This window comes from Bufo gargarizans, chromosome 2, assembly GCF_014858855.1.
Source record: "Bufo gargarizans isolate SCDJY-AF-19 chromosome 2, ASM1485885v1, whole genome shotgun sequence".
NCBI classification, from domain to species: Eukaryota; Metazoa; Chordata; class Amphibia; order Anura; family Bufonidae; genus Bufo; species Bufo gargarizans.
Genome location: NC_058081.1, coordinates 2,206,360 through 2,278,448, shown reverse-complemented (window position 1 = coordinate 2,278,448; position 72,089 = coordinate 2,206,360). Strand labels below are relative to the sequence as shown.

The 72,089-nt window shown below is 46.8% G+C and overlaps 2 protein-coding genes across 2 annotated transcripts; both read right to left on the bottom strand.

Moving 5' to 3' along the window:
• Positions 1–26,712: 26,712 nt before the first annotated feature.
• LOC122929174 (olfactory receptor 5B12-like) lies at positions 26,713–27,669 on the bottom strand. Its single transcript, XM_044282682.1, has one exon. It carries the CDS (start codon positions 27,667–27,669, stop codon positions 26,713–26,715), a length of 957 nt encoding a protein of 318 aa, XP_044138617.1.
• An 8,696-nt stretch (positions 27,670–36,365) lies between these two features.
• On the bottom strand, positions 36,366–37,325 carry LOC122929173 (olfactory receptor 1444-like). The gene has a single exon (XM_044282681.1). It carries the CDS (start codon positions 37,323–37,325, stop codon positions 36,366–36,368), a length of 960 nt encoding a protein of 319 aa, XP_044138616.1.
• Between the last annotated feature and the right edge of the window lie 34,764 nt (positions 37,326–72,089).

Below are 72,089 nucleotides of genomic sequence, written 5' to 3'. Positions count from 1 at the left end.
AATTGACTTGCAGGCTCTGCTGCGTCTGCCACCGGTTAGGTGTGTCTTCTATAGCGGCACAGTATGACTTGTAGGCTCTGCTGTGTACGCCAGCAGGCTAGGCCTGTCCCTCGGACAGGGACGGTGACTGTGGGCCTGGGGTATTACTTATACTGTTTGTACTTGTGTTAATACTGTTTCCAAAGTAAAGTTTATATTCTTGCATATAAAGCTGGTGTCAGTGTCGCTTTCCTTGTCTGTGACTTTGCTGTATCCTGGGGAGCCCACCCCAATACACGGCTTACGAAAGTGAAATACATGAAGTTTAAAGATGGTGGTAGCGGGGGGAAAAGACACATGGCAAGGATCAGCTACAGCAAAAGGCCTAAACAATAAACGCTGCGTCCGATCTCCAAACATGACGTCAGGTGCAGCCCGGGTAACTCTTACTTCAGCCGGTTTGCTGTAAAGAAACTTTTCATACGAGACGAACAAAGCAAAGTGAAACTTGTAAGATTTATAGGAACCAACTCTTCTTACCAACAAACAAAAATGAAAAGCAAATGGAAGTATTTAGGCCCAAACGAGCAACCTGAGGCAGCGGATTCTGAGGCGAAGCCTCCCGTTCGCTAGCAAAGTCGGATCCGACCGGCCTGGAGAGACGGCCCCGGCCCAACCTACTTACGTAGTATGGCGCGTGCATGCTATGGTAGCAGAGAGCAAAATAACAAGCTCCATGCTGCAAAGAAAGACTCCTACCACCAGAGAAGCTAGTCTGCTAATGACACCCAGCGGCAGCTGTGCACCTGAAAACACACACCTGTGAGTGAGGGTGTGGCTCGTATATGAAGAGCCTCCGCCCCTCCCACAAATGCAGGCTGACTAATCAGCCTTACCAACATATATATATTGCAGTTGCCTAACTGTGTGTGAGAGGCTGCAGGCCCACAGACTGTACTGTGTGCACACCACTCATATAGGGTGTCACAGTACCTTGCAGATAAAAAAAAAGTCAATTTATTTTGTCTCTGTGATATAATCGCAGTTGCAAGCCAGTGTGTGTCAGGCCCACACAGACTGTACTGTGACCACTGCCCACCACTTATATAGGGTGGTACAGTACCTTGCACGCATAGTACCACTTATCCCAAAAAAAAATGACAGGCAGAGGCAGGCCACCCCGCAGGGGCCGTCATGGTCGCGGTGCTGTGATTTCCACTGGCCCTAGAATAATGCCCAGTGTTCAGAGGCCACGTACCCTGAACCCGAAAAATTCTGAGAACATAGTTGACTGGCTTACACAGGACACCCAATCTTCAACAGCTTCCGCTAAGAACCTTGACGCACCATCCTCCAGCTCAGCTTTGGTCACCTGCTCTCAAGTTACCACTCTCCCGCCCGCCGCCACCACCACCACTACCACCACAGGCACCACAGCCACTTCACTTGATCCGTCAGAGGAGTTATTTACACATCAGTTGGATGAAATTAGTGATGCGCAACCATTATTGCCAGAGGATGTAGATAACAGGGATATGTCTCAGTCAGGCAGCATTACACACATGGACGTACAATGTGATGATGATGATGATGATGATGTTGTACCCGCTGCTGCTTTCTTTGCTGAGGATGCAAGTGAAGTGGTTGATGATGATGTGTCCGTGGATGCCACGTGGGTGTCTGCTCGAAGAGAGAAGAGGGGGAAAGTTCAGAAGGGGAGACAGAGAGAAGGAGGAGACGAGTTGGAAGCAGGGGGAGGTCGTCGCAAGGAGCTAGTGGCACAGTCAAACAGCATGTATCGGCACCCGGGGTCAGCCAGACAGCACGCCAATCAACGCATGCTGTTGCCACCAACAGAATGCCATCATTGCAAAGCTCAGCAGTGTGGCATTTTTTTGGTGTGTCTGCCTCTGATAACAGCGATACCATTTGCAACCTGTGCCAAAAGAAATGAATTCACAGTAGAAAATATTGATAGAATGTAGGAATATAAACTGCGTGTCACTGAATAATTATCCTACTTAAAACATAACTTTTAGTGATTATTATTTAAAAATAAGTCCCACAAGATACAATGTGTATATTTAGATAACTGCACAATGAAACAATATGGACTTAGGTAAGGTAAGACACAGAGGCAAAATACATAAATAGTCTCATGTGCTCAAAATTGGACCCACGGAGTCCCACTCACGGTTTGATGATATTTTCTTATATGGAAATGAGCCACGGCAGAGCAGGTGTAGTGGGATGGTCCACTGGCATCTTTGTTGAGAAAATTTAAAATAGAGCAGTACTTCTATTTGCAGGATGGAAAAAGGCAGAGGTGGGGAGAAGGATTCCCTATCAGACTATATACTTCTGCCTAAAAGCGGAGAAATCTCCCGCCTAAATGCGGGAGAATCACCTCCAGAGGAGGCGACCCCACTTATCGGTGGCTTTCCCTATTATCCTATCCCTGTAAAAAATTGCTCCCAGTGTCCATACAGCCAAAAATTGAAAAGATTTGAAATTCCCAACGCGTTTCCTCCAGTTCAGTTGTGACCGGATTCAGTCCTGGACTGCATCATCTAGTTGGATTTATCAATAGAAGAGCCATTGTTGCTGAGGGCTATTGTGCCACTGCTATATAATATACCTACATCTTCTCTTTTTCCCCTGATGAATCCGGTCACAACTGAACTGGAGGAAACGCGTTGGGAATTTCAAATCTTTTCAATTTTTGGCTGTATGGACACTGGGAGCAATTTTTTACAGGGATAGGATAATAGGGAAAGCCACCGATAAGTGGGGTCGCCTCCTCTGGAGGTGATTCTCCCGCATTTAGGCGGGAGATTTCTCCGCTTTTAGGCAGAAGTATATAGTCTGATAGGGAATCCTTCTCCCCACCTCTGCCTTTTTCCATCCTGCAAATAGAAGTACTGCTCTATTTTAAATTTTCTCAACAAAGATGCCAGTGGACCATCCCACTACACCTGCTCTGCCGTGGCTCATTTCCATATAAGAAAATATCATCAAACCGTGAGTGGGACTCCGTGGGTCCAATTTTGAGCACATGAGACTATTTATGTATTTTGCCTCTGTGTCTTACCTTACCTAAGTCCATTTTGTTTCATTGTGCAGTTATCTAAATATACACATTGTATCTTGTGGGACTTATTTTTAAATAATAATCACTAAAAGTTATGTTTTAAGTAGGATAATTATTCAGTGACACGCTGTGCCAAAAGAAACTGAGTCGTGGGAAGTCCAACACCCACCTCGGTACAACTGCTTTGCGAAGGCACATGATCTCACATCACAAACGCCTATGGGATCAACACATGATGACGAGTACAAGCAGCACACAAACTCAAAGCCACCATCCTCCTCCTGGTCCAGCATCTTCAGCCACGTCAAACACTGCTGTCCTCCTTGCCCCCTCTCAACCACCCGCCACTCCGCCTCTCACCTTGAGCAGTTCCATCTCATCTGCCCACAGTCAGGTGTCTGTCAAGGAAATGTTTGAGCGTAAGAAGCCAATGTCACAGAGTCACTCCCTTGCCCGGCGTCTGACAGCTGGCTTGACGGAACTCTTAGTGCGCCATCTTTTACCATACCAGCTGGTCGAGTCTAAGGCCTTTTAAAAAATGTGTCGCTATTGGGACACCACAGTGGAAGGTACCTGGACGATTTTTTTTTTTAAAGGCATTACCAAACCTCTACTCAGTTATTGAAAAGGAAGTCATGGCATCTCTGGCATACAGTGTTGGGGCAAGGGTCCATCTGACCACTGATACCTGGTCTGCAAAGCACGGTCAGGGCAGGTATATCAAGTAGACTGCGCATTGGGTCAACCTGCTGACAGCTGACAAGCATGGAATGCGTGGCTCTGCAGCGGAGTTGGTGACACTGCCACGACTTGCAGGCAGGCCTACTTCCACCTCCTCTACTCCTCCTACTCCATCCTCTTCCATAACCTCCTCGGCTGAGTCCTCTTCTGCTGCGGCGTCTGGCTGCACATCAACTGAATCCCCCCAGCTCCCCAGGGGCTATTCCACATCCCGGATACGACAGTGTCACGCTGTCTTGGGGTTGACTTGCCTGAAAGCAGAGAGCCACACCGGACCAGCACTCCTGGCCGCCCTGAACGTACAGGTGGATCAGTGGCTGACCCCGCACCAACTGGAGATCGGCAAAGTGGTGTGTGACAATGGAAGCAATTTGTTGGCGGCATTGAATTTGGGCAAGTTGTCACATGTGCTGTGCATGGCACATGTGTTGAATCTCATCGTACAACGCTTTGTGCATAAGTACCCAGGCTTACAGGACGTCCTCAAGCAGGCCAGGAAGGTGTGTGACCATTTCAAGCGTTCCTAGACGGCCATGGCGCACTTTTCAGACATTCAGCGCCGAAACAACATGCCAGTGAGGCGCTTGATTTGCGACAGCCCGACACGTTGGAATTCAACACTCCTAATGTTCGACCACCTGCTCCAACTAGAAAAAGCCGTCAACAAGTATTTGTATGACCGGCGTTCTAGGACAGCCTCTGCGGAGCTGGGAATTTTTTTGCCATGTTACTGGACGCTCATGCGCAATGCCTGTAGGCTCATGCGTCCTTTTGAGGAGGTGACAAACATAGTCAGTCGCACCGAAGGCGTGCCCTGCGAAGAGTGCTGGATCAGGCTGTAGATGAGCGTGAAGAGGAAGAGTTGTGGTCACCATCACCACCAGAAACAGCCTTGTCCAGATTACCACTCACACGACCCTTAGGATCCCCATGTGGTATTACCCCGGTTCTGACAACATTATTGGAACCGACGTAATGACACAAAATGGGTGGATCCTAGATCTGGCAAATAGTATTGTGTGGAAGGGTCCCAGACAATCCAAGGTGTTTGTCATCCAACGCCAGTTTCTGGGACCACCATTGCCAACAGTAGATGACTCTACTGAAGTACTTGAACACAAATGGCCTGAGATCTCGCATAATCCAGATCTTGAGCCTATTGTGTATGAGTACCCCGATCTGTGGGCCCAGGGAAAAAACGATTGTGGCAGACTGATTGGAGTTCAGGTGGACATACAAGGTCCCGACCCTCCACCTCAACGCCAATACCGCTTTCCGCCAGAAGCCACCCATTCAATTTTGGACACTGTCCAAGAATTGAAAACTAAGGGGGTGGTCATAGAGGGCAATTCTAAATGCAACAATGCCCTCTGGCCAGTAAAGAAAAAGGACACCAATGCATGGAGGCTCACCATAGATCTCCGGGTCCTCAACAAGTACACCCCAATGTCCGCTCCAGTGGTGGCACAGACTCCCGACATCATGGCCAGAATAAGCGGCAAAAGTCGCATATTCTCAACCATAGATGTTGCCAATGGGTTCTTCTCTATTGAACTCACTGAAAACTGTAGGTACAAATTTGCCTTTACAGTAGGGGACAAACAGTACATGTTTGGTGTACTCCCCCAGGGATTCCACAGTAGTCCCACGTATTTTCACCAGGCATTGGCGGCCGTTCTGAGCGTATTTTCACGGCCGGGATGCCTTCTGCAATACGTGGATGACCTGCTCTTACAAACAGAAACCATAGAAGAACACTTGGTTCTGTTAAAAGAGCTATTGGGACTCCTGGCCAAGTCAGGACTCAAGCTGAGTCCCCACAAGGCAAATTTGGCCAGAACGGAGGTGACTTTTCTTGGAGTCCAAATTTCTTTTGGAGCCAAAGGGATCATGGCAGCCAGAGTGGAAGCCATGGTAAAGTTACCTAGGCCGGGCACTCTACAGGATTTAAGAAAATTCCTGGGAGTTGCTAATTTCATGAGGGAGTTCATAGAGGATTTTGCTGCCAAAGCAAAACCCCTCTATGAACTCCTCAGAGGAGAAGACCCTTCAATCAAAGGTTGGTCTGATGCACAGGAAGAGGCCTTTTCTACTTTGAAAAGGGACCTCTCCTCTGCCCCTGTATTGGCTACCCCCCATCCTGAAGGGGAAATAGCCATACAGGCGCATGCAGGTACGGAGTCTATCTCAGCGGTCCTCCTACAGCAGATAGGGTATGACACTAGACCGCTGGGATACTTCTCCAGGTTACTTTCACCTGTTGAACGAGGGTTCGATGAGTGTGCCAAACAACTGGCAGCCATACACTATGCCGTCAAAACCACTGAGCATATTGTAGGCTTCAGGCCCCTCACTTTGCAGACTCCACACTCTCCATTGGCCCTCCTGCTCCGTGATACACTCCCTGGAGTCTCCCAACAGAGATTTGGGAGGTGGATTATGGATCTCAGTGGCCGGAGTCTACAGGTGAACCACAAAGCCAAGTATGTTCTGTCCCAGTTACTGAACCTAACTGGCACCGAACATGACTGTGGCCAACCAGCGCACATCAACGCGCCACAAATTTACAGGACCGATAAACATCCAGAAGACAGAGTCATCTTTGTTGATGGCTCTCGATTTTTCATGAATGGGACCTATGTCACAGGTTTTGCTGTGCTGGATGAGACCACAGGTACCCAGAATCTTGTCAAGTTACCAGGTCACGTGTCGGCACAGCGGGCGGAACTGGAGGCAGTCAAGAAAGCCTTACTTCTTCAACCCCCAGGGAAACGAACTATATATAGCGACAGTTCATATGTAGTTCGTTCTCTCACCCTGCACCTGGACACATGGAAAAGACGAGGATTTGTTGACAGCCAAAACAAACTTCTGGCTTATTTGTCGGTCCTGAACGAACTTTGGGAATGCGGCATGGCACACCCGGCGGAAGCAGCCATCATAAAAATCCCTGCGCATCAGAAAGGGGATGAGCCTTTGATGCTAGGTAACAACAAGGCGGATGAATTGGCCAAACTAGCGGCAGTATCTGGGATCCTTCAGGAACCAGACACTGAGCCGCTACCGGCCTACCACATTGCAGTTCGTACCAACCTGAGTAAAGGCCCGGTGTCATTTGAGGAGGAACAAGCAAAAGACCCTCTTCTAATGACACACCTCACATCTCCTCAGCATCCCTGGTCAAGACAGCAAGGGATCCTGTGTTATGATACCGGTACACAACAACTTCCTCTTCCCGTGGTTCCACAGCATCTGCAAGCAGAACTGACCAGATTGAACCACCAACTGTTTGAACACCTGGGCCGGGATAAACTCTTGTCTCTCCTGAGAGACAAATTATACTGGCCGGGAATGTCCAACACAGTAGAGGAAGTAACACAACAGTGCCTGGTATGTGCTCAGGTTAACCCAAGGGCGTCAGCCCTGAAGCCGGTGTTGCAGCGAGTCCCTCCTGCAGATGGTCCATGGTCCGCACTACAAATAGATTTTATAGGACCTTTACCAACAGGAAGTCGTAACTATCGTTACGCACTGGTGGTAGTGGATGTTTTCTCTAAATGGGTAGAAGCCATCCCCACGGTTAACGATTCGGCTACAACCACTGCCCGTGTTCTCTGGGAACAGGTTCTGTCACGATGGGGTATCCCCAGATTGATAGAGTCAGACAGAGGGACCCATTTCACGGGTAAGGTAATGAAAGCGCTTTGTGGTCTTTTAGACATAAAGCAAAGATTTCATGTGCCTTACCACCCTCAGTCAGCGGGCATCGTGGAGCGGACCATAAAAACACGACTTTCTAAAGCACTACTGGAGAAAGGTTCCTCATGGGTAACCTCTCTGCCAGCCGTGCTAATGGGAATCCGAGCTACCGAGGCTACCAGTACCGGTATCACCCCGTTCGAACTAATGACCGGACGCAAAATGCCCCTATGCCTGCCCAATGAACCCCTGGTGTCAGAACCGGTGAAGAACGCCATCGCCAGAGACCTATTTCTCCAACAGGTACAACTAAACCTGAAGGAGTTATTGCCTCATGCAGCAATACGGCTACACAGACCGTATCTACAGGGGGAAACACCAATGCCCTCTGTAGGAGAGCTGGTGATGGTGAAAATCTTCCGTCGGGCCGGCCCCTGGGATGCAAACTGGGAAGGACCCTATCAGGTCCTTGAAGTAATGGGTGACACCATGCTAAAGGTGCAAAGGCCGATGACGACCAAGAAAAAGTCACGTAGGCGGCAGGGAGTTTTATGGATCCATATCGACCAGGCCAAGGCCACCCGAGCCTCCCCAACTCAATAACAGGAACCCTCACAGAGTTGGGTGACCGGGGGGGGGGGAGGTGTATTGGTGGGTCGAGGGTGGATCCATGAAACTAATTACACACACATTGAATTAACAGATCACAGGAGGGAGACTCACCAAGGCTACGACTAGCCTGAAAAGATATAGAGATCCTCTGAACATGGCATATCCCCAACTTGTGGCACTGGTGGTAAGCATGATGATGGCGGGCTCAACCTCTTCGGGGGGAGGGCCTGGGAGTTAATAAACCCAGCCTTTTAATGGTGGAATGTTTGGAGGGCAAAATCTTGAAACCATACGAGAACTTTTCCTTTATACCAGGACAATGGTATCTGTATGGTTTCCAGAGGGAGAGTTTTGCCCAAGGTGTAATTCAACATTATACCCCTGTGGAGAATGTGTCTGCCATACAACATGATTTACATGCCCTCTGCCTCAAAGAATTCAGACATTTTCGGGACTCTGACCCTACTCCTATGAGATCCTTAAGATGGGTGTCTAGGGACCCTCACTTGCATCCTTACAAACAAGTGGAAGCCAACACTACCACAGTGTTGTGTACCAAGGAGGGGGTTCTGAGTCCCGAGGATGTCACGGGTGCAGAATATAGTGGCTGGTATATCCTTAAAGCTACCTTCAAAAGGAGGGATAGCCAAGATGGGCTGAGGGTAAGGACATATTTTGACAGACCCATTCCGGTAAAGGGCACCCTAAAAGCTTATTGTATGTTAAGAGATTCCCAGATGATTATCACTAGGGAATCCAGTTATGTTCAGGGACATGTGTCCACAGATTACATACGAACCAGTATAATGATGCTAAAGTTAAGCTGCAGTAACTCTGGCCAGGTCCTATGGAATGACCAGAGTGGTCCGGTAAAACTGGAAGGCTTTTACCGAGCCACCATTTTAAAAGTACGGACAGATGCCAAGGATCTCAGGTATGCTCAGTTAAAGGGATCTCCATCCATACGGTCTTTTATGATCACCATCATGAGAGACAATTGTGTTCAGGAGGTGACTGGATATTATTTCATCACCTATGCCCACTGGGAACAAGATACCCAGATGGTAACCTTGGACACTAATCCCTGGAGATGGGATTTGGTGTGCAATGGAGTGGATACCCCTACAGTGGAGGTATGGATGGACGGTACCCCTATGAATGAGGAATACCGGGGTAGGTATGTGTCTTCCGATTGGAAAGACCCCAGTAGCAGGGATATTAACTTTGACATCAATATAGATGGTTCGTTTAGATGGCCTTTTTGCGAGGCAGTAGATGAAGGGTGCTGGACCTTTACACAATGGGTCTATCTGTCTAAATCCAAACCCGTAGGAAAACTAGTGCTACAGGTTGGAGAAAGTGACCAATGGTATCCGCTCAAAGGTAGAGGGCAAGTTTGTGTAACCGTGGTGAGGATCCCCTATGAAGCAACAGGTCTCCAACCTGTAAAAATGCATTTAGACTCTTGCAACACCCCTATCCATCAATTGGCAGATCCTATAGCTCCTCAACTGTCATCCCCATGGAAGATCATCACGGAGACAAAATTCGTCCTATTTACTTGGAGAATTTCCGTAGATGACTTCCGAGTCGACCAATGGGATCACAGATGTGGGGAGTTTGTGAGGAACCAAATTGACATGATAAGAGGTTGGATAGAGGCGGGGCAAGAGGTAAGAAAGCATGATCTCATACACAGGAATCAAAGGGGAAGAAGAGATCTGATAGCCATGGGACTAGGCGGAGGTGCATTGGGAGTGGGCGCCCTGAACACTATGGACATGGAAGTCCTGAGAGGTAAACTTGGGGATGTTGCGCAACACGCCGGAGAAGGATTCGAGACCCAGCTTGATGTAAACCACGTCTTAGAGGGTTTGCAGCATTCGCACATAGATGCCACTACCTCTCTATCTTCTGCTTTATGAGAGAAGTTTAGAAGGTTAGTTGTGGGTCTCTTGGAAGAACAGGATAGAGCTCAGCTCGCTCTGGCGTGTACGCAAGTCCAGAGTGAACTCTCAGGCAACCTTAAACATATTGTATCATCGTTGTACGGCGGCCACTTTCCATTTAACCTCCGCCAACGTGTAAGTCCTCTTATATCTCCTTTTGCAGCCAATCACACCAACTGGTGGGTAGTACAGTGGCACGGCTGTAGGAATCTCACTTGCACTGCTTCGTCATTGGCTCCTGTATCTGGCCATCTTAGACAAGGTTACAGTGCAATTAACTTAGGGGTTGTCATAAATAACCAGACGGTGCTTCATCCACAGCCCCCCGCGGGCGTTCTAACCTATGAGAAAGGCCATCCTTATCTGTTAGACACAGAGGGATGTTGGAAGAAAGGGGATGCTATCCTCTGTCAAGGTAGTCAGGATCGGGTGTTAAGACACCAATGTTGGAGCACCAAGGGGTCCTGTGAGATGAAGGCCAGCCCAATACCCTCTTCCCTTAAATACTTGGGACAGGGGTATTGGTGCTGGTACCAAAGGCAAAACATTTCTTATACAATCTATGGAACTAACTGCACTGAGAGAGGAGTACTCCTCCCTGGAGCGTATTGCACCCTTAGCCCCGTCCTAGGTTTAGATGTCGCAGAGATACAAGGAAGAACACCAATCACCCCGGAGAAAAGACTCGACATCCGCCCCGACGTACCCGTGAGACTCCAGAAAATTCCTCTTGGCTTTGGGGTAGAACTCAAACATCTCCTGCTGGACTTCAGCCAAGAAGACAAAATACTTAAGAATCTTCGAGAAACAGAGAAACAGGCCACCATCCAACTGACGCACGACAAGAATAAAATTACGGCAATCACAACCGCGTTGGACAAAGACTCCAAGATCTCCTGGTGGGAAAGTCTGTTCGGCTACAGTCCAAAGGCAACATCCTTCTTCAACCTATTGATTCATCCGGTGATAGTTCTTCTGGTAATAGTCATGTACACGGGACTGTGTCTAATCTACAGGAGGGTCAAGAGACTTGCGGACCAGCTAAACCAGAACCAGACAGAACTTCACGAAGTTAATCGCAGGAGGCTCAGGACTTAGCTCCAACAAAGTCCTGAAGCCAGAGATCGCATGGACATACGGTTTCCTATGAAGGTCGGGATGAAAATCCAAAAGCCATCCTGTGACCTCATAACATTGTGTGTATGCATACACGTATTGTAGTAGATTTTCGTAGGAGGATTCGGGGTATAATCATAGACCACCCTGTGACCTCATATATTGTGTATAGATTTACATTGATTATTTGCATGTGAGTTCCTATGTACCCATGGACACTCTAGGTGCAAATGGGCGACAGCCATACTACAATATGGCTGGACGCACACGTGCATCCTATAGTCATTTCCCCAAGGACACAAGGGTCTGTTAACTACCAGTGTCTTGGGAGGTATAGAGAGTAAGGCCAGGTGGCATGAGTCTCTATGGGTACACACTGAATTGAATTGGACCGTATTGGGAGGGATATGACATGTTTGTGTGAGTGGGGTAGAGTAGATTCCCTAGGGTCAGGCCCCTCATCACTAAGGTATTTGCCGCTTCAATATCGACAATGGTGACTTTTTGTAAGGGTTGGACTGAATGATGGTAGTGCGGGGTTCCTTCCCGCAGGTAGAATTTAGGTACTATGACATCACCTCTCACCAGAAAATCTGACCTACCTTGTAAAAACCTATGTATCTGTCCCGAAGAGAACCTCTCCAACAACTGAGTCTTCAATTACAATGAAAGTCATTAAAAGGTCAGCCTACGGCCGTCCGTACCCCATAAGGAGGTGCTACATTAATTACCGGCACTAACATTGGGGGTAACGGACGCCAGAAGAACAAAACTGGCAAAGAGAGAGAATACGGTCGCTGAATGGAGTGATCTAAAGACTGCAAGGGTGAAGCCACTCCGGAGTCAGGAATAGACTACGTTGGGAGTGGCTGACACCTGAAGATCATAGGATACCAAGAAAGTTCTCCAAGGAGAAGAAGATGGGGTATTCGGGGGATGGAGACGTTTTAATGAGAGGCAGGATGGAGCACGATGGGTGATGTCCAGGTACCTAAGAGTCAGATTACTTTAGTCCTCCCGGAAATGTCACCAAGGGTAGATTGAAGAGGCAAATGCATGCCAACCCTTCCCCCAAAATGTTTATTGTCGTATTCCCGACAACAGGGGGATTGTTGAGGGAAGGATCATATTTATATATATATATATATGTATATATGCCGTGACATATATACATATATATATTAGCCCTTGTCAGAAATGTGCCCCCTTGTCAGAAATGTGCCCCCTTGTCAGAAATGTGCCCCTTTGATGTATGCATGCCCCTGAATCAACCCTATAATCCATATATGCTCATGGATGTGCCCCAAGCATCTATGAGCATATATGGCCTAGAATCCTACATGCTGGGGATGGGGAGTGGAGGAGACGAGGAGACCGACAGTTGGACAATTAGGTCCAGCGTCGGCCTCTACAAAGGACAGAGGATCAATAAGATCCTCTGCCCTTTGTCACCATCTCCGGCAGCGCCGGAGGTGGTACGCCTCACAGAGACATGGGAACAAAGAGTTCCCATGCCCCTGTGAGTGGCTGACCTCCGGCGCTGTAATTACAGCGCCGTAGGTAAGCGTCCGCTTCACAGGCGGGAGGATCAAAGGATCCCCCCCCTGGGAAGCGTGCTCCGAGATCCTCGGGCCGGCGCGGTGACGTCATATCACCGCGCCGGCCCACGTATTGAGGCCGGCGGTGCGCATGCGCATGGCGCCAATAGGGAGACTGCGAGCGGGTGCCGCCAAGTTTAAATAGACCGGCGGCGCCCCGCTCAGCAGTCAGGTAAGTGACCCGGACCACCACCCACCCACATACAGAGAGGATCATCCCTGGACGAAACGAGCCCCCCCTGGATAACGAGCATAAGTATCTCCCCCTATACCACCAATGCTATCTACCCCCTTCTATAACCCTCTATCTACCCCCTTCTATAACACTATCTACCCCCCTTATACCACCAACGATCTACCCCCTTCTATAAACCTATCTACCCCCCCTATACCACCAACGCTCTACCCCCTTCTATAACCCTATCGACCCCCCCTTATACCACCAACGATCCCTTCTATAACCCTATACACTATCTACCCCCCCTATACCACCAACGCACCCTTCTATACCCTATCTACCCCCCTATACACCCTCCTAACCTCTTGTCCCTTATTTTCCCCCATACCCTTACTATAATATACCCTCATCCCCTGTACCCCTGGTGACCCTCATCTTCCCCTGTCCCAGGTCCTGTTCCCTGGTGTCTTTACCCCCGCGGCTGTCCTGCTTACCCCAGCAGCACCGTTCATGAAATAACCCCTGATTTTACCCCGTAGGGATAGTATATAGAAAGGTTTGGGTGGGCGTCCGTTAAAGTGTATGAATTGTCGTTAATACTAGTTAGATCTTGGGGTGGATTTGGGACTGTGTTAGTGTAGTTAGTACCGTGTTAGTGTATTGTATTAGTGTGTGTATCTTTATCATAGTGTATTGTATTAGTGTGTGTATCTTTATCATAGTGTATTGTATTAGTGTGTGTATTTATATTGTAGTGCGGGGTTATAACGATATATATCTATCCCCTTGTTATAGATATATATAGTTATAAACCTAATACCTTTATGGTTGAAAAGTATCGCCGCAATAGAGTTAGTATATTGTTGGCATTGTATTACTAATGTATTATTAATAAATACTGTGTCAATTATACCTATTGTATAACGTGTGATTACTAGTGGTAGTCAGTAAGGCGCGTGCAGCTAGTTTAGTGATTAGTTTAGGGCAATTAGCAGTGATTTGTTATTCATTAAGGCTTAAATAGGCGGAGTAATCATAAGACGATTACGCCTATTTATGAATATTAATTATCGAGATTTGCATAAATATCAATAATTAATATCCCCTTTAACAAGGGGCATGGCGAGTTCCTAGAATTTTTTATTTTTTGTCACAAGTTAGCGGAAAATGATGATTTTTTATATATTTTTTTCCTTACAAAGTCTCATATTCCACTAACTTGTGACAAAAAATAAAAACTTCCATGAACTCACTATGCCCATCATGAAATACCTTGGGGTGTCTTCTTTCCAAAATGGGGTCACTTGTGGGGTAGTTATACTGCCCTGGCATTTTAGGAGCCCATATGCGTGAGAAGTAGTTTGCAATCAAAATGTGTAAAAAATGGCCTGTGAAATCTGAAAGGTGCTCTTTGGAATGTGTGCCCCTTTGCCCACCTAGGCTGCAAAAAAGTGTGACACATGTGGTATCGCCGTACTCAGGAGAAGTTGGGGAATGTGTTTTGGGGTGTCATTTTACATATACCCATGCTGGATGAGAGAAATATCTTGGTCAAATGCCAACTTTGTATAAAAAAATGGGAAATGTTGTCATTAAAACATGACAGGTGCTCAGAAAGTCAGAGCTGCTTCAAAAAGTGGAAATTCACATTTTTGTACCATAGTTTGTAAACGCTATAACTTTTACCCAAACCATTTTTTTTTGCCCAAACATTTTTTTTTATCAAAGACATGTAGAACAATAAATTTAGCGAAAAATTTATATATGGATGTCGTCTGTTTTTGCAAAATTTTACAACTGAAAGTGAAAAATGTCATTTTTTTGCAAAATTTTTTTAAATTTTGATTAATAACAAAAAAAGTTAAAATGTCAGCAGCAATGAAATACCACCAAATGAAAGCTCTATTAGTGAGAAGAAAAGGAGGTAAAAATGTGTACATGCCTAATTTTTCTGGCCTCTGGTGCTGCACTGTGGCTGCAAAAACAAAACAAAAAAAGGCACATACAAGTGTCAATTCCCCTTCGTGATCGTTACCTTGTTGTGGTGAAGGGGCTTGCGTATCACAATGAAGCGACCATCTCTATGAGTGTGTTGCCAATGTTGCCACACCCCAGATGATAAGGCCGTTGCTTCATTATGATCAGACCAAAAGCGATCGGCTGGATGTTTTTTCATGGAAAAAACCTACATTTTTTTATTTATTTTTTTTAAGTTGTATGGGTGGGTTTTTAATACATAAATTAAAAAAATCATAATAAAGTCTCTTAATAGTTTTTTCGAAATAATGCAGACAATTTAAAAAATCCCCATCAATTCCAATAGAAAGCAAGTACAGAGCTCAGAACAAAATTATTCCGGGATGTCGTAATGGTTCGTTAATTCGACAATGGTTAATCAATTCGACACACGTCCCCGGATAGGGGACGTAACAGGGATTAAACTGATAGGAATAGGACTAGTTAAGACACCACTCATATCGGGTGTCACAGCACATGGCTCCGTGCACGCGCAGTGCCCCAACCTAGGAGTAAGAGGAGCGACCAAGCTGCTTTTTCCATCTCCCGGTTCCTAAAATCAATTCAGTTTGGTGTATCAGAGTTTGGTCTGTCACTGTGAAGGCAGTCGAAGGTACTACAGAAAATACCACTCATATCGGGTGTGACAGTAAATTGCACGGCGCAGACGCAGTGACCGTGGATTAAAACAAAGGGGAGGGAGCCAGCGTTTTTTTAACCATCTCCCCGTTCGAAAAATCAATTCAATAAATGGACCCCAGATTGGGGACGTAACAGGGATTAAACTGATGAGAAAAGTACTACAGAAAATACCACTCATATCGGGTGTGACAGTAAATTGCACGGCGCAGACGCAGTGACCGTGGCGTGGATTCAAACAAAGGGGAGGGAGCCAGCAATTTTTTAACCATCTCTCCGTTCGAAAAATCAATTCAATTCACCTTTCCGGGACCCTTGGTGTTGTACGTGGCTGGGTGGAGGAAGAAACCTTCAATGACATCAACGGGACATGGCTAGCTTGGTATCCAACCTTGTGCAAATGGGAAGTTTGCAGTTGTTTGCGGTGCATTAAAAGGGGAGTTTGGTCTGACTGTGATTGTCTATTGTTGTGACTTAGATGAAGATCAGATCACATTTTATGACCAAATCCATATAATTCCAAAGGGTTCACATACTTTTTCCTGCAACTGTATATACACAGTATACTGCCCTCTGTAGTAAATATACAGTATACTGTCCTCTGTAGTACATATATATATATATATATATATATACATACACAGTATACTGTCCTCGGTAGTGTGTGTGTATATATATATATATATATATACAAAGGGAAAAATGGCGGCACTGGCTGCACTAGGAAAAACGGGTGCACGATCCTGGGGAATCGACCTCTCACCCCAACCAATATATCCAGAAAAAGGACGGCACTCCAGCAGAATGAAAGTGAAAAACTTATTTTAATCGACCATACGGTGCAACGTTTCGGCTCAACTGAGCCTTTCTCAAGCGTGAGAAAGGCTCAGTTGAGCCGAAACGTTGCACCGTATGGTCGATTAAAAGAAGTTTTTCACTTTCATTCTGCTGGAGTGCCGTCCTTTTTCTGGATATATATATATATATATATAGATGAAAAAATTGGACTGCACTCCAAGCGTGTCTTCGGGAAAATTCTGTTTTAATCACCCATAAATGGCAAAACGACGTTTCGGCTCCAACTGAGCCTTTCTCAAGCATTGGTGAACAGTGAATGGCAGGTATATAAAGGTGTATCCACACATACAATCAATACAATCACATAAATGATACTTTACAAATAATTTGTATATTGTATACAGGTATTATTTGTAAATTGTATTGTATACAGGTATTATTTGTAAAGTATCAATTATGTGATTGTATTGATTGTATGTGTGGATACACCTTTATATACCTGCCATTCACTGTTCACCAATGCTTGAGAAAGGCTCAGTTGGAGCCGAAACGTCGTTTTGCCATTTATGGGTGATTAAAACAGAATTTTCCCGAAGACACGCTTGGAGTGCAGTCCAATTTTTTCATCTCTATTAGTGGGTAAGCACCTGCTGCCGTACTTGCATTTTGCACCCATTTTTATCTTACCATTTCGAGGGTGGTGCCGCCGGTGGTTTTCTTTTGTATATATATATATATATATATATATAGTGACATAGCATTGGGTTTTGTTTAGGAAAGCAGGTATTTTCCTCCCAACATGGGCGGCTGGGCTGATTTCCAGCCAGGTGAGATCAAATACCGGACCGGAGTTTAAGTGCCGGTCCGGGTTTTGGCAGCACCTGACTCTCCTTTAAATAGGCAGCTGGGCTCAGAACCAAGGTCTCTGTTTTGGGATTTGAGGCATGGTGCTGTACTAGAGGGCTGAGAGCCGCATGCAGGGAAACAGGTCCTCTTAAGCCTGTTGTGGACGCTGAAAGAACCTTCTAACAACGTAACTGTTTTGTGCTTTGGACTTTCCTTTGGGTGAACAAACACTAAGACTGAAAAATGTTGATTTGTTTTTTCCTCCTGTGTGAATAAACACTGAAGTTTTGTTTTACAAACTGGTTCTTGCCTCTGTTCTGCGTCCGCTTACCCTGCCTACCAGAGTGAATCCTCATAATTGGTGGCTTGGAGCGGGCACACGCAGTGAGGATGGCGTAAACGCCGAAATATTTTTTCAGGTACGGCTGGATGTCCTGGATTAAACCAGCTAAATTTAAACCTGTGTCACGTGACAAAATGGAGGCTGTAATAAAAGCTCTGGTGGAGGAAACAAACCAGCTGCTGTTACAACACGTGATTGCTTTACAGACGGCAGAAGTGTCCCAGAGTGTCCATGATGTCCGGAAAGCGGTCCGTGCAGCGATCCCCAAGATGACACCATCAGATGACTTTAAAACTTATCTGGCGATGTATGAGAAGGTGGCCACAAGGGAGAATCTACCCCAAGATTAGTGGGCTGAGGTCGTCGCTCCGTTCCTGACATCCGATTCCCAGCGGGTGTATTTCGACTTGCTGGATGACCAAGCGGCCGACTACCAGAGAGTCAAGGGTAAGGGAAAGACTGAGGAGGAATGTGTTGGTCTGGGCCCAACGGGTGCATCAGTTGGGGTTTAAGCCTGTGAGACCTCAGTATTATAACTTCTCTTGCAAAAGTGGATACAGCCTGACGTGCTGAGCCCTACTGCTATGCTGGACCGTCTGGTGACTGATATGTTCTGGAGGGCTTTGCCACCCCCTCTCCAGCAATGGATCGGCCAGTAGTGATGTCCTGAATAGTTCGCCGGAGAATAGTTCCCGGCAAACATAGCTTGTTCGCGTTCACCGCTGCGGGCGAACATATGCGATGTTCGGTCCGCCCCCTATACATCATCATTGAGTAAACTTTGACCCTGTACCTCACAGTCAGCAGACACATTCCAGCCAATCAGCAGCAGACCCTCCCTCCCAGACCCTCCCACCTCCTGGACAGCATCCATTTTAGATTCATTCGGAAGCTGCATTCTCAGTGAGAGGAGGGACAGTGTAGCTGCTGCTGATTCACTAGGGAAAGCGTTAGCTGGGGCAGTGTTCTGTGTCCACGGACTCATCTGCGGTAAGGAAAGCGTCCAGACAGCACCCCAAAAAGCCCTTTTCAGGGCTGGTACATCAGTATATATATATATAAATTGCAGTTGCCTGGCTGCCCGTGTGTGAGAGGCTGCAGGCTCAGTCACAGACAGCCCTGTGTGCACCATTCATACAGGGGGTGACAGAAAATACCTCGCAGATAAAAAAAATTCTATTTTATATTTTTCTGTGATCTAATCACATTTGCAAGCCCGTGTGTGTCAGGCCCCCACACATACTGTATTGTGTCCACTGGCTAGTGGCTAGGCCTGCACTCATACCGTTACAGGGTGTCATTCGCCAAATACCTTTCAGAAAAAAAATATTACATTTAAAATTTAACTGTGATCGAATCACATTTGCAAGCCAGTGTGTGTCAGGCCCACACAGACTGTACTGTGCCCACTTCCCACCACTTATATAGGGTGAGACAGTACCTTGCACGCATAGTACCACTTATCTAAAAAAAAATGACAGGCAGAGGCAGGCCACGCCGCAGGGGCCGTCGTGTTCGTGGTGCTGTGATTTCCACTGGCCCTGGAAAAATGCCCAGTGTTCAGAGACCACATACCCTGAACCCAAAATATTCAGAGAAAATAGTTGACTGGCTTACACAGGACACCCAATCTTCAACAGCTTCCGCTCGGAACCTTGACGCACCATCCTCCTCCAGCTCAGCTTTGGTCACCTGCTCTCAAGTTACCACTCTCCCGCCTGCCACCACCACCACCACCACCACCACCACTACCACCACAGCCACCACAGCCGCTTCACTTGATCCCTCAGAGGAGTTATTTACACATCAGTTGGATGAAATTAGTGTTGCACAACCATTATTGCCAGGGGATGTAGATAACAGGGATATGTCTCAGTCAGGCAGCATTACACAGATGGACGTACAGTGTGATGATGATGATGATAATGATGATGTTGTACCCGCTGCTGCTTCCTTTGCTAAGGTGTCAGATACAAGTGAAGTGGTTGATGACGATGTGTCCGTGGATGCCACGTGGGTGCCTGCTCGAAGAGAAGAAGAAGAGGGGGAAAGTTTAGAAGGGGAGACAGAGAGAAGAAGGAGACGAGTTGGAAGCAGGGGGAGGTCGTCGCAAGGAGCTAGTGGCACAGTCAGACAGCATGTATCGGCACCCGGGGTCAGCCAGACAGCACGCCAATCAACGCATGCTGTTGCCACCACCAGAATGCCGTCATTGCAAAGCTCAGCAGTGTGGCATTTTTTTTGTGTGTCTGCCTCTGACAACAGCGATGCCATTTGCAACCTGTGCCAAAAGAAACTGAGTCGTGGGAAATCCAACACCCACCTAGGTACAACTACTTTGCGAAGGCACATGATCGCACATCACAAACGCCAATGGGATCAACACATGATGACGAGTATAAGCAGCACACAAGCTCAAAGCCACCATCCTCCTCCTGGTCCAGCATCTTCAGCCACGTCAACCACTGCTGTCCTCCTTGCCCCTCTCAATCCGCCTCTCACCTTCAGCAGTTCCATCTCATCTGCCCACAGTCAGGTGTCTGTCAAGGAAATGTTTGAGCGTAAGAAGCCAATGTCACAGAGTCTCACAGAGTCACCCCCTTGCCCAGCGTCTGACATTAGGCTTGACGGAACTCTTAGCCCGCCAGCTTTTACCATACCAGCTGGTGGAGTCTGAGGCCTTCAAAAAATTTGTCGCTATTGGGACACCACAGTGGAAGGTACCCGGACAATTTTTTTTTTCTAATAAGGCAATCCCAAACCTCTACTCATTGATTGAAAAGAAAGTCATGGCCTCTCTGGCATACAGTGTTGGGGCAAGGGTCCATCTGACCACTGATACCTGGTCTGCAAAGCACGGTCAGGGCAGGTATATCACCTACACTGCGCATTGGGTCAACCTGCTGACGGCTGCCAAGCATGGAATGCGTGGCTCTGCAGCGGAGTTGGTGACACCGCCACGACTTGCAGGCAGGCCTACTTCCACCTCCTCGACTCCTCCTACTCCATCCTCTTCCATAACCTCCTCGGCTGAGTCCTCTTCTGCTGCGGCGTCTAGCTGCACATCAACTGAATCCCCCCAGCTCCCCAGGGGCTATTCCACATCCCGGATACGACAGTGTCACGCTGTCTTGGGGTTGACTTGCCTGAAAAAGCACGGTCAGGGCAGGTATATCACCTACACTGCGCATTGGGTCAACCTGCTGACGGCTGCCAAGCATGAAATGCGTGGCTCTGCAGCGGAGTTGGTGACACCGCCACGACTTGCAGGCAGGCCTACTGCCACCTTCTCTACTCCATCCTCTTCCATAACCTCCTCGGCTGATCCTCCTCTGCTGCGGCGTCTGGCTGCACATCAACTGAATCCCCCCAGCTTCCCAGGGGATATTCCACATCCCGCTTTTTTTTATCTGTCACGCTGTCTTGGGGTTGACTTGCCTGAAAGCAGAGAGCCACACCGGACCAGCACTCCTGTCCGCCCTGAACGCACAGGTGGATCAGTGGCTGACCCCGCACCAACTGGAGATCGGCAAAGTGGTGTGTGACAATGGAAGCAATTTGTTGGCGGCATTGAATTTGGGCAAGTTGTCACATGTGCCGTGCATGGCACATGTGTTGAATCTCATCGTACAACGCCTTGTGCATAAGTTCCCAGGCTTACAGGACGTCCTCAAGCAGGCCAGGAAGGTGTGTGACCATTTCAGGCGTTCCTACACGGCCATAGCGCACTTTTCAGACATTCAGCGCCGAAACAACATGCCAGTGAGGTGCTTGATTTACGACAGCCCGACACGTTGGAATTCAACACTCCTAATGTTCGACCGTCTTCTCCAACAAGATAAAGCCGTCAACAAGCATTTGTATGACCGGGGTGCTAGGACAGCCTCTGCGGAGCTGAGAATTTTTTTGCCACGTTACTGGACGCTCATGCGCAATGCCTGTAGGCTCATGCGTCCTTTTGAGGAGGTGACAAACCTAGTCAGTCGCACCGAAGGCACCATCAGCGACCTCATCCCATTTGTTTTCTTCCTGGAGCGTGCCCTGCGAAGAGTGCTGGATCAGGCTGTAGATGAGCGTGAAGAGGAAGAGGAAGAGTTGTGGTCACCATCACCACCAGAAACAGCCTTGTCATCATTGCTTGCCGGACCTGCGGCAACACTGCAAGAGGAGTCTGAGGAAGAGTAGTCAGAGGAGGAATGTGGCTTTGAGGAAGACCAACCACAGCAGGCATCCCAGGGTGCTCGTTGTTGTCACCTATCTGGGACCCGTGGTCTTGTACGTGGCTGGGGGGAAGAACAGACCGTCAATGACATCAGTGAGGAGGAGAAACGGGAAATGAGTAGCTCGGCATCCAACCTTGTGCAAATGGGGTCTTTCATGCTGTCATGTCTGTTGAGGGACCCTCGTATAAAAAGGATGAAGGAGAACGACCTGTACTGGGTGGCCACGCTACTAGACCCCCGGTATAAGCAGAAAGTGGCGGAAATGTTACCAAATTACCGGAAGTCAGAAAGGATGCAGCAGTTCAAAACCAAACTAAAAAATATTCTTTACACAGCTTATAAGGGGGATGTCACAGCACAACGAGAATCCAACTGGGGAAGAGGTGAAAGTAATCCTCCTCCTACCACGACCACGGCGGCAAGGACAGGACGCTTTACAGATGTGTTGTTGATGGAGGACATGCAGAGCTTTTCCAGTCCTACACATCGCCACAGCCCTTCGTGGTCCACCCTCAGAGAATGACTCGACCGACAGGTGGCAGACTACCTCGCCTTAGATGCAGATATCGACACTCTGAGGAGCGATGAACCCCTTGACTACTGGGTGTGCAGGCTTGACCTGTGGCCTGAGCTATCCCAATTTGCGATAGAACTTCTGGCCTGCCCCGCTTCAAGTGTCCTGTCAGAAAGGACCTTCAGTGCAGCAGGAGGCATTGTCACTGACAAAAGAAGTCGCCTCGGTCAAAAAAGTGTTGATTACCTCACCTTCATTAAGATGAATGAGGCATGGATCCCAAAGGGACTGACAGTGGGGGATACGTTTAGCTAACAAAAGGCCTGATGACATGCCTTGGCCTCAAAACAGTGAATCCATCCCGGAGACGATGTGTCGTCAATTCTACATGGGCGGCAGCGCCGGTTCGCGCATGCGCCCTGATGTATTGTGTGCACAGTGGCCATCTTTGATATGGTCTTCAGGCTGCTCAGAACTAGTATGAATCTCGCGATAATAGATAGAGCGGCGCATGCGCCGTTGCTCTTTCCGGACGCCAGCAATCTCCACCATGCTTCTTCAACCAGCATTGATCCGTTCATATGTATTGATCTCATCTGTTCACTTTTCACACTGATTACTAATCATGTAAACTTAGATGATTTTTTTACACTGTGGATTTTTTATTATGGATTTTTATGATAGTATTTATAATATAGCAGATCTACAATCTGACCATAGATGAATTTTATCACCAAAGCGATTGTATTTTTATGTATTCTCATGTACTTGCACTTTATTGTATTATGAATTCAGTTATTACCCTGTTAATCACTGCCACTATTTATGTATGTGATCTTGCACATGTTTCTCAGCTAGACAAAGGCTCCATAGAGAGAGCTGAAATGTTGCTGCTGGTTGGGTGAATAAACCGTCCACTTTTTCACTACTTGTAGTGCTGCCTTCTTATTCGTTTATATATATATATATATATATATATATATATATATATATACAGTATACTGTCCTCTGTAGTATATTTACAGCATACTGCCCTCTGTAGTATATATATAGTATACTGCCCTCTGTAGTATATATATACAGTATACTGTCCTCTGTAGTATATTTACAGTATACTGCCCTCTGTAGTATATATATATATATATATATATACAGTATACTGTCCTCTGTAGTATATTTACAGTATACTGTCCTCTGTAGTATATTTACAGTATACTGCCCTCTGTAGTATATATATATAGTATACTGTCCTCTGTAGTATATATACAGTATACTGTCCTCTGTAGTATATATACAGTATACTGTCCTCTGTAGTATATATATAGTATACTGCCCTCTGTAGTATATATACAGTATACTGTCCTCTGTAGTATATATACAGTATACTGTCCTCTGTAGTATATATATAGTATACTGCCCTCTGTAGTATATATACAGTATACTGTCCTCTGTAGTATATTTACAGTATACTGCCCTCTGTAGTATATATATAGTATACTGCCCTCTGTAGTATATACATAGTATACTGCCCTCTTCCGTGTTAATTACTTTACACAGTTTAGTGTCATCTGCAAAAAATTTTTTTTACTATGCAAGCCTTCTTTACACTGTCTCCTGATGGCTCAAATCACCTTCATTAGATGTCTTCTGCCACCTCCAGACATCTTCCATCACCAATATTCCATTCAAAACAACGAGACTCACAACTAAGGTCATCAAAAAATGCCCAAATTTATTAAAGGTGCATAAAAACCCTTAAATTTACAAAAACAGAAAGGAGAGAACAAAAATATCTAGATGGAGAAAGTTGATACAGAAAAATTGCTGCGGTCTGTATAGGACAATAGTATGAAGTATTAGGATCAATACCTATTTCCTATCACATCACCAAACTAGATCATACCAGTTATAACAAATCTGGTGAGGCTAAGGCTAGTTTCACACTAGCAGCAGGGGACTCCGGCAGGCCGTTCCGGCGGGTTAACAGCCTGTCGGATCCGTCCTGCCGCTAGTTCACGTGTGCCCCCGGACTGCTGCTCAGTCCCCATTGACTATAATGGGGTCGGGGGAGGAGTTCCGGCGGCAGCACGGCAGCGCACGCCGATAGGCGGCCGGACTAAAAGTACTCCGTCCCCATTATAGTCAATGGGGACGGAGCGGCAGTCCGGGGGCACACGTGAACTAGCGGCAGGACCGATCCGACAGGCTGTTCCCGCACCGGAATGGCCTGCCGGAGTCCCCTGCTGCTAGTGTGAAAGTACCCTAACTAGAAGGTAACAAAACAATCCTTGAACATGTCACATGAGAACAATAACATAATTATGTGGAAAAGATGTCAAGATAAATAACCAAAACCTCAAATATACATATCTTGTGATTATTAAGAGTACAGCCCCAAGTGCGAGCAACTCAACGTGAGTTTCGCGTAAGCAGGCTTCGTCAGGGGGTTCCATCACTTCCAGACATGTCCGAACACCTCCATATGTCTCCTACAACCACTAAATGCCTCCTACCACTTTCAGATGCCTCCCACTGTCTCCATATGTCTTCCATTACTTCTATACACTCACCTAAAGAATTATTAGGAACACCTGTTCTATTTCTCATTAATGCGATTATCTAGTCAACCAATCACATGGCAGTTGCTTCAATGCATGTAGGGTTGTGGTCCTGGTCAAGACAATCTCCTGAACTCCAAACTGAATGTCAGAATGGGAAAGAAAGGTGGGCTACAACAGCAGAAGACCCCACCGGGTACCACTCATCTCCACTACAAATAGGAAAAAGAGGCTACAATTTGCACAAGCTCACCAAAATTGGACTGTTGAAGACTGGAAAAATGTTGCCTGGTCTGACGAGTCTCGATTTCTGTTGAGACATTCAAATGCTAGAGTCCGAATTTGGCGTAAACAGAATGAGAACATGTATCCATCATGCCTTGTTACCACTGTGCAGGCTGGTGGTGGTGGTGTAATGGTGTGGGGGATGTTTTCTGGGCACACTTTTGGCCCCTTAGTGGCCATCGTTTAAATGCCACAGGCTACCTGAGCATTGTTTCTGACCATGTCCATCCCTTCAGGACCACCATGTACCCATCCTCTGATGGCTACTTCCAGCAGGATAATGCACCATGTCACAAAGATCGAATCATTTCAAATTGGTTTATTGAACATGACAATGAGTTCACTGTACTAAAATGGCCCCACAGTCACCAGATCTCAACCCAATAGAGCATCTTTGGGATGTGGTGGAATGGGAGCTTCATGCCCTGGATGTGCATCCCTCAAATCTCCACCAACTGCAAGATGCTATCCTATCAATATGGGCCAACATTTCTAAAGAATGCTATCAGCACCTTGTTGAATCAATGCCACGTAGAATTAAGGCAGTTCTGAAGGCAAAAGGGGGTCCAACACCGTATTAGTATGGTGTTCCTAATAATTCTTTAGGTGAGTGTATGTGTCTCACCACCTCTAGATGTCTCCCATTACCTCCAGATGTCTTCTACTACTTCCAGATGTCTCCGACCACTTCCAAATGTCTTCCACCACCTCCATCTAAAAATATTTCCAGAATGCATCCTTTCAACAAACTTAAGGCTACCAAAGTTGTGATGCTTGGCATTATATTTTTCCTCTGTTAACTGGCCTGTAGCGTTCCTCACAATCAAATCTTGATTACATTGTCAGGGAAATACATCTACATTTACCATGTTGAAGAGATCAGTAGATCATTGTATGTAGGTTTTGTTTTCATTTTGATAGGGCATGAAATGGCTTGGGTATTGGTGAAGCGTTTAACACAACCAACTTTGTGAAGATAGACTCGCTGATGTTACAGACCTTGTAGTAATGGTCCAGTTTATTGTCTAAGACTATACTGATGGTCAGACTCTACAAGCTTTACAGTACAAAAAAAGAGATCAGCAAAGGTTTTTCTAGTGTCAGGTTGGATGTTTCTAAAGATTCTTTTACATGGGTGACAGAGCAGGAGATTAATGGGAAGTGTTCCTTCACGACAATCTGCTGCTCGCTGGTGGAGAAGACCACTGCATTTACATGCAGCGATCTCCTCCAGAGTATGCGGAGGAGCGATCACTAATGCCATTGCTCTTCCCCATACCGACTCGTTGTTTTCCAGCAGCAGATCCTGTTTACACAGCTCTATATGCTGCCTGCAAATGATGTCTTTTGTGTACACACAAACGATCGAACTACCCGATGAACGAGCATTTTGATTGTTCATCGGTTAATCGGCGGTACATTTATAATCGCTAACGAGTGTTCCTATGAGTGCTTCTTAGAGATTATATTTACAATTCTCGCCCCGTGTAAGGGCTCCTTAGTTCCTGTGGGTTAAACATGAATATCTTACATGTGATGATTCGAAAACCCTGTGTCTGTAGACTTAAAATTAACCACCAGTTGTGCAATTATCCTTTTTACCTCCTGGTTCCTCAGAGTGTAAGCAAGAGGATTGAGCATTGGTGTCACAGTTGAGTAGAAGATTGCAGCCACTTTGTCTTGGCCCGTAAAGACACTAGAAGGAGGACGTAAGTAGGTGAAGAAAACAGTCACGTAAAAGACAGAGGCGCACATGAAATGTGAGGAGCATGTGCTGAAGGCTTTCTTTCTGCTCTCAGTTGATTTCATTCTCAAAACTGATGCAAGTATGAATAGATATGAGAGCAGGATCGCCATCAGTGAGCTGATCGTACATAGGCTCACCATACAGATAGTCACAATGGTACAATGGAAAGTGTGGGAGCAGGACAGTTTGAGCACTGGTGGGATGTCACAGTAGAAGTGGTCGATGAGGTTTGAGCCACAGAACTTGAGACTGAATGCACAGCTAGTCTGTACTGCGGACTGGAAGAAGCCAGCGGAGAAGGAAAAAATTGCCATCCATAAACATTTCATCTTGGTCATTACAGACATATAGTGGAGCGGGTGACAGACAGCAATGTATCGGTCATAGGACATGGCAGAAAGAAGAAAAGTCTCAGTTCCTCCCAGGGCTGCATAGAAGAAGAATTGGAGAGCACAGCCATTAAAAGAGATGACCTTCCTGCCCAAGATCAAGTCAGAAAACATCTTAGGAGTGATAACAGATGAATAGAAGATGTCTACAAGAGAGAGGTAACTCAAGAAGTAGTACATGGGTGAGTGGAGTCTGGAGGTGTTACAGACCAGAGCTATGATGCCAATGTTACTCATGATCGTTAGGAGGTAAATGAATAAGAAGAAAATGAAGAGGAAAGGAAGGAGCTTCTCATTATCCGTCAGTCCAGAGAACACAAATGTGGTCACTTGTGTTGTGTTCTCCATTGGAATCTACAGAAAGGAAACAGTGTATAATGGAAAAACCTCAAGAACTCTACAGAACAAGCCATGACACATGCAATAATGCCGTGAAAAATCTGAGACAGGGAAAACATGGAATGTGGATAAGGAGGACTATGCAGTATGCAAACGGAAGATTATCAACAAACCCAAGTTGTCTTGGCGAACCATTTAATCTGAGTGGGAATGGTTTATAAGCTTATCAGCGTTTGCAACTGCTACTTGACATTGAGCACTGCCATATAGCTTTATGTGGATTAATGTACTGATATCCTCATTCGTGTTACATTTCACACGTCTTACTCCATGTCTTTTTTTTATAACCTTTATGTAATACTTTATGATTTCAGACCATCTGTCACTTATGTAGTCAGTTCACCATCGTGTGTATCTCAGAAGCATGGTTTTAACTACCAGGGTAGGAGGTATAGCATCTTTTATGGGGCCCAGAACATCAACTCATTCAGGGGAAGCTCATTTATTATAAATCTTGAAGGGTACTTACAGACTCCTAACAATGAATTTCCAAGCTTCAACACCCAAAACATGTTTGGCCCCATTTATAATGTATGAGTTCCTATCCTGGAAAAGAGAAGATTCCTCAGATGAGTATTTCATCAAAAGGAGAAATATGATGCAGCTGTCCATGGACCATTGAATGAAGCAGCTTGTTATGTAGACCAGGCATTGGTAAGTGTATCAAAGTGTCTACAAGATAAATGATGGACCTATTAAGTGCCATGCCGCCTTAAATTAACCGCATTATCCCTGAAGCATGATGAAGGGTAATAACCTAAAACATTGCAACTTGCAAGCGTTGTGCTGCCCGGTCGTGGTGTATGACAGATTTCATTCCGGGGAGAAGTCCTCTAGGACATTCAGGTTGATCACTTACCTGTCTGACACAGTATCTGCTTTATAGAATCAATACAATGATGTATGTTTGTAGTTTGAGCTCTTGCATTTATTTTAAACCCAATGACCCCTGGAGATCTTTATCTCCGGGCATAAAGCTTCAGCTAATTATTATAATTTTGAAAACAAAGCAATTAGTCAGTGATGTCCCCATGAAGCAGAGGACCAGCTCTGGGAATATCCAGCAGACACTTGGTCTCATGGAATACTGTGCTACACTGGTAATGTGTTCACTGCTGCAAATAGGAAAACAGTGCCGCCATATTGAATCATTGGGTGGACTCTTCAGACAGAGCCAGTCCTGTCCAGTACCGAGAGGAGAAGGAAGAAGAATATGTAGAAAGTTTTTTATTACAATCCTAGAAGGCTTCCTAGAGTTGGGGGATACAGTTGCCTCCTTTATATATATATTTTTTACATATATATATATAGTGCCACAAATTTTATTGAACCAATGGGAAAAATGGAAAAATTTACTTCATAGGGGCTTTCACTGTAGATGTGGTTGACCCTGGAAAAATTTGGTTGATTGCTGTGAATGGCACTTCACTTTGGCACGGCTTCTGTTTGGTGTCTTTACATCTTATAGTCCCCTTAATCTGCTCCAGTTACTAGAGAGCTGGAGCCCGCATTGTCTGCTGTGTTGCTGGTTGTCTCTTAGGTCTTTGTGAATCACATGTATCACATATAGCCTTCTAGGGTCTCCAGGACAACTTTGGCTATTTTTCAGAGGATTCTTGTAGAACTTAATGTCATCTTGGTAAATTACCCTAGTGCACTCAGTTGATGGTCTCTAGATGTCCCCAGTGTGCTATCAAGAAACTCTAAACGATTCCTATGGTGTGTTCTTCAGGATAATGCTACTTGGCTCTGTTATGTGACACTAGACAGTCCCAGTGATCTGTGTTATGTGCCACTAGACAGTCCCAGTGATCTGTTTTATGTGCCACTAGACACAGGGGCGTAACTACCATAGTGGCAGACCAAGCGACTGCTATGGGGCCCAGAGCAATCTACTCTTTTACTGCGGGTGGAAACTTGGCCAGAACTCCACCCTCTAAAGAAGCAACTTTTAGCAAACAAGGCAGTGGAAATAATGGCTCTGGTGACCTTGGTGGCTCTCTGACGGCTCTACACCATTGCAATCTCTTTATGCATCGGACATTGGGTGGTATATACATTTCTTCCCTGAAAGGGGCATCGTGCCCCTTTTAAAAGGTGTATTAGAAGGTGACTTTACAGGGGCCCTATTACATAAAAATTTTTTGGTGGCCCTCTTCATCACTCGTTTCCTAAACAAGGTCTCATAATAGCTAGATTTGGCATATGACGCAGTACATTTTTGCTTTTCGGCTGTATGTGTATATATAGGTATAATCCGTAGTTGAGTTGTTGGGCTCTATAAGAGGTGGACAGTAGCATCCCAGAGGCTTTGGCTTCACCTCTTTGAAACCATCTAAGAACCCTGGGCCACATAGTTTGTCCAATCTATAATAAAACTGCAGATGTTTTAGTAGTGGTTTCATTTCTTGTGTGAAGCAGGGGGCTCTTGTCCTGAGGCCCTTAAAGCTTCTATTCCAGTCATTCCCAAACTATTATTCCTCCTGTCAAAATGATCAGCCCAACTGGAAATTCTAGCAAATTATTCATAAAAAATAAACAAAAAAAGATTTTTGCTAGTCCTAGGAGGCTAGAGGGGATTAGATATCAACTTTCAGGGCAATTGGAGCAACTTCGGTTTGGCCTGAATTGATTCGGGTCCTAACCAAACTTTTTTAAACATTTGGCGAACCGGACCTGAAACGAATCTCGACTGGTTCGCTCATCTCTATTTGTGATCCCATTTTTATAGATCATGGAACAAGACAAGGTCATCCCCTTTCTTCTATCTGGTCCTCGGGCCACTTGATCTTGTTGAATGATGATATTAAGAAGGTTAATTTTGATTCATTTAATTAGATTTTTATTGGTCCTCCATTGACTTCCCTTCTGATTGAATATATTTTCTAGGATCTGAGACAAATTGGAAGTCCTCAGCATCGATATTCCATTGAAGTCAATGGACCTAAGGGGCAAGATCACACACAACTCGTACCTGGATAAAAGCAAACCACCTACATAATATGGTATCCGGTGACAACCTGGGTGGATTACTCCTGGAGAATATCATGGTTATCCCCTCCTTTTTTGTTGATATTTTTTCCCTCTTCCATTTCCCCTACTTTTTGTTTTAGTGCATGGAGATTTTATAGTTCTGTTTTGAATGTGTCATTCTGATGGGCTGTTTGGTGTTTGTTTTACAGGGTTCTTTGTATTTTCCTAAAAATGTCCTGAAAAAGGCAACAAAATTATTGTAAACCAGTTCTCCGAGCTTCTGTTCACAGAGGAGAATCTCAGATCCGGCAAGATGATGGCTCCAAGGATCATGCACAGAAAAAAATCGAATAAAATCAGAAAAAAAGCCAAATGTAGGCCTCCTATACAATCTATAGACTTTCTAGTTACTCTAGAGACATTGTTAATCTACACCTTGTTTTCCTACCACCCCCCGATGTCTCTCTTCACCATGAGATGATTCCCACCACCTTTAGATGTCTCCCACCAAATCTGCAGTCAGCTGAAGGAGAGGCACTGAGCAGAGAGGATGGGAGTGGTGGTCGTGGCCCTAGCGAGGGGTAGTAATACTCACAGTTCAGTCCTTCCTCTGGCGTTCCATTGGGCCATGCATTGGATGGAGGATGCGCCCTTTCTTCCCTCTGGGCACTCCCTGGAGTAAGAGCTCCTGCCTCATGGTAGATGATGTGCCCTTGATGGAGGACATTTGGATGGGTGCAAGGCAGGAATGTGGCATAGGGTGGAGTCAATAACCAGGCCGCAGCTTGCATTAATAACAGTCTCTTTACTCAGCTGATGGTAGGAGTAGTAGTACATATAGCAGCAAAAGCACATTTCCAAAGTACATCACAGTTCTATATTTTCTCGAGGCAGCAACAATGATAGTAGTTGTAGTACTCCCTGACTCTAAACACTTTGCCATCTTCCCAAGCTAATTACAGGCATGCTAAACTGTCTTAATTAACTCCACCTGCAGTTCACGGGCTGAAGGGTGCTGAGACTTTAGATATAGATGGCCACTCCATCTCAAAGTGTGGTTGGTGTCGGAGGCGATAATCCGTTCCACAGCAGCAAAGCCTTTCTGCTATAAATACTGCACCTTGCTGTCTGAATCTTGAGCAGCCTCGATTGGGTTTGGACCTTCTGAGATGACTGGACTTTTTCTCTCAGGGATCCTCTGGTAAGGTCTCATACACACGAGTGCGTGTCAATATTGCGGACTGCACATAACCTGCAGTTTGTGTGACTGGCCACTAGAGGCCCTCAGTCAGACAGAGTCCTTAGGACTAACGGATCGAGACGATGAATATTAACATAAAAAGAAACGTAATCTTATAACTGCACAGGATTTGCTTTCTTATCGAAATAGACTGTTATAAGTAGCTCCATGTTTATTTTGTGCACCAGGTTGAGGTTTGCTATGTCCTGAGGACACGTGACTTCCCGGGGAAAAGCTAGACGGGCTGGGGAGAGGAAGTAGCAGGAGGGCAGAAAGTCGGCAGTTAGAGAGCCAGGGATTCAGACGTGTCTGCTAATTGTTTACCTGAGGTGTCCTGTGATCGACAAGGCTTCATCCACAGTGAGCGAGGGAGGGCTGCTGAAGAGGATCTGTAGGCTTCGTTGATAACCGGGAGCTGAGGAGCAGTGATGGTCAGTTCGCAGTGTTCGCCAGCGAACACATGCGGGCTGCCATCTTTAGTAAGGTAGACTCACCCGTCCGGCAATGCACAGGTAAGCCCTTACTTGTGCCGGGAGCCGGTCTGCAATCAAATGCAGTCACCGGGAGCAGGCAGTTCCGAGAACAGCCACCGGGGGCCTTCATCTGGCTTTTCTTGGAACTGCCTGCTCCCAGTGACTGCATTTGTTTCAGACCGGCTCGCGGCGCAGGCACAGGTTACCTTACTAAAGATGGCAGCCCGCATGTGTTGGCTGGCGAACACTGCGAACTGACCTTCACTGCTGAAGAGACCAGAGGCCGGCCTGCCCTGAGGCCAATGTTGGATTGTCCATCAAGAAAACCAAGCTGCCATTCAGGCAGTGGCATAGCGATCAGGAAAGCAGGGGAAGCAGCTGCTTCGGGGCCCGAGCTCAGAAGGGGCCCGGGAGCAGTCACTGTACTTCGTCCCCCCGGGCCCCTGTCAGAGCAGCTGACTTCTCCTGCAGCGGGTCCAGAGTCCTGCACTTACACCTCTGTCTCTGACCTGACGTCAGTGTCATTGCTCCATCTCTCCCCCAACTCAGTTCTGATGATGGACAGTAACCAGCATCAGGACGGTCCGATGTGGGCGGAGCTAGCATAGCCCCGCCCCCTTTCCTACCCGCGATTCCTGCAGTCTGAACCTTCCCTGCCCAGCCTGCTGAACATCAGATGGATTGCCACAACTGCGCCAGTGATGTGAGTGGCAGCGGAACTGCGGGTATATTCAGCTTTCCCAGACTGTGCACATGTGACCTGCAGGACAGTAGGAAAGCTGGGTGACATTATATCATGAGATGTCATCCAGCTTCCCTGCTATCCTGCATGGCACATGCGCAGTCGCAGTGCAGAGGTCCTGAAAAAGAAGGGCCAACACTGCAAATACTGACTCTTTGCATAAATGTCATGTAATTCTCGATAAAAGCCTTTGAAACGTATGAAGTGCGTGTAATTATATTTCACTACATCACAGAAACAACGGAAACAAAGATCTAAAAGCAGTTTAGCAGCAAACTTTTTGAAAACTGATATTTGTGTCATTCTCAAAATTTTTGGCCACAACTGTACATGGTGAGCACATGTATGACTGCGTCCATGTATGTGGAGAGTGTTTGTGTAAGTGCTTCCATGTATGTGGAGAGTGCGCCCATGTCTGTGGAGAGTGCGTACATGTATGTGGAGAGTGCGTACATGTATGTGGAGAGTGCGTACATGTATGTGGAGAGTGTGTGTATTTGGAGAGTGCATCCATGTCTGTGGAGAGTGCGTGTATGTGGAGAGTGCGTCCATGTATGTGGAGAGTGTGTGTATTTGGAGAGTGCATCCATGTATGTGGAGAGTGCGTGTATGTGGAGAGTGCGTCCATGTATGTGGAGAGTGTGTGTATGACTGCATCCATGTCTGTGGAGAGTGCGTGTATTTGGAGAGTGCGTCCGTGTATGTGAAGAGTGTGTCCATGTATGTGAGTGTGTCCATGTATGTAAGCAGTGCGTCCATGTATGTGGTGAGTGTGTGTATGACTGCATCAATCTATGTGGAGAGTGCAGCCATGTATGTGGAGAGTGCGTGTATGTGGAGAGTGCGTCCATGTATGTGGAGAGTGCGTCCATGTATGTGGAGAGTGCGTCTATGTATGTGGAGAGTGCGTGCATGAGTGTGTCCATGTATGTGGAGAGTGCAGCCATGTATGTGGTGAGTGTGTGTATGACTGCATCCATGTATGTGGAGAGTGCAGCCATGTATGTGGAGAGTGCGTGTATGAGTGTGTCCATGTATGTGGAGAGTGCGTCCTTGTATGTGGAGAGTGCATGTATGAGTGTGTCCATGTATGTGGGGAATGTGTCCATGTATGTGGAGAGTGTGTCCATGTATGTAGGCAGTGCATCCATGTATGTGGAGAGTGTGTGTATGACTGCATTCATGTCTGTGGAGAGTGCAGCCATGTATGTGGAGAGTGCGTGTATGAGTGTGTCCATGTATGTGGAGAGTGCGTCCTTGTATGTGGAGAGTGCATGTATGAGTGTGTCCATGTATGTGGGGAATGTGTCCATATATGTGGAGAGTGCGTGTATGAGTGTGTCCATGTATGTGGAGAGTGCGTCCATGTATGTGAAGAGTGGGTGTATGACTGCGTCCATGTATGTGGAGAGTGTGTGTATGACTGCATCTATGTATATGGTGAGCACATGTATGAGTGTGTCCATTTATGTGGAGAGTGCGTCCATGTATGTGGTGAGAGTGTATATGAGTGCATCTATGTATGTGGAGAGTGCGTGTATGACTGTGTCCATTTATGTGGGGAGTGCGTGCATGACTGCGTCCATGTATGTGGAGAGTATGTGTGTGTGAGTGCATCCATATTAATGGAGAGTGCATCCATGTATGTGGTGAGTGTGTGTATGACTGCATCTATGTATATGGTGAGCACATGTATGAGTGTGTCCATGTATGTGGAGAGTGTGTGTATGACTGCGTCCATGTATGTGGGGAGTGCGTGTATGACTGCGTCCATGTATGTGGAGAGTGTGTGTATGACTGCGTCCATGTATGTGGGGAGTGCGTGTATGACTGCGTCCATGTATGTGGGGAGTGCGTGTATGACTGCGTCCATGTATGTGGGGAGTGCGTCCATGTATGTGGTGAGAGTGTATATGAGTGCATCTATGTATGTGGAGAGTGCGTGTATGATTGCATCCATCTATGTGGGGAGTGCGTGTATGACTGCGTCCATGTATGTGGGGAGTGCGTGTATGACTGCGTCCATGTATGTGGAGAGTGCGTGTATGACTGCGTCCATGTATGTGGAGAGTGTGTGAGTGCATCCATATTAATGGAGAGTGCGTCCATGTATGTGGTGAGTGTGTATATGAAAGCGTCTATGTATGTGGAGAGTGCGTGTATGATTGCATCCATCTATGTGGGGAGTGCGTGTATGACTGCGTCCATGTATGTGGGGAGTGCGTGTATGATTGCGTCCATGTATGTGGAGAGGGTGTGTGTGTGTGTGTGTGTGAGTGCATCCATATTAATGGAGAGTGCATCCATGTATGTGGTGAGTGTGTGTATGACTGCATCTATGTATATGGTGAGCACATGTATGAGTGTGTCCATGTATGTGGAGAGTGTGTGTACGTATGTGGATAGTGCGTTCATGTATGTGGTGAGTGTGTATATGAGTGCATCTATGTATGTGGAGAGTGCGTGTATAACTGCGTCCATCTAGTGTGCATGAGCCCTTATAGGGTTGCTTCTGAAGTCTCAAAGACAAAGGTTCTCTGAACTTGGGCTAAGCTCTCAGGAGCTTGCACATATCGGCCTCCTCCCTTGGTCTGCTAGACTCACACTCTCTACTAACTAGTCAGGAGGCAGACCAGGTCCATCACCCTGGTAACCTAAACAGTCTGCCAACTGGTTAACCATTTGGTAGCATTATACATTACTATTGAGTACATAAACATACATCACAACATTTAACATAATAACATTGCATTAATTTTGGTAATAATTAACCCTTTGCAGAAGTTCTACTAGGGGCACTGGACATCCAGACCCAGTAGAACATCCAAGTCCCACCACCTCTCCACATCTTCCATTACCTCAAAATGACTCCCACCGCTTCCAGACGTCACCCACCATGTGCACAATCTCCTACCACCTCTCCACATCGCCCACTATCTCTCTACTACTCTCTCTCAGTTCCTCAAGATGACTCCTACCACCTCAATACATCTTTCACCATTTTCAGATATGTCCTACTGCCTCCTAATGTCTCTAACCACCTCCAGATGTCTCACTCCACCTGAAGATGTATCATACGACATCCTGATGTCTTCCATCACCCCCAAATGTTGTTTACTGTCTTCAGATCTCCTCCCGCACCTCAAAATCTTTCTCACCACCTCCAGAAGTCTCCTGCAAACTCCAAATGTCTCTTACTGCCTTCAGATGTCTCCCACTACCTCCATATGTCTTCAACATTTTTCAGACCCTTTGTGTGAGAACTATGCACCATTTGTGCCATTATTTTTTTTACCTGCTGGTTCCTCAAAGTGTAGATCAGGGGATTGAGCATTGGTGTCACAGATGAGTAGAAGATTGAAGCCACCTTGTCTTGGCTCGTAAAAACACTAGAAGGTGCATGTAAGTAGGTGATGAAGATAGTCACAAAAAATATTGAGGCACACATGAGATGTGAGGAGCATGTGCTGAAGGCTTTCTTTCTGCTCTCAGTAGATTTCATTCTCAAAACTGATGCAAGTATGAATAGATATGACAGCAGGATTGTCATTAGTGAACTAATAGTAAGTATGCCTACGGTGTAGATTGTCACAATGGTGCAATAGAAAGTATCAGAGCAGGAAAGCTTCAGCAGTGGTGGGATGTCACAGTAGAAGTGATCGATGAGGTTTGAGCCACAGAACTTGAGACTGAATGCACAGCTAGTCTGTACTGCGGACTGGAAGAAGCCAGTGGAGAAGGAAAAAATGACCATCCATAAGCATTTCATCTTGGTCATTACAGACATATAATGGAGCGGATGACAGACAGCAATGTATCGGTCATAGGACATGGCAGAAAGAAGAAAGGTCTCAGTTCCTCCTAGAGCAGCATAGAAGAAGAATTGGAGAGCACATCCATTAAAAGAGATGACCTTCCTCACCGAGATCAGGTCAGAAAACATCTTAGGAGTGATAACAGATGAATAGAAGATGTCTACAAGAGAGAGGCAACTCAAGAAGTAGTACATGGGTGAGTGGAGTCTGGAGGTGTTACAGACCAGAGCTATAATGCCAATGTTACTCATGATCGTTAGGAGGTAAATGAATAAGAAGAAAATTAAGAGGAAAGGAAGGAGCTTCTCATTATCCGTCAGTCCAGAGAACACAAATGTGGTCACTTGTGTTATGTTCTCCATTGGTATCTACAGAAAAGAAACAGTGTATAATGGAAAAACCTGAAAAACACATGCAATAATGCCAAAACGTGTGAAAAGATAGATGTGGATAAAGAAGACTATGCAATTAGCAATACCCCAAGTTGTCTTGGTAGACTATTTAGTCTGTGTGGGAATGATTTTCAGCTTTTGCAGCTTTGAGGAAATGTACTGACATTGTTTTTCAAGTTACAGTTTCCAATTTTACTCCATATCCCTTTTTCCGCAGCCTGCATGCAATACTTTATCACTTCAGACACATCTGTCACTGGTGTAGTCGGTCCACCATGACGTGTTACTCTTCAATGTGATTTAAACCACCAAACTTTCTTATAATCAGGTGTTGCCGAAGACTCACCAAACCCTCAAGAGTTGACCTCCTTAAGTATGAATACTCTTCCACACACCAGCCCCAAATTCTAAAATTTCAGCCAAACCAAAACCCCACGTAAGTAAGATGAACCACTCCTTTTCCAATGTTTCCAATGTACAAGCCTCCCTTCTCCAATAAAATATGGTGGACAACCAAAGCCCCATTCAGCATGAAAAAAATTTCCACAGCCATTTTTATCTCCACTTGGGCTCTATTCAAGACAGACACAGAAACTGCTTTCCTCCACTTAAGGCATTGCATCATCTCAGACCAAAGGATCCCCAGACCCAGATGTAAGTCTCAAAAGCAGATAAGGTCCCTTTAAATGTTTTTGATAGGATTACACATAGGATAGCTACCCATGTCATTTCCCTCTGCATGTGTGACCAAAATATGTTGGCGTTCTCCATCTGTTAACACCAACCTGAAATTGAGGCCATATCTGATCCCAGGTCAAACCCCAAACACCCATCTAGTGCACCTCTACCATGTTCCTGTCTAAACCCAGATACCTGCCACCAAGTGGAACCTATGTTAAAAACTCTTGCACATTCACTGCGTAGCATCATTCCACAATATTACCCTTCCGTTGAGAGGGATGGACCATGCCTTGCTGTAAGAGTCCCCACTCCTACTACTAGTAAGCGATGTGTTTTTTCCGCTCAAGGCACCGCAAGGCGAGAAGTGAAAGTCAAAAGTTATGCGCAGTGTATAAGAAATGGGAATGAAGATGGACATTAGTCACCATGGAGATTGCCCCGATCTCCCTGGATTATCATCTTGTATCATGTATTTCGAACTAGCTTGGAGACACAGAGACCCCTTTGTTCTTCAGCAACAGAATACCACAACAGTACATGCGACTTTACTTTTAAAGTTCTACTGCACAGTTTTGAACACAGTGGACCCACTCGCCTAGCTAACCATTTTGACTTTGGGCTAAACCTAAGGGCATTGCCTTGGCAGTTCCCTGGTATTCACCCTTTAATCCCTCTACAGGCATGTGTACTTCACTGCAAGGAACCAACCAAGGCAGTTACCTTCTGGAGTAGTCCTGATGTAGATGGCAGCTGACCCACGGGCATGAGAGAGTGGTTTGAAACACCAAGGGACCCGGCAAAAAGGCCTAGTCTGAGTACAGTCCAAGATCAGGGAACGCATAGTAAGTGCATATTCCCGATAGCAATTCCAAGGCCATACCAGGATGAGTACGTGCTCAATCCAGATAGTGATTCCAATGTCTGGGCAGGTGGCAAGAAGCAGAATGGTAGTCAGGCAAGGTGTGATACACAGGTAGTTAGACAAGAGATCACACTTTTGCTGATTACTAGACACTAGAAAACCTCAAAGCTCAGGCCTGGAGATGGATTAGCAACCCAGCTAAATAGGAGGGCTTATCAGCAGCTGGACAGAGAGTAAGAAGCAAGGATTACCTCTAGCAGTACAGTAAGGAAGTTCACTAAGCACTAAACCCAATACACAAAGAATGGGGAGTCTGCAGATGAAGAGTAACAAGGGAACTGTCGCAAAGTAGGGTGAAGTCTCCTCCAAATTTCCACCATGTGCCCAGATCCCACCCTTTGCTTTGCTAGGAGTCAAATATGCACTGAAAATCTGCCCTGTAGGTGAATTTGAAGCAGACACACAACTAAAGTGGTCTATGGTGATCTTAATATTATACATCGGGCCTGAAAAGGAGAGTCTTTTCTGGAGAAACTTTAATGGTTTCATATCCAGATACAAGGAGTTCATTACAGAATGTATGGTTGACATTCATGGACACCTTTAGAATTGATGATCATTTGGCAATTGCTTTTTTGAACTCTTTTTTTTATTTTTTATGTGTATTTACTTCAGTATGATTCCAGCCTATCACTAGAGAGGAGGGAGGAGAACAATGTATTAAACTGTCATATCTATAATTTATTCATTTCATGTTTTATTTTTATGAATATTTATTTTACTTACATAGCTCTGCCGTTTGTATTTGAAAGGTTCTCAAGTTTAAAGACTGATAACCTATCCTCTGGAAGGGGGGTCCGACAACCGGGACTCCCGGTGATCCGTTGTTTGAGAAGGCATCGGGGCTCCTGTACCACAGCCTTCTCTCTGCTCCTCAAGAACAGCGCTGTACATAGTATAGTGGCCGTGCTTGGTATCACGCTTAGCCCCATCCTCTTCTATGGGGCTGCGTTGCTCCTAGGCACTTGATCAATGAACATGTTGTCACTTCGTCTAGGGAAAGCTGAGAGAAGGCCACTGCACTACTGCAAGCGCCGCTGCCTTCTGCAAGGGCCGCTGATTGAATGAGGCCCCAGGAGTCAGACTCCCACCAATCAGATACCGATAGCTTATCCAGAGGGACAGTTATATGATCATATATGAAGTGATTGGTACTATGAACAGGGGCCCAGCAATAACTGAACGGAGTTCCTTAAGAACTCTTGGTTGTAATCCATCTGGACCTGGAGATTACTTTATTTAGCTTACCTTGCACCAGATCTATATTTAACCAATCTACAGGAAAAAGACAACGAACAATAAACCTGAATACTGGCAGCAGTAAAAGGCAGAAGGACTACAGATCCCATACTATCCACACGTCACACAAATAGACTAGAACAGGATACTAGGAAAGCACGGATTCTGGATGCAGCTGGACTGAGCTCTCGCTATACTCTGCAACAAAAGAGCAGAAAACATGAACATTTAAAGGAAGGTTAACCAATAACAACTCAGGAAGGTTAACCAATAACAACTCCTCCCTAATTAACCAGGCTGAGCAAGCTGATGACATGACCAGAAATCATCTCAGGCAATGCTAGTAAACAGGTGCGAACATGAGGAAGAAGAGAAATCCTCACTGCTTGTCAGAGATGAAAAAACAACACATTTACAGACTCAAAGGCACAGGTCTACTTCTAGATCACCCTGAAACCAATGGATATTTTGGGTAACAGAAGACACATGTTCAGCTTCATAGGATCTGGTGTGGGATGAAGAGGCAACAGCTGCAACCCCGAGCTGGTACCTGAGGTGGCCAAAACACCTCTCCTCTACATCAGAAGATACCAGTAATATACATGGAAGGTGGGGGCCTGTTACACAATTTAGATTGGGACCCGTTACCTTTGTTCATAGAGTCAATGTACTGTATGGAAAGCATGTACTTTGTACATATCCATAAGGCCAGAGCGGTCACATATTCCTAGACACCGATGACATTGACCTCACCACGTGCACTCGAGGACCTGGGACACTTTAGAAGCTAAACACAAAATAGGTGACACCTGCTAGAATGTGAGAGTGCCCATGTAGTGGAGAGAGGAGTATATGAGCCGTATAATGTACACTGCCATGTCCTAGAAGAACAGTATAATACCGTACAGTACTACCACTGTTACAGCTCAGCCCTTTGATAGCTCAGCTGGTAGAGCGGAGAACTGGAACAGAAATATCACAGCTCAGAGCTCCCGATGTGTCAAAGCCCATGACGGGTCTCACCTGTCAGACACACAGCGGTGCGCTTGTGACCTGGGATCTGCAGAGATCTTTCAGCCTGTAAATCTGCAGATTTTTATAAGAGACATATTTACCCGGGAGGATAATTGTGGTCCCAGAGGACAGGTGGCGAGTGAGGGAGAAATCACAGGATCATTACCACTAATTATTACTGGCACATACTTTATCCTACACAGTTTATACTCCGTACATTATATCTGTTCTTTATTCCTCTTCATTGCTCTTATCTTCGTGTCCACAGAGGTGACAACCTTCAGCCAGCGAGGCCAGCGGGGGTGCAGCAATGGGAGCATCAGGGATCGGTCAACTAATATTCTCCCCCCTCCTAAAGCTCTGGGACGCAATGACAGCAATAGTAAATGATGTCTGAGTGACACTGACATACATAGCTGTGGGGAAACGCACATTTGACGGTGTTAGCAAATAGCGCGTTTAATATCACACCGCACCGGCAAAGCTTTTTTAGATCTAAAAGCTTGAAAATGTTTTCCGTTATTGGGGCAGATGATGTTTAAACACAGATAGGGTTATGGGATACGTTGTGGGACCAAGCGTCCACAAATTATGCCTTAGCAGTGTCAAAATGCCTGCCCAAATGACACTCATGTGCCAAGAGTCCCACCAGACCGCCCGGGCCGGAGCCCAGAAAAATAGAATTTAGGCAACGTAGCAGAAGTGTGCCACATTTGCAGACCGACCAGTTAAATGTTCCATATAGGAGTGGTACTCTTGACTGCATCGAAGGGGAAGGACATTTAATTGCGCCTCTGTCTTTAACTTACAGAAAACACACTTGTAATTTTGCTATAACCCTTCGATAATTTGTCTGGCTGTGTACCAAACCTGTGACTGTGAGGACTATGTCGACGATTGTGTGTTGAACAGAACCTGGGAGCTAGATCGGGGGCCAAAGAGGAGAAGGAGACATCTGAGGAGAAGGTGGTGGCCGCAGTGGCCTATGTATGCTTCTAGCTATGTGCGAGCAACTCCCATAAGGCATTTATTTTTACAAGGCTGGCTCACAAAACCACAGCCATGTGCAAGGTCTGCAGTATTAAGATAAGCCGTAGGCATTAAATCACAAACATTCAATAGATACCAGAGCTCTGTTGTAGTATATGAGACGTCAGCACCAGATCCTGTGGGAAATTGAACTGGCCAGCAGAACAAGTCTGTCCTCCTCCTGGTCTTTTTTTTTTTGTGGCAGCTAACCTGCATCCCTAAGCAACACAGTATCCTTGTGCAACGGACGCCTCACCCCAGGGGTTCTATATCGCGTCTCAGGTGTAGTATGAATGCAAAGCTATGTAGTGCAGCCTAATTGTCTCTTTATGTGTCACGGTGCTCCTACCTGGATACTGCTGGACCCCAGACTTTGGCTCTGAAGCAAATAATAGGGTGAATAATTGAGGGATTGGAAAGAATAACTTGAGTTCAGACCTTGAGATGAAGTTCAATGGCAGCTTTACTTTGAATAAACGTTTCTTCAAACTGTTTACAGGCTTTGTCTTGGTTCCAGCAGGCTTTAGCATTAAAAAGGCAGGCAAACTCAACTCTGCTATATCCTTCTCTCACTCTGCTGTACCGACAAGCTGACTGGATAACTTGGCTTCTTTTGTATGCTGTACTTCACTTTTTAGTCAGACTTATCTTCAGTAGAGATGTTCCGAACTATTTGCCGGCGAACAGTTCCCGGCGAACATAGCTTGTTCGCGTTCGCCGCGGCGGGCGAACATATGCGATGTTCGGTCCGCCCCCTATACATCATCATTGAATAAACTTTGACCCTGTACCTCACAGTCAGCAGACACATTCCAGCTAATCAGCAGCAGACCCTCCCTCCCAGACCCTCCCACCTCCTGGACAGCATCCATTTTAGATTCATTCGGAAGCTGCATTCTTAGTGAGAGGAGGGACAGTGCTGCTGCTGCTGCTGCTGATTTAATAGGGAAATTGTTAGCTAGGGCATTGTTCTGTGTCCACTGCAGTCCGGAAGGACTCATCTGATCTCTGCTGTAAGGACAGCGCCCCAAAAAGCCCTTTTTAGGGCTAGAACATCAGTCTGCTTTATTTTATTTTTTTCCTGTGTAATCAAATTGCAGTTGCCTGCCAGCGTGTGTGTCAGGCTCACAGCCCTGCCAGTGCATAGTGTCACCAGCGCCACTCATATCTGGTCTCACATTCGATTCCATTTAAAGAAAAAAAAACAATTTTGACTGAATAACTAGCAGTCAGTTACACAGTTGTCTGTGTGTTTAAGGCCCAGTGCAGTGCATAGTGTCACTTCAGCGCCACTCATATCTGGTGTCACAGTAGCTTGCACGCATAGTACAACTTAACTCATCTAAAATAAATGACAGGCAGAGGCAGGCCACCCCGCAGGGGCCTTCATGGTCGTGTTGCTGTGATTCCCTTTGGCCCTAGACTAATACCCAGTGTTCAGAGGCCACGTACCCTGAACTCGAAAAGTTCTGAGGGCATAGTTGACTGGCTTACACAGGACACCCAATCTTCTACAGCTTCCGCTCGGAACCTTGACGCTCCATCCTCCTCCAGCTCAGCTTTGGGCACCTCTCAAGTTACCACTCGCCCGCTGTCACGACCATGGTCATGGTCGTGACTCCTGTAACCGCATGCAGTTGCCTGCGGTCTTGGTTGTGTTGTCAATCACAGGTGAGGGCTGAAGTATGTTGCTGTCATGGTCTTACCTTCTCACTGTTCTCCTTCGTTTGACATGTGCTGGCGGCCATCTTGGTTTCTGGGTTTCTTGTAGCCTCCCACCCTGCGGCTCCTCCTTCCCACTGGGAGGAGCTGGATGCCTAGCTCATATATATAGAAGGTCTGTGGCTTCAGTTCCTTGCTTGGTCCTCCTGTGTGCACATGCTTCAAAGACTGCTGCTGCTTCTGGTTCCTGATCCTGGCCTCGTCTGACTACCCCGTTGGTTCCCGATCCTGGCCTCGTCTGACTACCCCGTTGGTTCCCGATCCTGGCTTCGTCTGACTACCCCGTTGGTTCCTGATCCTGGCTACGTCTGACTACCCTCCTGGTTCCTGACCTCCGTCTACGCAAGACCCTGCTTCGGTTTAGCCATCCGTTTGGACTTTAGCTACGGCTTGATTTTCAATAAAGCCTTCTTATTCCACCTATCTCTGTTGTACGTCTGGTTCATGGTTCCATGACATTAGGACCAAGCCATGAATTCTGACGGTACAGGGCCATCCTCGCTACCTACGCTGGTTGCCAGACTTGATCAGCAGGATCACCTGTTGGGTCGGTTCGCTGTGGCGTTACAAACCCTGCTTGAACGCACGGCTCATTTAGCTTCCGTTGCCGATGGGTCGGTTGTCGCTCCTGGGCCCGCTCCTACTGCCGCTCCGGTTGTTGCGCCAGAGTCTACCCCGACACCTGTTGCTGCACCTGCGGTGTTTCGGGGTATGACCGGTTCTGCCCCCCTTCCACAGCGCTTTGGGGGAGAGCCAACTCAGTGCCGAGGTTTCCTTAACCAGGTGGCCATTTATTTCGAGTTGCTGCCACATGCCTTTCCTACTGAGAGATCAAAGGTGGGCTTCTTGATCTCGCTGCTCTCGGACAAGGCCTTGGCCTGGGCCAGCCCTTTATGGGAGAACAACAATCCGGTGGTTGCCGAGTTTTCCGGTTTTGTTGCTTCTCTTCGGAAGGTATTCGATGTGCCGGCTCGTGCTGCCTCTGCTGCGAAGCTCCTTATGTCCATCAGACAGGGTTCACGATCCGTAGCTGAATACGCCATTGAGTTTCGTACCCTGGCAGCAGAGGTGGGCTGGAATAATGAGGCTCTGGTCGCTGCTTTCTCTCATGGTCTCTCGGAAGCCTTGAAGGATGAGATTGCAGCCAAGGACCTACCAGTGGAGCTCGAGTCCCTTATTTCTTTCCTGATTTTGATTGACACCAGACTCCGTGACCTGTTGCAGCAGTGTGTGGTGGTCTATTTGGATGACATCTTGGTATATTCTGCATCCATGGAGGCCCACATTCTGGATGTCAGACGAGTGTTGCAACGCTTACGAGAGAACAAGCTGTTCGGTAAGCTTGAGAAATGCGAATTTCACCGATCCCAGGTAACCTTCTTAGGTTACATCATTTCCGCTGAGGGGTTCTCCATGGATCCTGAGAAGGTTTCGGCTGTCTTACAGTGGCCCCAGCCCAGTGGGCTTCGTGCCCTGCAGCGCTTTTTGGGCTTCGCCAATTATTATCGGAAGTTCATCAGGGACTTTTCCATGCTAGCCAAGCCTCTCACGGATCTGACCAGGAAGGGCAGTAATCCTCAGGTCTGGCCGCTCGAGGCCATCCGAGCTTTTGAGGCTCTAAAGTCCGCCTTTGTGTCGGCTCCGATTCTGTCGCATCCCAACCCTGGGTTGCCTTTTGTCCTCGAGGTGGACGCGTCTGAGACGGGAGTAGGCGCCCTCCTGTCTCAGCGTAGAACACCAGAGGGTCCTCTGCTTCCTTGTGGGTTTTACTCCCGGAAACTGTCTTCCGCGGAGTGCAACTATCAGATTGGTGACAGGGAGTTATTGGCCATCGTGCAGGCCCTTAAAGAATGGAGGCACTTGCTCGAGGGCTCGGTGGTCCCGGTTCTCATCCTGACGGACCACAAGAATCTGACCTACCTCTCTGAGGCCAAGAGATTGACACCACGTCAGGCCAGATGGGCTCTGTTCTTGTCACGTTTTAATTACGTGGTCTCCTACCTACCCGGCTCCAAGAACATCAGAGCGGATGCCTTATCACGGCAGTACTCCGAGCTGTCCGGGGAGGAGTCGATTCCGACTACGGTCATACCCCCGAATCAGATCCTGGCTGCTATTCGCACCAGCCTGACCTCTCCTCTGGGTGAGCAGATTTTGGCGGCTCAATCTGGTGCTCCCTCTGGGAGACCCAACGGCAGATGTTTTGTGCCTGAGGAGTTGCGCACTCGGTTGTTGCGAACCTACCATAACTCCAAGGCCGCGGGGCACCCTGGAAAGAATCAGCTGTCCTGGGCGGTTTCACGTCTGTTCTGGTGGCCTTCTCTACGTTCCGACATCGCCGCATATGTAGCGGCATGCTCCGTTTGTGCCCAGAGTAAGTCCCCTCGGCACCTTCCGTTGGGCCTTTTGCAACCCATAGCCACCGGGGAGCGTCCATGGTCACACCTGGGGATGGATTTCATTGTGGACCTTCCTGCATCCCGAGGCCATACGGTCATTCTCATGATTGTGGATCGGTTTTCCAAAATGTGCCACTGTGTTCCTCTCAAGAAGTTACCCTCTGCACAAGAGTTGGCCTCGATTTTTGCCAGGGAGGTCTTCCGGTTGCACGGTTTGCCCAAGGAGATTGTGTCGGATCGGGGGAGTCAGTTTGTGTCCAGGTTCTGGCGCGCCTTTTGCTCCCAGTTGGGGATTCATCTCTCTTTCTCCTCGGCCTACCACCCTCAGTCCAATGGGGCCGCAGAACGATCCAATCAGGCCTTGGAGCAATTCCTTCGTTGCTATGTCTCCGATCACCAAGACAATTGGGTTGACCTCCTGCCTTGGGCTGAGTTTGCCAGGAACACGGCGGTGAACTCTTCCTCTGGGACGTCTCCCTTCATGGCCAATTATGGGTTCCAACCTGCCGTGTTACCGGAGGTATTCTCTCCCCAGGATACTCCGGCTGTGGAGGATCACCTTTCCGTCCTACGTACTTCTTGGGTACAGATCCAGAGGTCCCTTGAGGTCTCTGCGCAACGCCAGAGACTCCAGGCTAATCGCAGACGAGCGCCCGCTCCTTCCTACCAGGTCGGAGACCGTGTATGGTTGTCCACCCGCAACCTCAACCTTCGAGTGCCCACTCCCAAGCTGGCGCCTCGCTTTGTTGGTCCCTTCCGAGTGCTTCACAGGGTAAACCCGGTAGCCTATGCCCTTGCGCTTCCTCCTGGCATGCGGATCTCCAACGTGTTTCATGTCTCCCTGTTGAAGCCATTGGTGTGTAATCGTTTCACTTCCTCGGTTCCTCGGCCCCGTCCGGTCCAAGTGGGCAATCGTGAGGAATATGAGGTGAGCAATATCCTGGACTCACGCCTGGTCCGCGGTCGGTTGCAGTTTTTGGTCCATTGGCGTGGTTATGGTCAGAGGAGCGTTCCTGGGTTCCCTCCACAGATGTCCATGCTCCTGCGTTGCTCCGAGCCTTCCACGCACGCTTCCCTCTGAAACCGTTCCTTACTCCGCGGAGGAGGGGCCCTTGAGGGGGAGGTACTGTCATGGTCTTACCTTCTCACTGTTCTCCTTCGTTTGACATGTGCTGGCGGCCATCTTGGTTTCTGGGTTTCTTGTAGCCTCCCACCCTGCGGCTCCTCCTTCCCACTGGGAGGAGCTGGATGCCTAGCTCATATATATAGAAGGTCTGTGGCTTCAGTTCCTTGCTTGGTCCTCCTGTGTGCACATGCTTCAAAGACTGCTGCTGCTTCTGGTTCCTGATCCTGGCCTCGTCTGACTACCCCGTTGGTTCCCGATCCTGGCCTCGTCTGACTACCCCGTTGGTTCCCGATCCTGGCTTCGTCTGACTACCCCGTTGGTTCCTGATCCTGGCTACGTCTGACTACCCTCCTGGTTCCTGACCTCCGTCTACGCAAGACCCTGCTTCGGTTTAGCCATCCGTTTGGACTTTAGCTACGGCTTGATTTTCAATAAAGCCTTCTTATTCCACCTATCTCTGTTGTACGTCTGGTTCATGGTTCCATGACAGTTGCCTCACCTGTGGTTGCCGCTGGCAACATTTTTATGTGGCAGCTTGCTCTTTGTGTATGCGGTTGCACCTGGCTACCTGTCTTTGTAGGTGTGCCTTTTATGTGTTTGGTGTGCACGAGGTTTAGGTGTGTGCACTGTGACACTTCCCTTCACTGGTGTTCTATATTGTACATGTGGTGGCAGTGTCTTGGCCTTTTAGCTGACTCCCAGGACATGGTTGCCACGCATGTCGTTGCCGGCGGTAACAGCTCCAGTGTGTTTGTGTGTGTATTCCCCTTTAAGTGGTTTTACTTCCCTGGTTGGTGTTGGAAGGGTTAAATCCCTTTCCTGTGTGTGTCTGTGTGAGTGAGGCCACTTTGGGCTATAAAGCCTCTTTGGAGACCTGAAGCTGAGGGGTTCTTCAGCCATGCTTTGCTGGAGACATCCTCCTGGTAATTGACCATCTGCCAGTGGGGGCCACCCTTGTGGTCATAAGTTTATGTTATATGTGATGTTCAGTTGATGTTTGCCTTTTGTTATTTGGTGCAGCTATGGATCTGGATTCCTGTGTGTGGATGTGTGTTTGCTGTGTTCATTTAGTATTGTGTGGACATCAGCTTGTCAGCACAGAGATCCAGTCAGCAAGACTGTGGCAGGTAGGTGGAACTAGTGCAGTTCACCTGCCATATGCATAGGTCTTTTTGTGTTCCCCTTTTCTTGGCCAGTGAGACTCCTGTTCCTCCGTATCCAGAAGTAACAGGTCGTCTTACCCTACTCCTAGTTTAGGGCCACCCTGAGGGCTAGCAGGGACTTCAAGGTTCCAGTGTATGAGCCCTCCTACCATAAGGGTCGGCTCATACAGCTAGGAGTCAGGGTCAGATTAGGGATGTGATTAGGAGGTGACCTGCTCCATATTTCTGTGGTCCTGGCCAAGTAGCGACCCACCATCTTCTGGCATCGCACGGCTGAGGGTTTTCCCCATCCTAGGCCGTGACACCCGCCTGCCACCAGCACCAACACTAGGACCACAGCCGCTTCACTTGATCTGTCAGAGGAGTTATTTACGCATCAGTTGGAAGAAATTAGTGATGCGCAACCATTATTGCCAGAGGATGTAGATAACATGGACGTACGAAGTGATGATGATGATGATGTTGTACCCGCTGCTGCTTCCTTTGCTGAGTTGTCAGATACAAGTGAAGCGGTTGATTATGACGATGTGTCCGTGGGTGTCACGTGGGTGCCTGCTCGAAGAGAAGAAGAACAGGGGGAAAGTTCAGATGGGGAGACAGAAAGGAGGAGGAGACGAGTTGGAAGCAGGGGGAGGTTGTCTCAAGGAGCTAGTGGCACAGTCAGACAGCATGTATCGGCACCCAGGGTCAGCCAGACAGCACGCCAATCAACGCATGCTGTTGCCACCACCAGAATGCCATCAATGCAAAGCTCAGCAGTGTGGCATTTTTTTTGTGTGTCTGCCTCTGATAACAGTGATGCCATTTGCAACCTGTGCCAAAAGAAACTGAGTCGTGGGAAGTCCAACACCCACCTAGGTACAACTGCTTTGGGAAGGCACATGATCTCACATCACAAACGCCTATGGGATCAACACATGAGTAAAAGCAGCACACAAACTCAAAGCCACCATCCTCCTCCTGGTCCAGCATCTTCAGCCACGTCAACCACTGCTGTCCTCCTTGCCCCCTCTCAACCACCCGCCACTCCGCCTCTCGCCTTGAGCAGTTCCTGCTCATCTGCCCACAGTCAGGTGTCTGTCAAGGACATGTTTGAGCGTAAGAAGCCAATGTCACAAAGTCACCCCCGTGCCCGGCGTCTGACAGCTGGCTTGTCTGAATTCTTAGCCCGCAAGCTTTTACCATACAAGCTGGTGTAGTCTGAGGCCTTCAAAAAATTTGTAGTTATTGGGACACCGCAGTGGAAGGTACCCGGCTGAAATTTCTTGGCACAAAAGGCAATCCCCAACCTGTACTCTATTGTGCAAAAGGAAGTCATGGCATGTCTGGCATACAGTGTTGGGGCAAAGGTCCATCTGACCACTGATACCTGGTCTGCAAAGCACGGTCAGGGCAGGTATATCACCTACACTGCGCATTGGGTAAACCTGCTCACGGCTGCCAAGCATGGAATGCGTGGCTCTGCAGAGGAGTTGGTGACACCGCCATGACTTGCAGGCAGGCCTGCTGCCACCTCCTCTACTCCTCTTACTCCATCCTCTTCTATAACCTCCTCGGCTGAGTCCTCTTCTGCTGCTATGTCTTGTTCCACATCAACGGCACCCCCCCCCCCAGTTCCCCAGGGGCTATTCCACATCCTGGATACGACAGTGTCACGCCGTCTTGGGGTTGACTTGCCTGAAAGCAGAGAGTCACACGGGACCAGCACTCCTGTCCGCCCTGAACGCACAGGTGGATCAGTGGCTGACCCCGCACCAACTGGAGATCAGCAAAGTGGTGTGTGACAACGGAAGCAATTTGTTGGCGGCATTGAATTTGAGCAAGTTGACACATGTGCCGTGCATGGCACATGTGTGTAATCTGATCGTACAACGCTTTGTGCATAAGTACCCAGGCTTACAGGACGTCCTCAAGCAGGCCAGGAAGGTGTGTGGCCATTTCAGGCATTCCTACACGGCCATGGCGTACTTTTCAGACATTCAGCGCCGAAACAACATGCCAGTGAGGCGCTTGATTTGCGACAGCCCGACACGTTGGAATTCAACACTCCTAATGTTCGACTGCCTGCTCCAACAAGAAAAAGCCGTCAACGAGTATTTGTATGACCGGGGTGCTAGAACAGCCTCTGCGGAGCTGGGAATTTTTTTGCCACGTTACTGGACGCTCATGCGCAATGCCTGTAGGCTCATGCGTCCTTTTGAGGAGGTGACAAACCTAGTCAGGCACTATCAGCGACATTATCCCATTTGTTTTCTTCCTGGAATGTGCCCTTCGAAGAGTGCTGGATCAGGCCGTAGATGAGCGTGAAGAGGAAGAGGAAGAGTTGTGGTCACCATCACCACCAGAAACAGCCTTGTCATCATCACCACCAGAAACAGCCTTATCAGCATCACTTGCTGGACCTGCAGCAACACTGGAAGAGGAGTCTGAGGAAGAGGAGTCAGAGGAGGAATGTGGCTTTGAGAAGGAGGAAGACCAACCACAGCAGGCATCCCAGGGTGCTCATTGTCACCTATCTGGTACCCATGGTGTTGTACGTGGCTGGGGGGAAGAACAGACCTTCAGTGAGATCAGTGAGGACGAGGAATGGGACATGAGGAGCTCGGCATCCAACCTTGTGCAAATGGGGTCTTTCATGCTGTCGTGCCTGTTGAGGGACCCTCGTATAAAAAGGCTGAAGGAGAACGACCTGTACTGGGTGGCCACGCTACTAGACCCCCGGTATAAGCAGAAAGTGCCTGAAATGTTACCGAATTACCGGAAGTCGGAAAGGATGCAGCAGTTCCAAAATAAATTAAAAAGTATGCTTTACACAACGTATAAGGGTGATGTCACAGTACAACGGGAATCTAACAGGGGAAGAGGTGAAAGAAATCCTCCTCCTACCTTGACCACGCCGGCAAGGACAGGTAGCAGACTACCTTGCCTTAAGTGCAGACATCGACACTCTGAGGAGCGATAAACCCCTTGACTACTGGGTGTGCAGGCTTGACCTGTGGCCTGAGCTATCCCAATTTGCGATAGAACTTCTGGCCTGCCCCGCTTCAAGTGTCCTGTCAGAAAGGACCTTCAGAGAAGTCGCCTAGGTCAAAAAAGTCTAGATTACCTCACCTTTATTAAGATGAATGAGGGATGGATCACGAAGGGACTGACAGTGGGCGATACATTCGACTAAAAAAGGCCTGATGACTGAGCTGAGCTGCCTTGGGCTAAAAATGGTCCACACGCTGCTGTATTTTATCTCTGAATGCCGTATGACTTGCGTCCCAGGGGGCTTGTTGTCACCTTTCGGGGACCCTTGGTGTTGTACGTGGCTGGGTGGAGGAAGAGACCTTCAATGACATCAGTGAGGACAAGGAACGGGACATGGCTAGCTTGGTATCCAACCTTGTGCAAATGGACTGTTTGCGGTTGTTTGCGTTGCATTGAACAGGGAGTTTGGTCTGTCATGGATACTTTCCTCCTGTGACAGGGGCAGCTTCTGCCAAGTCCGAATCTTCTCCCTGATCTTATTAATCATAGGAATTATGTTTAGGGGATTATAGCTAGACAGATCCGCATTTATGCTGATACCCAAATATCGAATGGAGTCATTTGGTCAATTACATTTAATAAAACAGTGGCATAGAAATATTATCATTGCACCATATAATTCATAATTCATCTAAAAGTAATGTAAAAAAAAAGTATGTATTTATATAAATTTAAAATATAAAATAATGTAATGTGTGCTATTATTTAATCAGTAATTCACGTATTCCAATGATTCGTTCAATCCAAATGGTGTTAAAGTGTTTAGTTGAAATATCCAAAACATTTTCTTCCTACAAAGGGTCTGGTATGAGTTTGGGACCCATTCTAAGGGAGTTACTTTTAAAAGGGTGGCGTCACCTTCATGATAAGTGTCAAAATAACGGGATACACTATGTACCAATCTACCGTTTAATATTTGATCTATGTTCGTTCATGCGTTCACAAAGGGTTATGTTTACCAACATAATATAAATTGCAGGGACATTGAAGTAAATAGATGACATTGGTAGTGCCACAATTCATATCAGAACGTAGTAGGATGGCATTTTTAAAGGGAACCTGTCATCCCCTTTATGCTGCCCATACTAACTGCAGAATAAAGTAGAGACAGGTGAGTTGATTTCAACAGTCTGTCATTTATAAGTTAAAAGTAAGTGGTTGCCGAGAACCAACATCACAATCATTGCAGACTGGGCCTGGGAAAGAGTCCTGGTTATTCATGAATTCCTGCTCTCCTGCCCACCTGCTGATGACGGACAGGCTTCTACCTAGTTTTCTCCCTTTGTCATGCCCTGCTCTGACTATGTGCGGAGGTCAGCCAGATTAGCAGCACGTGTTTAGTTTTTTGTTTTGTTTTGGAGTCGTGCTAGATCCGCCTCCCTTCAGGTGCACTGGGTGGGGTCATTGGTTTAAATCACACTCTATCCCAGTGTTCCGTGTGGGTTATAGAAATCAGTCTGGCCTTGGAAGCAAGCAAGGAAGGAAGGATTGTCTGTTCCGGCTCAGATAAGATAAATTTGGTTTCTGTTTTTGTGGTTTGCTGTCTAAGCTGTTTGTGTTACGCCTGTCCCCTCCAGGTTCTGAGGGAGCAGGCTGCCCTATTCCCCTTTCACCATCTCAGGGATTCTAGGGAATTTGCAGCCTAGGCACGAGGACATATTATTCCCACCTTTAGGGTCTGAATGTGGGCTTAGCAGTATAGGGAGAGCTGTTAGGGATTTGCTAGGAGGTGACCTTACCCCAGCTTCTCGCCTAGAAACTTGTTGCTTGGTTTATCTGTGTTTCTGAGATCCTGTCCGCCGTGACACCCTTTCTCTCTAGGAGAGAACTGCCAATCATCAGCAGATTGGTGAGAGAGCAGGAGATTATGAATAACCATGACCCTTCTCAGGTTCTGCAATGATTATGATGCCTATTCTGAAATCAGATTGTTGTAATAGCGATGTATCCCTAGTGAGACCTCTATGCCTGGCCTGTAGAGACACATATAATCACTGCAGACAATCCTTATCAGATAGCTTGAACTCACCAACACCGTGTCACGGCCACGGTTATGGTCGTGACTCCTTGGGAGCCGCATACAGTTGCCCGCGGTTTGGGTAGTTGTTTCAACCGCAGCTTGAGGCTTGTTGTTGTTGGCCTCAGGTGTGGTTCCCTTGGAGTTGTGTGCGTGTGGATGCACGTTTGGTTTGTCTGTGTGCACTTTGTATAGTATGTGTGGTGTGCACTGACACCTTTCCTGCACTGTGGTTGCCCGTGGCAACGTTTGGTGATGTGTACATGTGGTGGCAGTGTCCCGGCCTTTTGGTTGACTCCCAGGACACGGTTGCCACCCATGTCGTTGCCAGCGGCAACAGCCACAGTGTGTTCTTGTGTTGGACACTTCCCCTTTAAGGTGTGTTTCCCCTTCCTGTGGTGTTGGAAGGGTTAACTCCCTTCCCAGTGTGTGTGTGTGAGTCACTGGGTGTGTCTGACTGGTGGGTGTGGTTACCTGGGCTATAAAGTCTCAGTCCAGTTCAGTTCTCTGGTGGGGTACTCCAGGCATTTTTTGTTTTATGTTTCTATGGACAGCGTTTCCTAAGCACGGGTTCCAGTCAGCAAGGCTGTGGCAGGTTAGTGAGGAACTGTTGGGTTCACCTGTCATGTCCATAGTCATGTTTATGTTCCCTTTCTTCATGCTGCTTGTCCAGTGAGACTCCTGCTCCTCCGTGTCTAGGAGGAGTGGGTTGTCTTACTCTGTCTCTAGTTCAGGGCCGACTTGAGGGCTTGTAGGGACTTTGAGGTTCCGGCGTATGAGCCCTCCTACCATCAAGGTCGGCTCATGCAGACAGGAGACAGGGTCAGCGTTAGGGATGCATTAGGAGGTGACCTGCTCCCTAATTCTGTGGTCCTGGCCTAGTAGCGACCGGACATCTTACATCACCGCACGGCTGAGGATTTCCCCCATCCTCAGCCGTGACAGTATGACCGGAATGGCTCCTTGCTTGGAGAACTCCCTCGAAAGAGGGTAAAGCATGCACCGCCGTCTGCGGATGGGGTGCATGCGCGCTCTTCGGAGGGAGAGCGTTCTGGGGGTTTCGCCTCTGACGGCGCGGTGAGTGGCGTCCACCGCCTTACCTTCACCGTTGCCTCGTTTGGCGTCCCCCTGATGATTTTATTGCACTTGTGGTGTTTATTTGGTGTGCGGTTTGCACACCTTCGGAAGAGGGTGCAGCATGCAGTGCCATCGCTTTGTGGCCTGCATGCGCGTTCTCCGGAGGGAGAACGTCCCGGGGGGATCACCGTTAACGGCACGGTTGGTGGCTTTTTCCCCGCCACCGTACCTTCTGTGTCCGTGTTGGTGGTCCCTCGTCCCTCTCCATGTTCCCATCTCTGGTCGTTTGCTGGCAGCACTCCGTAGGTGGTCCGGCTGCGTGCTGGTTAGGAGTGTCTGCTGGCAGCGACTGGAGTGGGGACGTGAGTGGAGAGTCCCCTCGTCCATCTCTCAGTGGTTCTTTCCCCTTTATCGCTGGTGCGGGCTGCAGTCCTCGTCGGACTGGCTAGTGTGGGCCGGGAGAGGATGCAGCTGACAGCGACTTTTTTTGGAACCGGCTCAGAGTGGACGTCCCCTTCTCCCATCCCCTTGTGTTGGAGTCCCTCACGTGTTTTTTTTTTGGTGGGGGGGCTTTGAGGGGTGGGAGTGTCACGGCCACGGTAATGGTCGTGACTCCTTGGGAGCCGCATACAGTTGCCCGCGGTTTGGGTAGTTGTTTCAACCGCAGCTTGAGGCTTGTTGTTGTTGGCCTCAGGTGCGGTTGCCGCGGACAACCGCCTTGTGTGCGGTTCCCTTGGAGTTGTGTGCGTGTGGATGCACGTTTGGTTTGTCTGTGTGCACTTTGTATAGTATGTGTGGTGTGCACTGACACCTTTCCTGCACTGTGGTTGCCCGTGGCAACGTTTGGTGATGTGTACATGTGGTGGCAGTGTCCCGGCCTTTTGGTTGACTCCCAGGACACGGTTGCCACCCATGTTGTTGCCAGCGGCAACAGCCACAGTGTGTGCTTGTGTTGGACACTTCCCCTTTAAGGTGTGTTTCCCCTTCCTGTGGTGTTGGAAGGGTTAACTCCCTTCCCAGTGTGTGTGTGTGAGTCACTGGGTGTGTCTGACTGGTGGGTGTGGTTACCTGGGCTATAAAGTCTCAGTCCAGTTCAGTTCTCTGGTGGGGTACTCCAGGCATGCTGCTGGAGTCGTCCTCCTGTTACCCTGTAACCGTCCTTCTTGTAAGGGCCACCCTTCCAGTCATAAATCCTTTTCCTTGATGTTTTGTTGGTGTCCTATGTCTTTGGTTTTTGTGCAGCTATGGATGTCCTGGTTCCTGAGTGTTCGTATGTGTGTGCTGTTTGTTTTATGTTTCTATGGACAGCGTTTCCTGAGCACGGGTTCCAGTCAGCAAGGCTGTGGCAGGTTAGTGAGGAACTGTTGGGTTCACTTGTCATGTCCATAGTCATGTTTATGTTCCCTTTCTTCATGCTGCTTGTCCAGTGAGACTCCTGCTCCTCCGTGTCTAGGAGGAGTGGGTTGTCTTACTCTGTCTCTAGTTCAGGGCCGACTTGAGGGCTTGTAGGGACTTTGAGGTTCCGGCGTATGAGCCCTCCTACCATCAAGGTCGGCTCATGCAGACAGGAGACAGGGTCAGCGTTAGGGATACATTAGGAGGTGACCTGCTCCCTAATTCTGTGGTCCTGGCCTAGTAGCGACCGGACATCTTACATCATCGCACGGCTGAGGATTTCCCCCATCCTCAGCCGTGACACACCGACTTTATCCGTGTAAGTTGCTTTATTCTGTAAGCCAGATAACAGAGTGCATCAGAACTGATGGATTCCGGTATTATGCGGTCAAAAGATGATGCTTTCATAAGCGTACAAGAGAATACATGTGTACCAGTGCATATGTCTGGAGCAGTAGGAAGATACAGGAAGTGAAGTACACAGAAGAAGAGGGTAGAGCAAGGAAATGAATGACAGATATCAGGAACAAGAAAAAACAAGTGCATTACCAAAAATGGCCACTAGATGGGAGCATATAACCAAATATAGAATATCATATGAATTAAACTATATAGATTTTAACTGCGTAGCAGCACACTCCTCATCTGGCATTGAAAATGTCACTATTTAAACCATAACGGTAGTTATATAATTTCAAATAAACAACAGTGCAATTTGCTTGATGTCCGAGGACCTGAAAAACATAAAGAGAACAGGCATATAATGCAACAACTAAAATGTAAGGCTTCACGTGTGTCAATTAAAGTTCAAACACTTCTTGCTTGAAGTTTCAGGCAGGGTTCTGCAGCATAGGCAATAAGTTCATTCTCCAAAGGACAAGAGCAGAATAAGTTCCGTGATAGGCCTGATGAAAGTCTTTACAGTCCCTTGTCTTGCAACTTTCACCTCCACCTTGCGAACCTTACCGTCATCACTAGGAACGCTCTTCACAATAAGTCCCATAGGCCACTCGATTCTTTCAAGTTGCTGGCCCTTGAGCAGAACGAGATCTCCAACTTGTATGTTGGGGTACTGTCGTTGCCATTTCCTGCGTCCTTGCAGAGTGGAAAGATACTCCATCTTCCATTGATTCCAGAATCGGTTGGCAAGGTTTTGTACTCGCTTCCATTGATCATAACACAGATTTCCGTCTTTAAAGTTTCCAGGTGGAACAGGAACGGACCCAAGCTTCTGGGTAAGCAGGGTAGCTGGGGTAAGGATAGTTGGGTTCTCTGGATCTGTAGACACTGGAACAAGTGGTCTTGAGTTGATTATGGCAGATGCTTTTGCCAAGAAGGTGGTTAGAATCTCGTGGGTAATTGTTGTGGAGTTCAAGTCCATAAACATAGAGTCCAGTATTTTTCGTGTGATGCCTATCATTCTCTCCCATGAGCCGCTCATGTGGGAGGAATTAGGAGTATTGAAAATCCATGTACAACCCTTTTCAGCTAAAAGTTCTTGGATTGGCCTAGAGTTGAGTTGTAACTCTCTACAGGCTACAACGAAATTAGTTCCACAATCAGACCTCAGTGTTTTGACTGGTCCTCTGATGGCAAGAAATCTTCTTAGAGCGTTGATGAAGCTTGAGGCATCCATAGATTCTATCACTTCAATGTGTACTGCAGGCACACTCATGCAAGTGAACAGCACTGCCCATTGTTTACTGCTTGTTTGGCCACCTCGAGTTCTGCAGGCTGTTACCATCCATGGCCCAAAGACATCCTATCCAACATGAAAGAAAGGTGGGTCAGTACTTAATCTGTCAGCTGGCAAATCTGACATTAGCAGTTGCTGATGTTTACCTCTTAATTTACGGCACTGAACACAGCTGTGCAGCATAGCTGTAATTTGTATTTTTGCTCCTATGATCGAAAGGCCGGCGGCTCTTATGGCACCTTCAGTGAAGTGTCTACCTTGGTGCTTAATGCTTTCATAGTAGTGCCGTATGAGCAGAGTGGTGATATGGTGGCGAGCAGGTATTATGAGAGGATTCTGTTCTTGTTCTCCCAATTCAGCCTTGTTTAAATGTCCACCAACTCTTAACATGTCATCATTGTCAATGAATAGGTTCAGGTTAGCATTTGGACAGTTTTTTTGGAATGTCCCTCTTGTCACGGATACATTTAATTTCAGAGCCAAAGACATCCTGTTGTACACTGCGTATTATGATAATTTCACCTTTAGCATTGTCCTTTGCCGAAAGAGGCTTTTGACACGCGTGCCAACCTTGACATCCGTGAGGTGTGTGTGAAAGCAGTGTACGATATGGGCTAACCTTGCGATGGTGCGTACAAGCATTATCCACTTGGAAAAACTTTCAAATCGTTGACAGCCCAAGACGAGTCTTTGTTCAGTTCTCAATCTCTGGATCCTTGTCAGGTTCTAGAAGACCGAAGACATCAGCCGTGGTCTCTTCTGTGTGATCCAGCAGGAATTCCGGACCTGTTAACCAGGAAGAATTTGCAAATCCACTTGCAGACACTGGCCTTGTAGCATGATCTGCAGGATTAATTTCAGATGGGACATAATGCCATTGTTCAGTTTTAGATGATTTCCTGATTCTTTCTACACAGTTGCTGACTTAGACATAGAAACGTTTAGTCTGGTTGTATATGTAGCCCAGAACAACCTTACTGTCTGTGTAGAATTTGGTGTCATCTATCTGAATGTCTAGCTCGCGAAATATGAAATCTGCGATTTCTACAGCTAGCACAGTCCCACAAAGTTCAAGCCTAGGAATTGTGTGCTCAGGCTTAGGTGCTAACTTAGCTTTCCCAAACAGAAACCATATGTGGGTTTAATTAGAAGAGTCTCTCACCTTGAGGTAGGCAACAGCCACAATAGCCTTAGTAGATGCGTCTGAGAAGATGTGAAGCTTTTTTCTCCAGCTCATAGCAAGGAAAGCTGAGGTGTGGCAGCGTGGTATATGGATTCCATCTAAGGCGTGTAGAGTTGCTTCCAGGACTCCCACTTTGAAAGGTTGTCAGATGGCAGTGGAGCTTCCCAATATATAATAGACTCTGAGAGCTGTCTAAGTAAGGCCTTACCTTGTATGGTGATGGGAGCCACAAATCCCATTGGATCGTATAGGCTGTTTACCACTGACAGAACACCACGCTTGGTAAATGGCTTGTCAGTAGAGCTGACTTTAAAGCTGAAAGTGTCCTTTAATAAGTCCCACCCTAGGCCCAGACTTCTCTGTATAGGTGGCATGTCCATTCCCAGATTTAAGTCCTTAAACCCTGTGGCATGATCGCCAGGTTGAAAGGCTTTCATAACAGCAACACTATTTGAGGCAATTTTGTGTAGTCTGAGGTTGTGTCCTTTGGAGCAGGTCTATGGCTTCCTTGTCTGTAGGTAAAGACTTAAGTCCATCGTCAACATAAAAGTCTCTCTCAACGAAATGTCGAGCATCTGCGCCATACTCCTTTTCTCCATCAATGGCAGTCCTTCGTAAACCGTATGTTGCAACAGCGCGTGAGGGACTATTTTCTAAAACATGTACTTTCATGCGGTATTCAATAATCTCATTGTCCATGTTGTTGTTATGGTGCCACAGAAACCTTAGGAAGTTCCTATGGTCTTCGCGTACAATGAAGCAATGAAACATCTGTTCAATATGAACAGTTATGGCAACTGGTTCTTTTCTAAATCTCAAAAGTACGCCTACAAAGTTGTTGGTTAGATTTGGGCCAGTGAGAAGAACATCGTTTAGGGATACACCTTGATGCTTGGCACTGGATTCAAATACTATCATGATTTGTTTTGGTTTACGTGGATGATACACTCCGAAGAAAGGCAGATACCAGCACTCATCGTGTTTTTTTTGTGGTGGCGCTGGTTCAGCATGATCATTGTCAAAGATCCTTTTCATAAAGGCGATGAAATGGTCCTTCATTTCAGGCCTGTTCCTTAGTGTTCATTGAAGTGAGTTGAATCTGGATAAAGCCTGTTCACGATAGGTTAGGAGTTTGGCCCTTGTAGTACGAAGAGGTAATGGTGCAACTCAGCTGTTAGACTCATCCTGAAATAATTCTTTATTCATTATTTTGATGAATTCTCTGTCTTCAACTGACAAGGCTATTTCATTGTCCTCACTTGTAGTACAAAACACTGTGGTACCTAGGTTGTCATCACAAAGGACAGGAGTAACATCAGGTACTTGGATGATGTCAAGAAGCTTCTCCTTTACTTCCTAATGGTGAGGGCACTGTTTGAAGTGGGATGCATGTCCGTTTCCCAACACGTAAGTCTTGAAGGAGTGGATCTTAGATGGCGTACACATCCTGTCCAAGCATACATCGCCCACTATTACCCAGCCTAGGTCAAGTCTTTGTGCATAAGGGGCGTCTTCAGGCCCATCGCACTGATCGCGTACTTTATGTACTCTGAGAATGTCCCTTCCTAACAGGACTAAGATTTCAGCACTCTTGTCAATTGCAGGAATCTCATCAACAAGGTGCCTTAAATGAGGATGTTGATACACAGCTTCTGGAGTGCGAATCTCTTCCCTTTTGTCTGGTATCTGGTCGCACTCAACTAACGTTGGTAGGGGTATGCCCTCTCCCTCGTTGATATGAAATACCATGAATGCATCAATCCTTCTGCCGAAAGTCTCTACATGACCAGAACAGGTTCTGAGGGTATATGGTGTTGCGTGACCTTCTATACCAAAGATCTCAAAGAATTTAGGCTTAACCAGGGATCTGTTGCTCTGTTCATCTATTATGGCATACATCCTAGCAGCTTTCTCAGGATGACTCTTTGGGTATATCTTGACAAGGCATATCTTGGCACAGCATTTGTGGTCCTTGCCTTCTCCACAGACAAATGTACATGAAAAAGAGACATTATCTTTGGTTGGAGCATGACCTTGTTGCTCCCCGCCATGATTTGAGATGGGAGTGGTGGTAGGAAGCTCCTGTGGGTTGTCTGGAAGTGGAGTAGGAGGCATGGCTGTAACATGTCTGTCGCTACTGCATTCTGTGCACTTGATAACAACTTTACAGTCTTTAGCAAAATGGCTACAAGAAGCACAGCACTTGTAGCATATGCCAAGTTTCCAGAGAATCTCCCTGCGCTCTTGTAGTCTTTGCCCTAAGCCCACGACATTTCTTAAGAGGGTGAGGCTTCTTGTGAATAGGACACTGATGATTAGGGTCTTTATCTCTGTCATCCACAATGCCCTGATCAGTAGGGGAGGTTGTGGAGGGTGAGATGTCTGTCCTTTTAACAGATATAGCTCTATTTAAGTCTCTCCGTTTAGCTGCTGTATTATCATACCTTGATGATGGTGAGGATGAAGCAGGCAGGTTGGGTTCACTGAAGCTGAAGCTGGGATCGTTTCTCATTCAGGCTTGATCACTAATAAACCTGCAGAAGTATGAGAATGGAGGAAAGGATACATTATAGTCTCTTTTGTATCTTGAGCCCTGTTGTGCCTACTTCTCTTGTAGGCCGTATGGCAGTTTAGACACCACTGGGTTTACACCATGAGCGGTGTCCAGGAAGCTTAGTCCAGGCAGACGTGGGTCAGTCTTTGCCAACTCTAGCTCCATGATGAGGTCACTTTGATCTCGGAGCTTGTGATAGTCTTTGTTCCCTATTTTTGGGAAGTTTTTCAGTCTCTTGAATAGAGCGCTTTCTATGGCTTCAGAACTACCATAGGCCTGCTTAAGTCTTGCCCAAGCAGCAACAAGACCTGCATCTTGGTAGTCAACATGTACTGTTCTGAGTCTTTTAACACGACCTGCAGATTCTGGTCCCAGCCACTTTATGAGCAAATCAAGTTCTTCCTTAACAGTAAGGTTGAGATCGGCAATAGTAGCCTTGAAGGTTGATCTCCAGGCCCTGTAGCTCTCTGGACAGTCGTCAAACCTTGAGAGGCTGGTGTTAATGAGCTCACGGAGTACCATGTATCTGGCAAAGTCATTCATGTCTGGTCTCTCTCTCCTTGGTGTCAAAGTAACTTGTGGAAGCCCTTGGGTGTGAAAGTTCTCTAGTGATGTATGGTGAGGTTTACCAGGGTAAAATGTTGTTGTATGAGCGTTTAACTGTGGTGTAGTCTCTAAGGCTTGTGCTGGCTTTGGTTTGAGCTGCGGCTTATTACCGGAAGTCACCTTGTTGTTGACATGAGTTGATCCGGTTTTCTGCATAGATGTACTTGCGTTGTAGACTTGAAGAGGCTCAGGCATATAGAGCTGAGAGGTCTCTAGGTTGGGAGTCATAACAGTATTGTTAGTAGGAGGTACAGGAGATTATCCTGTATCTTTGCAGATGTTATGCTTTAGAACGTATTCACTGGTGCGTTCAGCTAGATCTTCCAGTTCAGCTGGGATTAGGCAGTCTGAATTAGTACTTTGTCCTATTGCTTGTTCAAGGACTTTCAGCCTTGCTAGGGAAGCTGCTTCCTCCCCTTCCATTTGCAGAATCTTTATTTGTGAATCTGCCTCTGCTTGTTGAGCTGCCATCTCTGCTTGGTGAGCTTCCATCTCTGCTTGGTTAGCTGCCATCTCTGCTTGTTGAGCTGCCCTTTGAGCTTCCATCTCTGCTTGCTTTCTGGTAAAGGAGCTTTGCGCCTTTTTTGATTTGGCATCAGCGAGGGCATTTATTAACTTGTCGCTTAATGTTGATCTTCTGGAACGAGAGAATCTGGAAGAAAGTGCAGTGCGCTTGGTTGTGGTGGATCTGAGAGATCTGGTCTCCTGCAGTTGAGTAATGCGGAGTTCTGCCTTAAACTTAGCATTTTGCACTGTGAGATCCCTTTGTTGGTTCAGTACATCAGTCCTGGTCAGTTCTGCTGAAGAATCCTCTATATTAGAGTCCTGCAAGAAGGCTGAGTATTTTGCAGACAGCCGCTGGTACATACACAGCAAATAGGTGATTTATAGAGTCTCTTATTTCGGCTGGTTGATCATTAGAGTGTGACAAAACTGACATGCGGTGTGAGGTTCTGTCCCAGAGGTCTGACAGAATACTGGACTCATCTCTAATGGCTTGATAGTTTTCTCTGAGTTTCTGTGTTGGTTTTATTGTACGTTTGGGTCTTGCACTCTGTTCGGTGATATCTGCAGAATCTGCTCCCTGTACGTCTGCCGGTTCATAGGCATGATGTATCTGCGTTGGTTCAGCCATAAAAGAGTGTTCAGTGCCTTGTCTAGACATTTTTTACTGTTTTGCTAAAAATGGTACTGTCTCTTTAAGAAGACGAACAGCAGCTTAGACAGGTGAGGGAACACAGTGCAATTTAGAGAAACAGTTTTCAACATTCACTTGTAGTGCAGTAAGCTTGTACGACCATGTGCTTTCACAAGATGGCGGATGGCACTGAGCTTGATTGCAGATTAGGCACACACATATACAGCAGGCTGTAGGAAGTCTATGCATCTTTTGACTATTCTGACTCCGATTGTTGTAATAGCGATTTATCCCTAGTGAGACCTCTATGCCTGGCCTGTTACTCACCAACACCGAGTTTATCCGTGTAAGTTGCTTTATTCTGTAAGCCAGATAACAGAGTGCAGCAGAACTGATGGATTCCGGTATTGTGCGGTCAAAAGATGATGCTTTCATTAGCGTACATGAGAATACATGTGTACCTGTTCAATGCCTGGAGCAGTATGAAGATACAGGAAGTGAGGTACACAGAAGAAGGGGTAGAGCAAGGAAATTAATCACAGATATTGCAAACAAGAAAAAACAAGTGCATTAACAAAAACGGCCACTAGAGGGAAGCATATAACCAAATATAGAATATCATATGAATTAAACTATACAGATTTTAACTGCGTAGCTGCACAATGAGGGTTCTCAGCAACCACTTACTTTTAGCTCATGAGTGACACACGGCTGAAATCAGTATTTCTGTCACTAATTTATGCTCCCTCTGTGAGGTCAGCATAAAGTTGATGACAGGTTCCTTTTAAGTGTCGGTAGTTTCACTTTTTTTATATAATTTGCAATAATGTCACAGCACTTACATCTCCTCATCCCCACACTTAAAAGAACCTATTTTACTCTGACTCTTCTTCAAAGTTATCATCTGGTTGGTGGATTCTTTGCTCAGTTTAGGGCATGATGGTGCTAGCATGTTTTTAAGTGTTTGTGCCTTCCAGAAGGTTAAATTCGGAATATTTGGGATATTCTTTCCTATGATGGGGTCTTTTAGTAGAACCATCCAATGTTTTGTTAGGATTTTTCTTATTTCTGTGTGTTTTATGCTATAGCGAGTAATAAAACTGAGATGCGGAGACCTGGTTTTCACTAGAGCTTCAGATGGGGAGGATGGACTTGAGACGTTAGGGTAGTTGCCAGGGGCTACTCCAGAGCAATCCCAGAGTCAGTGGCAGCTGGTCCACGCAGACCAGGAGATACCTGGGTAGGTACCAGAAGTACACACACAGTAAGGCAGGCGGGGTCGTTACCTTCCTTGCTCACGCTTTTTCAGTTCTGCCCATACATTTTCTATGAGATTAAAGTCAGGACTTTGCGATGGCCATCACCTTCACTTTGTTGTCCTTATTCCATTTTGCCCCAATTTTTGGAAATGTGGTTGCATTGTCCATATGCACCTGTGCTTCAACCTACTGGCTAATGTCTTGAGATGTTGCTTAAACATCTTCACATAATGTTCCTTCCTCATATTGCCACCGATTTTTTTCTGATTTGTACCAATCCCTTCTGTAGCAAAACACCCCGACAACATGAGGCTGCCACCCTTGGCCTTCATGATTGGGATGGTGTTCTTTGGCTTAGAAGCATTCCCTTTTTTCCTCCATACTTAACAATGGTCTTTATGGCCAAACACTTCCATTTGTGTTTCTTCTGAGCACAAGATATTTCTCTAAAAAGTAGGATCTTTGCCCACGTGAAGTTACAGACTGTAACCTGGCTTTTTATGGTGATTTCCGAGCAGTGACTTCTTCCTTATACTGTGACCTTTCAAGACATATTTTGCCACTGATTTACACACTTTTGGACTTACTTCCTCTAACATCTTCACAAGATTAATGGGTGTTGTTCTTGGATTGATTATTGGTATTTTTCACAAAATCCGTTCATCTCTAGGAGACGAAACACACCTCCTTCCTGCAGTGTAGGATGGCTTCCCGGTTCCATGGTGTTTGAAGGGAACCTGTCACATTGAACATGGTGTTTGCGCTGCAGGCAGCGAGTTATAGAGCAGGAGGAGCTGAGCAGTTTGATATATAACCTCGTGGGAAAAGATTCAGTAAAACTTGTATTTAATTTGTTTAAATTCGGGGACATCCGTGGGCGGGGCATTGCTCATGGCCACATTTTAACGGTGCTCTCATCTCGCCCACCAAGAATCTGCCTCCATCAGGGCGCACATACAAAAAAGTGCCTGCATTTAAGAGGGGACATATTCCCCGAGGCACCTACAGCCCAGAGAGCGCTATCTCACATCACCCCGGGGTCCATAGCGGTAAGCCACATGGCATATATGTAGGCCGCTGGAACATGCGGCTGAGGCCTACTTCTTCTTCCTGAAGCCGGCCCCCTTTCCACAGCTTGGCATCCAGCCAGCAGCAGCGCACGGACCTGCCCAAGGATACCCAGCGGGAGGATCCACACAGGGAAGATGACGCACAGCTGCAGCAGCCATAAAACAACAGCGCTGCATCCTCACCACCTAGGCCCGCACCCCCCTCCTACCCTGTAACACAAGTTGTCTGGCCAAGACAAGTCTGCCAGCTGCACCCATGATCCCACGCCGACCCCCCATGCTGTGGGGAGGGAAGCAAGACTGGAGGAACCTGTGAGTACCTTTGATCGGTTGGCTTACTTGTCTTCACACAGTCACACAGGCCAGAGGATTTTTTCCTTCCCGTCTGTAACTGCATGTTATTTTGATGCCAACAGTGACACCTTGTGGTCTAAAACAGAATAACATCAATATAGAAACTCAAGCACTCTAGTAGATATAGTGATATCAAGATATTTTTTATTTTTGTTGGTTTTCCTCTGAAGGCAACTTAAAGTGACAGTGTGACGTTTTGGTCTATTATGACCTTTTTCAAACATAAGTTGCCAATGGAGGATTAGAGATGAACAAAGAAAGTGTATTAAGCTGGTAGATATGTGTATCCACACCATGAAAATGCTTGGCGTAAAAAAATCTCAGACCTGGAGAATAAATACGCAGCCCAAGAGATAACTATATCCAATTTGGAACGCACCATAACACAATGCAGAGAAACAGAATCTACTCTAACCGCTAGACAGGAAGACCTTGAAAATCGAGATCGCCGCAACAACCATAGATTCATAGGCATCCCGGAGAGCATCGTAGGAGAGGACTTGCTTACGTACCTCACCGTAGACCTACCCACAGCCCTGGGCTTGGAGCTGTCCTCTGATAAACTTCACATTGAACCCCACCCGGTCATCGTAAAATGTCTGAACTGGGCGATCAAAGAGCAGATCTTACAAGCCTATCGGCGCCATCACACCCTAAAAATACAAGGTCACTCTATTTTACTTTTCCAAGACTTTTCTGCATCAGTCTCCCAGAAGCGGAAAGCATTCACCCCAATATGTCAAAGTCTCTACGACAGGGCGATCCGATTCCAGCTGATCTATCCTGCAAAGTTACGGGTGCTGGATAACGGCAGACAACTCATCTTTGAGGATACACGTGACGCCCGCCGCCACTTCCAACTGGACCATGAGAACTGAAGCCTGTTCCACCATATTGGGAGGGTCCCTTACACCTCTCCATGCTCATGATCTTACCAAAATGGGAGGCTCACGGGTCTCACTGCCCCGCAATAATAGACTGCGGGGTCTCAATTTTACTGAGGCTCACCTTTGTTAGCACTAATGTGCAATTGTTTCTATGGTTTTTGACATGTTTTGTTTTCATATGGCCCACTTATCACCTCTTGTTCTTTTTCTCCAGGCGCGCAAAACCCTTACCACTCCATCTTAGTCTTCCAACTCTGTTCTCTGTCACTGCTGGGACGACGGGGAATGGTTAGTCGTCCAGATTCTTTGGACCTTTACATCATTATCCTGAGGTCAGATGAAATCATACACACCCCATAACACGGGGGATTACAATACTACCACACTTAAACTCATATCCTGGAATGTAGCGGGCCTTAACAACCCAATTAAACGTAAAAAGGTAATCACCCACTTAGAAACATAGAAACAAAGAATGTGTCGGCAGATAAGAACCATTTGGCTAATCTAGTCTGCCCAATATAATGAATACTGGGAATACTTAAAACTAACAAAACCTGATATAATATTCTTACAGGTAACACACTAGAGGCGAGGGTCTAATAGCGGACTACGGGCAACATGGCTTGACGGATGCCACTCGTCGGACTACACGTCTAAAGCCAGAGGTGTAGCCATATTATTTCGTAGAGGTTTAGGGGTATTAGTAGAGGAGGAGTTGGAGGATAGATATTTACTGCTGCGAATACAAATAGCGGGAAGTCGTATACACTTTTAAACATATACGCCTCTAATCAAACGAACACAGATTTCTTCGCTAGGCTCCAGGCCCTTCTCTTACCCAGGTCAGATCTCAACCTAATCATTGGGGGCCATTTTAACATCACTATATATCCACTTTTAGATAATTCCGCTTTACAAACATCACCTAGAACGTCCTCTAGAGATCTCGCTAATCTAATGGAAGCGGTCTTATTATGTGACCCATGGAGACTCCAACACACCACCCCCCGAGAATATACTTTCTATTCGGCAGCACATGCTAGCTTCTCAAGACTTGACTATCTATTAACATCAGCATTCCTTTTTCACTCTGTTAATGACACCTCGATCATGGCAATTGCAATTTTGGATCATGACTATAAAAGGCTTAGAACCACAAATCAGAACTAGGTTATGGAAATTTCCCACAGATGGTTTCCCTGAATACCGCAAATTACACTGGACCAATTTTGTGGACGATAATATTGAACACTTAGATAACCTGCCACTTTTATGGGAATCCTCTAAGGCGGTCCTCAGAGGTCATATCATCAACTACATATCTTTACAGGGCTACCCCAACAGATCCGGACAAGATAGCCTCCTTTCTCGATTCTCTTGACATTTCCACTCTTACTGAGGACCAAAGGACAGTCCTAGACTCAGCTATCGCGGAAACTGAGGTGCAAAATGTGATCTCCTCTTTGCTCAATAACAAGGCCCCAGGTCCTGACGGGCTCTGTAATGAATATTACAAAATGCTCAACCCTGATATCATTCCTATACTGACGGTATAATGCCATATATACACAACATGCCATGGTGGACTTGTTTCTAGACTCTAGGACAATACTGATTCCCAAGCCCAACAAGGACGTGTCACTGCCACAATCTTATAGACCCATATCCCTTTTGAATAGCGATTACAAATTCTTGGAGAAAATTCTATTTAACAGACTACAAAACATTCTCCCCAGAATCATACACCCCTCCCAGAGAGGATTCGCCAAATCTAGACAATCTGTCAAAAACATCAGGACAGCCATAGCTGCCACCCTTGAGACACAAGATAATAATGGCCCCCCACTCTACTACTAAGTCTAGATGCCGAAAAGGCGTTTGACAAAGTGTAATGGCCAGGGTAGTTGCTAGGGTCTCAAAAGATCCAGGGCCCAAGCTCCAATGAAAATGGCCCAGTTCTCTAAGTCGCCCCCTCCCCTGCACACCGCATTTTACTGTACTTGCTATACAGCAGCACATACATGTCACATCCAGGGCCTTCAGGTGATGTCTCCTCCGATGTAGATCTTCTCTGTAATCATCTTCTCCATTCGGTCCAGACAACTTCTCTTAGCCACCTTGTCTCTGCAGAGTGTGACACACAGACATCTTAGCTTCCTCACATTTTTATCATCATTTCCCAACCTGGAGCCCCCACAGTGTTATCCTGCTGCTCGCTGTGCTCCCCAATACCCCCAAATACTATCCTGAAGAAAAATGAGTGCCTCCAAATTAATAGTGCTCCCACTGATATTAATGCCCTTCTAGAATACCCTCATTAGTAATACTGCCCCCTACAGTGACCCAAACAGTGATAGTGCTCCCCAAGAGTTCCCCCATTAGTAATTGTGGCGGAACCCGCCTCGTGACTGGGCATTGGAGAGGACTGGCTACCCGCCTCCTACCTGCTGACTATGGCCCCTGGTAAATTTGTACGTTTGAATGCAATTTGGGCATGTGGTATTTTATATTGCTGCTACTGACCCTTTAAGGACCATCCGTGGACATATTATGACTTTTAGGAACAATGCCCTTTAAGACTGTGTAGCAGATTGCATTCAGGCTGTCTTAAATATTATGTATGTTATTATGGGTTCGGTTAAATTGTATTGCGGTGTGTTGTGAGCTGTATATATCTTGCTCTTGTTCTGTGCCTCTTCTCCTCCCCCTTTTTCCTGTCCCATTGTTTCCCCAGCAAGGTGTTGTCTCAGGGACATTGGGAGACCAGTTTAAACCAGCTGCTCTGTCCCTCCTCAATCTCCCATCAGCCCTTGCTATTGTAGGGCCCCACCCTTCCTTGTACCATAGTCCTCCAAGTGCCCTATTGTATGGAAATGAGGCTGTTGGGGGGGGTTTAAAGTTGGTATGCTATGTCTAAATAAAGTCAGTTCCTGTTTTAACCCTCAAAGTGGAGTGTCGTCTCATCATTGGGGGAGGATTTATGGTATGCTGTTCCAGTTTGACTGCTAGGAGCGTAAACCTATTCGTATGGTTTCCTATTCCACTGTCTACAGCATTCATATGCTTGAGAGGATTTATCTGCTTCTTCGGTTCGGTGATGGTGGTGTCTGCCAGAGTGCTTGGAGACCTCAGGAAAACGCTAGGAGCATCCAGCAACGGAGGTACTCAGTCAGGGTGCCAGGTGACCCGTTACAGTAATACTGCCCCTACAGTGACCCAAACAGTGATAATGCTCCCCAAAAGTGCCTCCATTGGTAGAAGAGTCCTCTAGTATTAATAATACCCTCACAGAGCCCTCAGTAGAAATAAAGCCCCCCTATTGTTATCCCTGTGGCAATAAAGCTCTCTACAGACCCCTCAGTAGTAATAAGACCCCCACATTGCTCTTAGTAGAAATAATGTGGATCTATAAGTCCCTCCCATAGAGCCCCCAGTAGTAATAAGAACACCTAATGTCCAGTGGATTTGCAGTGCCCCCTGTATTTATATTCCTCCCTCCACCATACAGTCCCATGTAAATAACATCACACCGTCTCTCCTGCCCCCTCCAAAATACAGTCCTATGTAAATAACATCACTCCCTCCTTTCAGCCCCTCCAACATACAGCCCCATGTAAATAACACTATTTCCCTCCCTCCTCCATAGAGTCCCATGTAAATAACATCACACCATCTCTACAGCCCCATCCACGATACAGTCCCATGTAAATAACATCCCTCTCTATCTACAGCCCCTTCTAAAATACAGTCCCATGTAAATAATATCACACCCTCCCCAGCCATCTCCAACATGCAATCCCATGTAAACATCACCCCCCCTCAATATTCAGTCCCATGTAAATAACATCACTCCACCCTCAGACCGCTGTAACATTCAGTCTCATGTAAATAGCATAATTCCCTCCCACAGCTGCCATCAACATACAGTCCCATGTAAATAACAGCACTGCCTCCTCATCCCCCTCTGACATACAGTCCCATCTAAATAACATCACTCCCTCCCACAGCCGCCTCCAACATACAGTCCCATGTAAATAACATCACTGCCTCCCCCAGCCCCCTCCGACATACAGTCCCATGTAAATAACATCACTCCCTCCTACAGCCACCATAAACATACAGTCCCATGTAAATAACATCAACCCCTCCCCAGCCACCTCCAACATACAGTTCCATGTAAATAACATTCCTCCCTTCAGCCCTAACATACAGTCCTAGTTAAATAACCACAATTCCCAGCATTGCTCTGCCTCTTCCTTCACTTACCTCTCCTCGCAGACATCACCACAGCTTCTTCCCCCAGGTCTTCTCCTCTTCACTGCCGTCCTCTCCTGCACTGGTCACATGATGGTGACATCATTGCAGATCCTTCTCAACCACTCCCTGTTTTACTAGTCACATGACCTGTGATGTCACCACAGGTCCTTCAGATCTTCCACTGCATTAGATTCAATTGTATTGCCGTCCTGAGGATGACAATACAGTTGTATCTAGCAGGCAGACAGGACATTCGGGCCCTGGGAGAAAACATCAGGGGCCCAGGCCCCGAATGTTTTAACATAGCAACGCCCTAGGTCATGGCCCTTTTTGAACGCCGCTTTATCTCATAGACGGTTTGGCCCTGTGTTTTCTGACTTTATTTGTCATCTTCAATCGGATGTTCGCACCACACTCACGATTAACGGCTACAACACCCCCTATCCAGACATTTTTAGAGGGCACCAGGCATGGATGCCCTCTTTCCCATCTACTCTTTAATATCTCTTTAGACCCCCTTCTACATTATCTACAACCACTCAACACCTTTCCACCAAATCACCTGGTAATCATCTGCATTGCACCCTATGTGCGTACGCTGGAGGACAAGCTATCAGGCTGGCAATATCTTCCTTTGTCGTACATGGGGTGGGAATACCTTCTTAAGATGGTGGAATTTCCCCGCCTGCTATATCTTCTACATTCCCTACCAGTATATCTACGCCCCAGAGATGAGAAGAAAATTAACTGCTTATATTGCAAATTTATCTGGCATGGTCGTCGCCCCAGGATACCTTATATTATTTTACATCAACCTAGGCTGAATGGGGGGCTGAACTTTCCCAACATCAGGGCTTATAATACCGCAGCTCTGATGAGAATAGCAATAGACTGGATACATTATGCATCC

Bases quoted from the DNA above. Each gene is read 5' to 3' on its own strand.
- LOC122929174 (XM_044282682.1), bottom strand. From the start codon at position 27,669: ATGGAGAACACAACACAAGTGACCACATTTGTGTTCTCTGGACTGACG.
- LOC122929173 (XM_044282681.1), bottom strand. From the start codon at position 37,325: ATGGAGAACATAACACAAGTGACCACATTTGTGTTCTCTGGACTGACG.